The following is a 63,788-nucleotide window of genomic DNA, read 5'->3' as shown; positions in this document are numbered from 1 at the left end:
TTCCTATTTAGTCTTATAATAAATGGGTGCCATTTAGGAGCTAATTGGTGAGCATCAACGTAAATTATATACATCTAGTACTGGAGTAGGAAACAGTTATTAATGACTATACTTCATGGGAAGTCTGCTTGAATGCTGCAGATATGGGTACAGAAAAGAGGCCAGTATCGGGGCTATTGACTATACTTTATGGGAAGTCAGACTGTAAGCCCCAGCACTGAGAACAGAGAAGAGGCCAACAACAGGGCTAAACAGATTTACTTGACCTGCAATAATCCTTCATTGTGATAAAGGAGCTTGTGGATGCAATTCAGGTGGGTGCTGATCATTTGAATTATCTCTCGTGGTCAAAGACTGGAAGCAACTTTTACAGTGATCTCAAGTGTAGGTGCAGACCAGGGAGCTGCATTACAGGCCTTGCTGGAATACTAGGGAGCAGAGCCATGATTAAAGCCCACTGGACCACCAGGGAACAGAGCCATGAACACAGCCCTAATGGATCACCAAAGAGCAAGGTCATAATCAGAGACCCCATTGGACCACCCCGTAATCAGTATCATATACTCCTTGTCCAAAGAAAAGAGCAGTGGGGCAAAAACCATTGTGTGTGTGTGTGTGTGTGTGTGTGTGTATATATATATATATATATATATATACAATTATTCTAATCAGTGTAGATGCTGGAACATACAAAACCTCCTCACACACAAGACACTCAGCTACCCACACACCACTCGCTGCTAAATAGGGACGGCTTCTTTTTCTTATTTATGTCTCTTCTATATTCTAGGCTACCATTCAAAGTGAGTGTTCAGTTTTGTTCTTGGATAACCAACCACTCTGCACACTTTCTTGCCATTCAGTACAATTGGAATTTTTCCTAGAGTTTCCTCTAGTTACCTCAAGCTTTGTTATGAACTACTTGTAAATGCAGCCATGGGTAGCCATTTATATATACTGAAATGTTCAATTTCTGGCTATTATTATTATTGATGGCGTGCAGTTTTCCTCCCTCAATTTACCTTACATTTAATTTTTGGGATCTTTGAAACACAAACTGAGGGTCACATCATTAGGTAGCCTACTTATAGAATTTTGTTCTTTTTTTCTGTCCTATCTCTTGTGAGTTGGTAGAGCTAACCTAACTAACTGTATGTGCTGCCATGGAAAATAGCCAGGAAAAGAAAATTACAGTAAGCATGAATAAGTTTTCCCTGCTCTTAGTCTACGGTGAGCTGCAGGGCTCCAAATAACTTGTCATTTTCAATCCTGTATAAGTACACTGTGATATGCCCAGATCTAAAGGCACATGTTGGTAATCTGAATTGCCCCTTAAGTCAGACGTCAGCTCATTTTATCACTTTATCATTTTTCACAGTAAAATAAATATTCTGCTTTTAAATCTCACGTGAAACAGAAAAGTGTGTCTAATCATTGTGGTTATTAGGATATAAAAACAAAGAAAATCTTTATTGCATTTAGCTAAATGTAACAATTTTAGACCAATAAAAAATGGGATTTATAATTTTTTTTTGAGTTGAAATGTTGCTTTCTCTATCATTCTTCTATGTTAGGATATATACGTATGTTGTTTTTACAAATATATAGTGTATATTACAAAACAATATCTTTCATAGAATGCTGTTCAGGGACACATAACAAAATACACCAAATGTACAGAATTGTATTTACTCACGCCTATAGAGACTAGCGATAAACCATTTCTGCCAGGTTTTGGAACATTGACATACAAGTAGAAATATATATATTTTTTTCACAAATGCTATGTGAGATATATGTATATATATATTTTTTAATGTCCTGCCATACTTTGATGTAGGGCCCCCCTTAATTCAATTACAATGAAAGAAAAAAAGATTTTATACTCATGTTAATTCCAGCACTGCAACACAATCCCTGCAGCCTCTTGTTCATTCTCATGAGAAGCCACCCTGGGGGCATTGTTTCTGGGTCCTCGTCCAATCCAATGCTTTACATAGAGTGCTAATCTAATCATATGCTTTAATAACATGCTTCTCACAAGGAAGCACTGAATCCAATGTTCCCTGGAGATAAACATTTGATGACGTTTGAAACTCGCTTATGAGTGCTGGAGCACCTCTGTTGTTCTCAAAAAGACAGGTGCGTTTAATCCTTCAATCACAATAATGCCATATCTATTATATGGCAATGTTTAAGATTGAGAGGCTTAAATGCCAGGGGCACTACACCCAGACCAATCCATTGAACTGAAGTGGTGCCTTTAGTGTTTATTTAAATGCATTTGTAAGAAAAATTTGATTTTTGAGATTGCAACGTAGTGCCCACAGCACTAAGTTGCACTACTGAAAGCAGAATAAGCCCTACGACGTGCCCAGAAGCTAATCAAGACCGCCTATACACAAAGCCCTGTTGAAGCCCATTCATATTGGTAGTAATGCTAATAGTCTAGGGAAGCCAGAAGCAGGACACAGTGGCGGCTCTACCATTTGCAAGACCTTGGGCAAACTTCAAACATGAGGCCCTCACTAGCACCCATAGTGAACAGATAAGTAGTAGTTGCATTGTGTATATAAGGAGCTGTAGTTATATTAGAGAGTAGGCTTGCAGTGCTGGATACAGAGAGCTAGTCTATATGCTCACTGTTCAGAGGCTTCTAGTGTCATGGCTCCCTGTCCCGACGCGTTGTGAGCTCTCTGACTGTAGCTATGACATAATTTGCAAACTAAATTAAATAGCAAGAAACACATTTAATTTGCAATTCTGCTAATCACGTATAGATGATTGCAGGGTATGGTTGAATTGGAGGGGCTAATGTGATAGGGTGAGTGAGGTCTAATACAAGTGTGACAGGGTGAAGGCTGTGTTTCAGTCACTAGTCTCTCCACACTGAAATACCTTTTCTTTTTTTGTCAGTAATCAGTTCCCTGGTGGTCTGTTGGGCTAGCAATCTGGTCTGCAGCTCTGACGGGTACAATCCATGTTGTAGGTGTTTTGCATGCTTTGTCACTGGAAGTGTCAGAGCATTGCCATGTTAACCTGCGTCAACTCTTGATTGGCTGGAACTTGGAAGACACCTAGTTCACAATCTGCAACACTGTACACAGCAGAGCTGCATACCTAGAGGCTGATTAGCTCTCTCTTTCTGGACAGACTGAGTGGAGGGGCCCTGCACCCAGCAGCAGTCAGAGTAAGTAGCCGGGCCGCCTCCCTTAAGTCACTGATCAGGTGAGGAAAGCAACTTCAAATCCACAGTGAGCATGAGGCCTTAGGTGGCCACCTAACTTGCCTAAGTAGAAATAGTTTTTTTCATTTTTCATCGAACATTCTCTTTGGGGCATTTCTTTTTTTAATTGAATTGTATAATTCTAAACATATAACACATTCGAATAAACAAAAATAAAATATCATTATTTCCAACCAGTGTTTCAAAACCATGTCATAGGTTGCCACAAACACACCGACTTCAGAGGGTAATAGGTTGAATAGCAAGAGATAAAGAACAGAAAAGTAGTTAATATAAAAAAAAAATGGCTAACAATGCCACCCACTGCTCTAAACTGTCCCGACGCGTTTCGCCGAATACTGGCTCTTCCAGGGGAACCGAATCTAAATATAATGGTAGTTTAAATATCCCCCCATAGCTCCGATTGGATAATGGCTTCACCAACCGGACTAGAGAGCAAAGATGACGTAAATGATGTGTATTAACCCTTTACAATAAGGGTAATGATAAAAGAAAACATATAATAATTTAAATGAATTCCTGTTAATTCAGTAGAAAGAAAGAACAAAAAGCAAAGAAAATAGGCTAGATAATATATAGCCAGAGACTGAATATATAAATAAATATATATATCTTAAAGAATATCAGTATATAACGGGCATCATTGCATATATACCACAACTTACGATAAGATAAAATCATATGTTAATTTATAAGAGTTGAAGAGCCACTTGCAAAATTAGTTACTAAATGGCTACTTGAACATAACATTTGTGATCGCCTGTAGCTATCTGTATGTACTGAGACATTGCAACAGATTTGTATCTAATGTCCTCCTAATATCAGTGATGAGGCTACCCTGCAGTAAGGGAAGGTATATACATATGGCTTGAAACAACCTTTGTCAGAGTAGTATTATCCTGTATACTATATTAATGGGGAACAATTTATACTGGTACTAGTTCCTACAATCTTAAAATTGATCATTTTGGAGAATAGTGTATTTATTGGTCTAGTGATGAAAGTAATAAATAATAAATGTATATACATATCTTATTGTTAGAAGCTTCCTTCATGGAAAAACCTGAGACAAATCAGAAACACTGAAAACAAATGTACGGAAATAGACCAACCGTATTCAGACTGAGTGGTCTTATTAATTGTAGAAGAAATAAATGAAAAAAAACAAAACATAAATAAATAATAAATGTATATACATATTTTATTGTATTGTATATACATATTTTATTGTTGGAGGTTGCCTTCCTGAAAATAACCTAAGAGACATGGGGACACTGAGTCACTAGGGGGCACTGGGAAACCTGGGACACTAAGACACTTGGAGACACTGACACACTAGTGACACTGAGATACTCGGGGACACTGACACGCTAGGGGACACTGATATACTTGGGGACACTAGAAGACATAGGGACACTGGAAGACATGGAGACACTGGGAGACTAGGGAACTCTGGAACAGTAGGGTCACTGAGACACTAGGGACACTGAGAGACAAAAGGTACACTGGGAGACATGGGGACACTGGCTGGGAGACATAGGGATACTGAGAGACAAGGGGACACTGGGAGACATGGGGGCACTGTGTTCGTAGTGTCTCAGGGTCCCCATGTCCCTCAGTGTCTTAGTGTCTAAATGTCTCCCAGTGTCCCAATGTTTCAGTGTCCCCAAGTCTCTCATCATCCCCAAGTCTCCCCTAGTGTCTCAGTGTCCTTATGTCGCACAGTTTCTCTTAGTGTCTCAGTGTCCCCAGTTCCCCTAGTGTCTCACTATCGCCAAGTGTCCCTATGTCTCCCAGTGTCCCCTAGTGTCTCGCAATGTCACCTAGTGTCTGAGTTCCCATGTAGCCTTTCCCCCCATCCCTCACTTACCTGCAGTGTAGGATGTCTTTGCAGACTCTGACCTGCTGTCTGGACTCTCTGTGCTGTGTAGCTGCTCCCCCATGGATCAGTGAGTAGAGAGAGGCAGGGAGGGAGATGCTATAACTATCTATCCCTGTCTCTCTCAACACACACAGCGCCGCCTACTGGCCGGCGCCAGTATTGTGGAGTAATCTCCGTTTATACAGAGACTGACATTTGTATTGCCGGTATTACTGCAATACAGGCATCGGCCAGGCAGCCTCAAACACCGGCTGTGCCAGAGAAATACCGGCCAGGTGGCTATCCTAAGAGTAGTGTATAAAAAATAAAAAAAAAGTAAAATTTTTTTTTCTTAATTAATCAGTGGGCCTATTCCATGAGCATGGGCCTGGAGCTGCAGCTCCATCAGCCCCTTTGTTAATCCGACCCTGAATATAGGACAGTGTTGTCTTGTGGATTGGTCATTTTCTATGTCCTTTATATGCATATTCTTCCACGATTTTAGCATCTAACATTCTTTTTTTTTTTACAAGTTTAGCACTTGATTTTGGGTGATTTTACCAGCTCTACCTTATTGTGTTTATGCATATACCTGTTCCTCTATCACAGAGGTAATGGTTTATGTTCAACAGAATGGTAGAGTCTATTATTTGCCATTTTTGGTGCCTTCCATCATTGGTAAATAAATCTATGGGTGCCTCAAAAGATGGGGTACCAGCAAGGGGTACCAGCATATCTGATTTACAGGTAGCCCTTGATGCCAGTCATCAAAGCTGAAGCACTCAGATTTGTGCATAATGAACGTCTCACATTTCCCTTTTTCAGGACTTTTTCTGGAGTCCGTATGGGGAATAGGTTATGTTGCTGTTCTTGGTGAATTATTTTTAGAGACAACATTTTTTCTATTTTTTCTGTTATAGTATTCCCTCTTCGTAACTGTTACAAAATGCTCTATGGCTGGGAAAATGTAGCAGTTTGCAGTTTGTCATTAACAATTTGAAAGCTGAAGATGCAATAGACATACTGCAAAGACCTGCTGCCTGTTCCAGAGCTGAGTGTGTTAATCCAGATATTTAATTCTAACACTGGCTTTCAGTTGAACTGATCTCCATGGCAGCAGCAACAAACGGTTATGCAAAAGCTATGTTTACTAGGAAAAACAAGTTAATAGGGAGCCATGGGATTCCTCTCGCTAGAGCACATGTAAAGGCTTGTTGCAGGCAAGAATGCTACAGGCATTGGTGCGAGTATGAATTAAATGGCAAAGTGACCACTCTCAAATCCTGAATGGTATCTGCTGAGTTTCGTAGCAAATATTATGGCTGTGTTGCGACTCTTGTGGCATGAAGCTGAACCTGGTAGATACAGGCTGGCAAACCACTATGGAATTAGGTGTTCTGCAAAACCTGAAGAAGAACCTTTCTTGGTAGAAGGAACTCGACTGAGCCATTAAGGATGGGGACATTATGTAAAGATGTCTGTAGGCCTGTGTGTCTGTGTGTCTGTGAGTCTGTCAGTGAATGTGTGTGTGTCTGAGTGATTGTGTATGCCTGTCAGTGTGTGTGTCTGTGAGTAGGTATGTGTGTGTGTCAGTGAGTGATTGTGTGTCTGCATCATTGTGTGTGTATGTCAGTGATTGTGTGTGTCTGTCAGATTGTGTCAAATCAGTGTGTGTATGTATGTCAGTGTATCTGAGAGTGTGTGTATATGTCAGTCAAAGTGTGTGTGTTAGCCTTTAACAGGAAGAGGTGGGGCAAATGTAAAGTAGGGGGTGCCCAAGTTCCGTCATGCCTAGGGCAGCACAGATCCAAAATACGCCACCACTGACTTGCAGGCTATATTTTATCAACTAACTTAAAACCTTTTCTGAATCACATTCTTTTCCTCGCTGTCCCAGACAGCAGCAATATTTCATATTTGTGCACAGTACTTTTAAGGCCTGAGTGTATTTTTAAAGTCTACTCACCAACTTTTAGCCCTCAGCGACTGGCCCTCAGTGGCCACTAATTTCCTACCTGAAAATAATTGTTTGCAAGACAACTTAACAAGGAGGTCCAAGATCTCTTAGGAAATCATGTACCCTTCAATGCAAAATAATTCTCTCCTCTGTTTTGGAACTTGTTACCCTCTTCTCCTCCAGCCTCTCGACCTCTCGGTTGGTCCAACTGGCTCCCAAAGTCAGGTCGGAGGACTTAAAAGAAAGAGTCCCAGACTCCCCTCTGCACGGTTTCAGAGTCCAAGCCTGGATGAGAGGATGGCTGTTCAGTTCCGGCTCGAAGGACCAAAATTATGTCATGTTTAAAATCTGTAATGAGAGTAAAACAATTGCATATCAGAGGTACACCCAATGCTTGATGCTTGATATCAATGAGAATAGACAAACACACACACACATTGTATGTTAAAATCATCATCTTGTTCAATTCTGCGGTCATACAAATCTTTTATGCTTTGTAGATAAGAAATTGTGTAGGGGCAAAGCAGCATGTCCATTCTCCATGGCCGTCTTTTTCTGAGAAACTAAACTTAACAAAGTTTTGATTTCTTGTGAAATAGAAAGCCACCTATTAGTTTATTTTTTTCTCTCTCCTAGCACTAGTTGATACAAGTGCATAGATACATGATTATAGCTACTGCATACAAAATTAACCCTAATTTACATTTTCTTCCATCAAGATGTATATTTTTGACTAACTTGGTGTATTTATTTTTGAGAAGATTGAAAAGGTTGACCTTCAATCAAGCGGAGATTTTCTAGTACATTATGAAGATAATACCTGAAAACTTAAAAAAAATAAAATTGAAAAAAATCAAAACAAAAAAGTTTACTTACCTTGATAGTGTCCGTCTGTGCCCTACTCAGTGGGTCTGTCTGCAGCCGTGTTTTCACCAGGAATAGATGCGACAACCAGGAGTATCTTATTCTGATCTACGGGCACTTCTCTTATCCCATAAACTTGTGTCCAGCAGACTTTATGACATAAAAATCACCAATCCACAGTTCCAGTCATCACATATGATGATTGGAACTGCATTAAAAGTGATAGCAATGCATAACAGTGCTGCAACCCAATAATACATAGCCTGGTTCACTGTTTGGTGAACTAGGGTTGTCTTTTGTTGTATTTTGGACAAATGTATCTGATGCTACCTGGAACTAAGAGTTCCGGTTGCATGATTGACAGTGCTGGTGGACTGCCTTTTTTTTTGTCAATCTTTATTTTGAAGTGCATATAAGTAGAAACACAGAATCTTGTAATAGTAAGTAGTAATAGTAAGTAGTAACAGGATACTAAGCAGTGCCCAAGTTAAGTAGTAATAACAAGCCACAGAAGGGAATGCATAATATAAAATTAAAGAAAATTAAAGTCAAACAGATGCGACAAGATGCAGTCCACACCTACCCCGAACTCAGCGCACAAGACTGCCGGCCACGACAAGCACACAAGTCTGCGGAATCTTCTGGACTAGGCCAATTCCCGCCTCCAGCTGAAGTAGAGTTCCGCCATGATGGTGAGTCCACACCGCCAGCACCAGGCTCCGTTTAAGCCTACAACCTGTGCCCTGTTCCGGCTGAATTCAAGGCCAGCCACGGGGATCTCGACGTGGAGGAGCTAACATTTCTCTGAAGATTGCTAGTAAGGCCACAGCCCAGGGGTGAAAGTTGTGGTCGCCTGTAAAGCCGCCCGCAAGCTCCAGTGCTCCGCTCGTGATGGGCCGCGATGTCGCCATTTTGTTGTCCGAAGGTGGGATTCCGACCGCCGGCCGGGTCACTCCACGGAATGTCGACTCTCTCTCCAGTGGGACCGGCATAACCCCCACCGGGAGGGAAATTTGTTGCCGTGTAGAGCCAGGCTTGTAAGTAGGGCAGCGGCCATCTGCCCCGGTCCTCTCTCTCAAAGCTTCGCGTCACCCTCATGGGGTCCCAAAACTCCCAATCTTGGAGTCTGCTGTAGCACCAACAACCACCTGCACACTCTATGAAGCTTCACACCCCAAACTTTAGCATTGAGCCCGTAATTTCTGCCTAAAAGGTTAGAAACATAGAAACATAGAAACATAGAATGTGACGGCAGATAAGAACCATTCGGCCCATCTAGTCTGCCCAGTTTTCTAAATACTTTCATTAGTCCCTGGCCTTATCTTATAGTTAGGATAGCCTTATGCCTATCCCACGCATGCTTAAACTCCTTTACTGTGTTAACCTCTACCACTTCATCTGGAAGGCTATTCCATGCATCCACTACCCTCGATTTAAGGTTTAAGTCCATCACAGCATATCCATCATGCGACCGGTCAGCATGGCGGTCAGGCCCCGCCCCCAGTGGACTGCCTTATAGCAGTTGTGATTGAGAGCTGGTTTATCGTGCTCTCAGCAACATGTGCTTTGCAGTAGTGCTAAATTCTTATATTCCTTAATCTGTTTATTACAAACAATGTATCAAACAAAAAAACAGTGCCGACAAGAAATAAATTAAAATAAATAAATAAAGGGGGCGCGGAGCCTGACCTGCAAGCGAGCCAGACGCAGAAAGCCGGAGCTCCCGACTTCATCGCTAAATTAAGCAACATAACTCGGCGGGCACGGCTTCTAATCGAACCCGACAGGGTAATTAAGGTCAGGGGGACCCAGGGAAGCTAAACAACACCTCACCCGTGTGCTTTCCCTGCCCAAAACCTGTGATCCTTGCTGCGGCCTACCTGGAACGGGGCTGAGGGGTAGTGGCCGATCCCCTTGGGCTACGAGAAGGGATTTGGAACAGTGACACTCCACCCCTCCCCCCCCCCCCTCTGGACCGGCGGGGGTCATCCCGGTCCCCCACAGAGACTGTACACTGTAATCACACTCACCATACAGCTAGAAGATACTGAATCAATCCCGACACTCAAAGATGGCGGAGGTCGGACGCCCACAAGGCGAGGACCTGGAACAGGGGCGGCCATATGACTATGCCGCAGATACCCAGGCGAAGTTAGAGAAAATATTTAATCACTTCTGGCGGAGACTGCAGCAGCGATGTACCGCACATACGGTCAGTCCCCAGCCGGGAGGCGAGACAGCTCAAACACGAGCAGTGAAAGGGCCTGCCAAGAGCCGGGCACAGCAAGAGACGCCTGCACGCAACACGCCACACCCGATACCAGGGTCGCCGCAGTCCGCAGGTCCCAGCACACGCCACCAATGGATGAAGGGTCCCAGGCCATCCAGAGGACTACCCCCAAGGTACACACAGAGAGCCACAAAGCGCCAACCTAGACCCACGCGACGGATCTACAGGGCCCATCAGCCGAACTCACCGGGCTCAACCCAGAAACCCACCAGACCACAAACCTTTGACAAGTCGATACAGAACCTCTCTTAAGCACGAGACAGGGCTGACTACTCCACCAAACTCCACAACGCGACCCAGGCAGCCAACGAGTCAGGTTACAAGGTCAGGGTCAGGAGGGGAGCCCTACTAGGGACTTTGGGACTCTTACCTCTCCTCTGTCGGGTTGGGGTGGGCTGAAGATGAAAAGTCTAGTGGGCTATAGGACACCTGTACCCCAGCTCATGCCCTTGTGCTGTTAAAAGTATACACCTTTAAAACTTGTCCTAACCTCTAACATATTACCTATGATTCTTTACAAAAGCTCTAGGGTGAGCCACTACATACTCTTGTTTAGTACTCTGTCAAAATAAGCATTCTTCTTGACATACATATCACGCACGCTCCTACACTTGTTCAATGTTTTACTCATGTTTATATGGCATGCTTCTGGACTGATCTATAAAAAAAAAAAAAAAAAAGTGCAAGCCTCTTCACATGACCTGTTATGTACACGCAACTTACCTTGTCATATTAACTACCTATGTCATGCTGTACAATGCTTGTTTACCTTCTATGCACTGCTAAAATAAAGAATAAAAATAAATAAATAAAATTATTCAATCCTAAAAATTGCCTACAGATTACCCAAACGGAACAGGATTTTTGTGTTGTTGTGTGCTCTATTCTCTGTATATTTTTTAATCACCACCTTTTATGTCAGTTTAAATCCTCAGATACATTGGACCATACCAACAAATAGCTTGCATGTCATGCACAGACCGTAATTAAGGTACTGTATGGAGCACAGGTGTTTCATTGGGGATTGAGAACAAACAGCTAACGAGAATGCGAGGTAGAAAATACCCTAAGGATTTTCTCTACCAAATGCACAACATCTACATCGTGACAGTTGGAAAGAGAGCCTCCATTCTTGCGTGCTCTATAATATTTTATCATTTAGAACCAACAGACACAAAACCACAAAATGGTCTTTAAACAGTTCCTCTGTGTGGTGGTCCTATGGATGATGTCAGGATTAGGATATGCAGAAGATCCTGGTAAGTCTATATTTATCTATATTTTCCACGCTATTTCTTAAAGCACTATCTATCGTATTTTTTTTAATATTTCCTGTTTTTCAACTGATTTGTGCAGAGTATCTGTTTTTTTAAATATATTACTATTTTAAGGAGGAGTTGACATGGGTCTTATTTGTATTTGTATAATCCTAAGTGATATGATTTATAGAAGAGTTTATTAAAAACTGGGCTGGGTCCTAAATTAGTATTTTGGTGGGTTTCCAATGGTTGAAATGATCAAAAACATAAATCACACCCCTAGCATCGTTTACTGTAGAAGCACCAACTTCCTAAGAGCATCTACGATCCTGGCTCTTGGAAGAGTCTAATGAACATAATTTGCACCATTTATTTTTTTAATTAATTATATTACAGTCAAAGAATCAGTCGCTGATGTAATGGTTTACTAGGCCACTAAACTAATGTTATATAAGTAATTTATTTGGCTGTTAATATAAAGAGGTTAAGAACCACTGATATCTAAGGTACTTAACCTATAACCTCAAAAAATGGACTGTATTTCATACATGTGGGATATTATGGTTGTTAAATATGGGACAAACATGCGCAGTACATTCAATTTACTAAAAACTGCAACTCTTCCGAGGCTAATTTCATGTCTTTACATTTATATTGTAGAAGTAGTTGAAGGAGAAATGTGGAACTGCACTCTGTCCCAAGTATTATGTAGCTGGGTGCAACTAGGACAGTCCCAGAACTACAGACCAAGTACTAAATATCAGATAGAAGAGAAGTGCAGGAACTCCAAAGTACAAACAGGCAAATTTATTGAACCCACTCCATCACAGCGTTTCGACCTATACGGTTTTTGTCAAGTTTGAGTTTGTACCTTGGAGTGCTTGGACCTCTCTTCTATCTACATTTATATTTTAGAGAGAATTTAAAGAGACTAGCTCTGGGTGCTCTGTGTGAAATTGCAGCAGCCGGCAAGTTAGGTTGTGAATCAGTTGGTCAGATAACAGAAGTGTCTGTCCCAACATGGCAGCTCAGCCATATTGGAAAAAAAGTGACATTTTCTCAAAAAAGACCAGTATACATCATTTTAAAAGTATTAGTTTCATTAAATGTGATAAAGTTTTTTAAAAAAAGAGAAGTGTAAAATTGATAAATGTTTCCCTTTAAACCATTTAATGATCATTATAGCTTTCGGTATACAAACATGGATTCCTAACACTACAGTGTTCTCTTCACCATTTAGATGTTAGAATTTTCATTAAATGTAATAAACTTCTAAAAAATGAGAAGTGAAAATGTGATGAAATTTTGTACTTAAACACTGAAATAAAATGACAGTAGTATCTCATGCAGACTGCAGTCCAAGCGGCATGCTGGTGAAAAAAGATTTTTTTATATTATGGTTATGTATGTATATTTCCTCCTCATTTGCAATGTTTGCTGTGGCTGTGCCTGGACTGAATATGATTGTGATGAATTGGATGTAATTTGCCAAATCTTTAATGTGGTTCAATCCCCTTCTGGGATCTTTGCATGGTGACCGCTTTGCGTGCCGTACGGTCACCCAAGGGTTACCTGAGCCTGTCCCCTCGAGGTGCACTGCTGTCTTCTTCTAAAAGGTCCTCTTCAGCTCTTGTCACTTTGTCTGCCAGGAGCCGACTTCAGAACTGTACAACACTGATGTCCATGGAGGATAGCGTGAGACCATGACATCCTCCATGGAAAGAGCCCTTTTCCCCTGAGTTGCCACTAGTGATGGATGAGGGCTTCACAAGGTGCGTCAAAAGGTAGCTCCACTTTTTGTCAACCACGTAAAGTGTAGGAAAAAATACACAAGACGAAGTAGTTCCTAATTTGTCTTATGATATCTATTGACTGGTTTGGAATTTTAGTGAAAATTCCAACAGTCTTTATTAGCATTTCATGAAAATGTTATCTTAAGGAAATATATTTTTTATATTTTTTGTGAATACAAACCTGTATCTCTAATATAACGCTTTATTTAGATTGAAGTCCCCCCAAACCTAAATATTTTATTTTACATTTTTTTAAATTAACTAACCTTTTTTCCAGCGCCTAGATCAATCTGCCTGGCGCAATGTAATGCCAACGATTCTAAAAGTCCAATACAAAGCTCCCCATAGAGGAACATTTGGGAACTAAAAGCACATGTGAAGTAATGCTGTGCTCCTATGGGAGGATATCTGTGAGACGTTTGACTCGGTTCTCACAGAGGAAGCGCCTCTAGTGGCTGTCAGGTAGACATCCCGTGATACGTATTTAATCTGCAATGAAAGCATTCTCTTATCTACTAAACAACAATGCCTTACATCACAGGGTTAAAACTAAAGAACCACTGCACCCAGACCGCTTCAGTGAGTGGTCATTTAATATAAATTTAAACGAATATAGTGAAAAAAGATTTCCATGCAGAACTTACGTTTCCTCAATCGCTTAGTCTTCTCTTCTTCTCTCAGGATCTGTCCTTCTTTTCTTTCTTTATGATCTAGTTTTCTTTAAAAGTAGGGACTAAAAAAAGTTTCATTGGTTGCACCAGGTGTGCTTGAGCTGGAACACTTGAATTACCGGTCAGAAAAAGTCAAAAGAATGGTCCACAAAGTTTATAGAAGAGATCATTATCATTCACAAACAAGGAACAGGATACAAAAAGATAGAGAAAGCACTGAATGTCCCTAGTGACACCGTTGGAAGCATAGTTTGCAAGTTCAAAGTTGAAGGAGCAGTGGTTACACTACCTGGATGGGACAGACAAAGGAAGCTATCAATGGCTGCAACCAGATTTCTGAGAAGGCAGGATTTGACTGCAAGAGACCTGCAGCAAGAGACACTGAGGTTTCAGTGAGCACAGTAAGGTGCATACTAAACACATAAGGTTTCCATGCCAGAACTCCAAGACATACACCACTGCTGACCCAAAAGCACAAGAAAAGTTGTCTCCAATATGCTAAAAATCATATAAATAAGCCACAGAAGTTGTGGGATTCTGTTCTGTGAGGCAATGAAACAAAACAGGAACTTTTTGGCCGAATTGTATCTCTGGAGGAAGATGAATGAAGCATACACTGAGAAGAACACTCTGCCTATAATTAAGCATGGTGCTCTGGGGCTTCTTTGCATCCTCTGGCACTGGAAACATGTAGCGGGTGGAAGGTAAGATGCATTCATCGAAGTATCAGTAAATCCTAGTGTAACTGCAGCCGGTTCTCCTATTTACCACTATAACGTCATATGCCCATAACACTAGTAGAAAACATCATGCCATCTGTGAGGAGGCTGAAGCTTGGGCGTCATTGGACCTTCCAAAAAGACAATGCTCCCAAGCATACCTCAAATGTCATCAAGGCTTGGTTGCAGAAGAAGTCTTGGAAAATTCTACAGTGGCCATCACAGTCACCTGACTTGAACCTCATTGAAAATCTCAGGTGGGATTTAAAGAAGGCGGCTGCAGAACGCAAACCCAGCACTATTGCTGAACTGGAAGCCATTGATCATGAGCAATGGGCTGCGATTGCTCAGGAACGTTGCCAGGAGCCAGTGTTTGGCTATGCATTTCATTTGCAGCAGGTCCTACTAGCAAAAGGGTGCTCTACTAAAGATGCTTGCCATGAAGGGTTTGAATAATTTTGAGAAGTCATTAAAAGTTGCATTTTCAATTGAAGTTGGGGAAACCACTTGAAACATTTGTTGTGAATAGCTGTTACAATTGCGTTTGTTGCCTTTGTTCATTGCAAACAGCTGAAAGTCTGTACATTTTGAAAATAAGCCTGATTTGCAATGAGGGTTGAATAATTTTCATTACAACTCTACCTGTGTGATGATCTCTATGAAGTTCTTGTGATAATGGACTCAATGTGCTTCCTAGGCATAATATATGGCCTAGTAGAAGTTTATTTAAATACAAATGCAAAAAGAGAAGTCCTGCACTCACTCCCATCACTACTGGGTGGCAGCAATGACTACAGTACACATCAGCCCCAATATATAGTGAAAACCAATTGAATTTTAGAAGCCTTCCAACCATTTTTGTAAATTGGAACACTTACAAATTCACTTTTAGTGAAGCAGCATCCTGCTACGTAAAATTGAATTCCCATTTATTTCAATAGAATTTAGCTTTACAACTAACTCATTTGAAGCACGAATAAGATGCGGTGAGGTTTCCTCTAATACATGTGAGATTTGCAACGATTATTTTTAGAGGTCCAAGGCTGCTGAAGACCTGCATACTTTGTCCTGTATTAAAACTGCAATATAGAGCAGTGGTTCCCAAATCAGTTCTCATGGCCCACCAACAGTCTACGACGCATGTATCCCTTGTTTATTCCAATAGAGATACTGACAAAACTTGGCCTGTTGGTGGGCCATGAGGACTGGTTTTGGAAACCACTGATATAGATCATAATGCTAGATAAACATTATAACATTATTAAACATAATGTTCTAATAACATTAAAAGAACACTATAGTTACAAGAAACACTGCAGCTTAATGTAATTGTTCTGATGTCTATAGCCTAGGAACACCTCTAGAGGCAGTCACTCAGATTGCCACTAGAGGGGCTTCCTGGGTCAATGCTGCACAGTGTGCAGCCGGTATGTTCAGTGTCTCCACGCTCTGCATGGAGACACTGAACACTCCCCATAGAGATGCACTGATGAGGAGATGATGATTGATAAAGCACATGTGCAATTACCTCTCAATGCTTTCCTATGTAAAAGCTTTGGGTTGGCCAAGATCATCAAATTTGATTATCCCAGCCAGGGAGGCGGAACAGGGCAGAGCGAGCCGTGCTGGAATAAAGGTGAGTCAAATCATTTTTTTAAATGCATTTTTACACCTACAGTGTCAGGAATACATGTTTGCTTTCCTGACACTAAAGTGTTCCTTTAATCTCAGATTAACTTGGTCCTTGGTTAGTATCTCCTTTAAATAACTCCTTAAAACAGCCTGCCTTTTTTTAACATAATTTTTCTGGTTTTCCTTTCTCTATGCACTCTGTGTCTTAATGATTATACTCCCTCCCTTGCTCTTGACTTTATTTATATTTATTATTGCTTCTTCCAAGTGCCATATCTCAATGACTGGGCGCAGCCATTTTGTTCTCCTCTACTTGCGATGTTTGCTTTTTGCCTTTCTGTGGGGCTGATTTTACTAATGAATTATGGGTAAATTTGATTGGTATCTGAAACGGAACCTTGCTTTAAAGCCTGCCCATTGTCAAATGTTGTCAGCTTGTCTGATATACATAAGGAAAAAGTAATCCCATTTTATGAAAACTCATGCGCTAAGGAAAAAAAAAATAAAAAGAGATTCAAACACTGGGATTTATATAGAAGCAGATTAGATGACGTTTACTTATGGCGGCAGTACCGCTTAAAATTAGAATTTTTATTTGATATTTCTTTGCAGCAAAAGCAGTTTGACTATTTTACCACTAGCTACTCATTTCCCACTTTAGTAGTTTCTTTAATCTCAATGTAAAAATTTAGCAAACTTTTTATTTGGCATTGTAAATAATTGCACTGTTTGGTCTCATTATAATTTGATAAATTAATATTGGTGGTTATCATTATTCGCATGAATAGTAAGGTTTCCAAACTCATTGGGCCAATATTTAAGTTATTGGTTGGCTCACTGAGCAGTTGAAATTTTATTACAGAGTGATGGGTTTGTCTTCCATCGGGATATACTAGTCCACATTTCAACATACCTCAGAACTTTGCAAAGGGGGAATCAGGACAGGTGGTGGGACTTCGTCACTTGCATCAGTGGCAATTCCCATTGTGGGAGGGCCTGCCCGGAAAGTAAGCTCACAGAAGGTCTCTCAGACGGCCTCCTAAGCAGAGGATCACGTAGAGACCCCTGGCTGCGGAAGTGTTCCCTGCATGGTTCTAGCACCCACTGCACAGCGCAAATGCATCAAATGATGTCCTCATGACGTGCTGCCAGAGGACAGTTTCCTGGTGTCACGAGATGCAGGACACCAGGGATCCAATTCTGGGATGGCAGGACAAGACATTGAAATTGGGACTGTCCTGCCAAACGCTGGACAGTTGGGAGGCATGTTTCATCACTCTGAGGCCCTGGATGTACTAGATATATTTTCTGAATGCAAAATCCATCTATAGTGTTTAAATGCATTAATGTAATTGTGACTTATACAAGTTGAGCTTGTAAATGGTTTTTGGCCATCAATTTTAATTATATAAAATATCTCTTAAGGGGTTAAACCATCATGGTTCTATATGTGTTGATTTTTTTTACAAATCTTTTTTTTCTCTAGAAAACATGATCTCTCCATTAAGTTATCATCTCTGCGAATATACAGTGACCAAAAATGTTACCAAAATGATACCTTTCCAAAAACAGCATAAAACGAAGATGCTGTGTGGGGGCTGGATTCCGTGGAGGATGTGTCCCAGAACGTATTATAAAACCGAATACTATTCTGTAGATGTTCCTGAAACTACTCAGGTTCAGAAATGCTGTGAAGGATATGAAAACGTTGGACATTATTGTGCCGCCTGTAAGTGTTATCTGATGCTGATCTATCTAAACTACAAAATGCTCTTTGAGCAGCATGTAAAGTGTTGTATACAAACAACGTAACTTCAGTGAAGGATGTAAATATATATTAAACTTGAAACTTACAAATCCAAAATAATTCTAACTCCAGTTCCAACTGTTTCAGTGTAGATGGATAGGTTCTTTAATAGCATAATATTTTTGTAAACAGACCTCACCATTGAAGGGACACTGTAGGCACCCAGACCACTTCAGCTCATTGAAGTGGTCTGGGTGCAGTATCTCTTTTGTACCTAGTGCTCTGAGGACATTCAGCATAAAATTTACCCTCATAGAAAAGCATTGTTTCAATGCTTTTCAATGGGGACTTCTAATACGCATTTGCCACGCATGCACATTAGAGCCCGCTCATTGCGGGACGGAGAAGGAAGAGGAGCTTCAACTGGGATAAGGTAAGTAAATAAAGGGAGGGAGGCGGAGGCAGAGGGAGCGATAGTGCCAAGAATACAGCTTTGTATTCCTGGCACTATAGTACTCCTTTAAGACTTGTATCAGTTGACTTGTATCAGTTCAGTCTAAAGAGAATATATATGATATCAGTAAAACATTATTATTTGAAAGGGTTACTGTAGCAGAGCTGCAATATTAAATCCCAATATCTCCGCTGGTAAAAGAAAGTAATTCAAGAAAAGCGCTGAAATGAAGGCAATATCCCAAATCCCCCAGTAACCGGACGAAACAGAGTTCTGGGAGTCAACTGAGGTTTTTATTCACATGCTCCAGTATTTCTGTGGTTCCCCATGCAAGGGGTTTCCTTAATCTTTTTACAGGGGTTATACAGTAGGGGACTACATGGGGAACTTAACATACAGGACATTTCTCCCACCATGCACTGCTGTACGAGAGGGATACTGCCACAGAATATCCTGTTAAGTGGATTATCCCTCCGTACAGCAGAACCGGGCTTTTCACTCAAAAATATGTAACTGGCACATTATTCGGGCTATTGTACCGAATGACCTATAGGTAGATAGCTGGGATCTGAGCGCATACTTCGGTAGATTGCCGCTCAGATCCCAGCACAATCAGCCGAATGCCACACAAAATACATTTTAATATGAATTCTCAATAAAACACACGAATGCACAGTTTGAAGGAAAGTACTGAAAGACCGGTGTTCCCGAACGGTCTGGAAGACCAGCGGTGTTTGTGCCGTCGAGTAGCCGATTTTAGTTCCAGGCACTCGACGACCAAACACCGCTGGCCTATGAGTGAATCCAAAATGGCTGCTGCCACGTGGTCGGTATCCAAACGGCGGCCACCCCGCGAATCAATTAACTGGGGAACACTACAATGTTGCAATCTGTTAATGGGAGCCACATGACCTCCTGTGTGTGGTCTCCCATTCGGTACTTTGTTCGTTTCACGAACAGTGTTGAAAGTCACTGTTTGTGAAACTAGCATATGAATGCTAGCGGCTTTCGCGCCACTAGCATACGAATTCCCTCTATCACCTTTATAAGCAAACACATAAATCCACATAGGTTAAACAGCCTTTCTAGGACAACTATTAGATATGTAAAAGAATAATCTGAAGTGGCATTGAGATGAATTGGTCTGGGTGCCTTTAATGATCCTTTAAATTTGAATTTCACTATGAATTCTCACTTTTGTAAATGGCTCTGTAATTGTACTCAGAGTAATGATTGTCCCACTGCCCATCATCCGTTTAACATTTATTCTCACTTTAGCAAAATGAGAGGTTTAAGACAGCTGCATGGGTTATAAATTGCATTGTGTGTATTGGTAGAATAAAAACCATTTTCTTTAGACGCGACATGCTTCATATGTAATACTAATTTTGCCCTCTGCAGCCTCAGGGAGATTCAGTGAATTTGCTAGGCGCCCTGGAACATGTCACTCTAATCCAAGAGACCAGATGGGCCCCAAATGTACAAGTGACTTGGATTGTCCCGGATTACAGAAATGCTGCTTCTCCAATAATTCCTTCTGTGTATCACCGGTTCCTCAGGGTCAGTGACTGATGCTTTCACAATTTATAAGCAATGTTATACTCTGTATTAACTGTTTCAATGGCTGAGTTAAATTGTGCTGGTATCACGACATGAGCAGCGAAAGGACCACAGAACAGACATTAACAGAATCTACAAAATGATCTTCTACTTCCCATACCATGTGGATATCTAACGCTATGCTTTAACTAATGAATACAAAATTGTCCATCTTACAAAATGCAATATTTATTGGAGGGCAGGACTACCAGATGTTAAAGGACAAATATACAATTTGACAGTTTATTTACAGATAAACTTATAAGTTCACTGGTGTTTCAAAACACAGCAGGATTATCATCATATTGAAGTGCAGGATCTATAATATAATAAGATGTAATAAGCATTAGAGCGGAGCCCTCAGATGGCTAGTAATTGGATTGCCATGCAGAGTAGGATGGAATCAAGTACTCTTCAAACATACACATATAGCCAAACACACACATACACAAATGGCCACACACGAATACACACATAACACACATATAACCAAAGACACACAATAGAAGAATGGCTGAGCATACACACGCATAGCTAAACACACACATACAGAAATAACTAAACACATACAGACGCACCAGAATAAACGCACACACAAATGCACAAATAGTGAAACACACAGACGAATATACACAAATAATCAAACATATACACACGTGCACACACATACACAAATGGGCAAACATACACAAAAAACAAACAAACACCCACAAACATGAATACCCCCAACACACACAATCGCAAAAACATACACAATAACCAAGCACACACCAAACAGTCAATGGTCTAGAGGGAGGTGGTGATGGATGGGAATAATGTATCTATGAATTATAGTATTACAATGTATCATAGGTTTATCATTGTGCATGATTAACAAATCAATATAATTTTCAAATCACTTTTTTTCCTGTAGAGGCAACTGAAAAAGCAGAGTGGGTAGATGTAGTGGAGAGTGCTGGTTGTTTGGGTAGATGGGTAGGAGGGTGCTACGTTTGGTAACTAAGATAGATAATTTACACACAAGTATATAGGAGATCATGACGAGTTTTGGATGCATGCACAGCAGCATATTACTAGTTTGGGTACAAGTACAGGAGCGTATTGGGGAGGTCTCTTTCAACTCAGCTGCATCTGGTCTCATGTAAACCCTTGATTCTGTATCGTTCATCTCCCAGCTTTGGGATCTATGGCTATAAAATCTATGTTTTACTCTTCTTAGATCTCGATAGGAACACTATTAAATACTGGTACAATGGAATATTCACAGTAAAAGCAGAGTTTGACGCACTTCGTCAGATCGATCCAGGTTTCTACAATCACAGCAGACTGTTACACTCCATGGTATGTAAGACTTTTATTATACATTGTTACAGAACATCCAGTCTCTTTCCTGCAGTAGTTGTGGTGGACAAATAGACTGGTGCAGGAATCAGAAAGGAATGACTGATATTTTATCAGAGATGTTTTAACCTTCATGTCTGAATGCCTTGGCGATGGAGTGCACCATACAGGCAGGTTTCTATATGTCTCCTTAGCTGATAGGTTTGTTAATGGTGCATCTATAGTGGGTGGGCGGAGAGTCTCCGGAATCAGTTTAAGCAGTCAGTATTGCAGTTAGCATGTACATTTCCCATGTTAAAATGAGTGTAGGACCCATCAATATTGGGGTACAGTTACATAGTGGTGGGCTTAACACAACATGGCCAAATGATGGAATTGAACCCCCATATTTGTTTGCTGAGATCAGTGGCGGATGCAGAGCCTGATCTCGGGAGGGGCACTTGTAGATTTAAATAAATAATCCAGACACAATAACCACTACAGCTCAGTGTAGTGGTTATAGTGCCAATAATGCCAAGACCCCCTCCCAGAGTAAGTAGTCAAACTGTTTAAGAACTGTTTGACAACTTACCTGAGGTCCTCTGGGGAATGGGGCTGTAGTAGGGCAGAGGAGCAGTGGTATGTGTGAGTGGTGCAATGTGTGAGGGGTGCAGTGTGTGTGTGTGTGTGTGTGTGTGAGGGGGACAGTGTATTAGCAGTGTGTGTGTGTGAAGGTTGCAGTGTGTACGTGAGGGCGGCAGTATATGTCAGGGGTGCAGTGTGTGTGTGGGTCAGTATGTGTGTGTGACAGTTACAGTGTGTGTGTGGGGCAATGTATGTGTGTGGGGGCAGTGTGTTTATGGGGGGCAGTGTGTGTATGTGGGGGCAATGTGTTTATGGGGGACAGGGGCAATGTGTGTGTATGGGGGGCAGGGGCAATGTGTGTATATGGGGGGCAGGGGCAATGTGTGTGTATATGGGGGCAGGGGCAATGTGTGTGTATATGGGGGGCAGGGGCAATGTGTGTGTATATGGGGGGCAGGGGCAATGTGTGTGTGTATGGGGGCAGGGGCAATGTGTGTGTGTGTGTGTGTGTATGGGGCAGGGGCAATGTGTGTGTGTATGGGGGGCAGGGGCAATGTGTGTGTGTATGGGGGCAGGGGCAATGTGTGTGTGTGTATGGGGGGCAGGGGCTATGTGTGTGTGTGTATGGGGGGCAGGGGTAATGTGTGTGTGTATGGGGGGCAGGGGCAATGTGTGTGTGTGTATGGGGGCAGGGGCAATGTGTGTGTGTATGGGGGCAGGGGCAATGTGTGTGTGTGTGTGTATGTATGGGGGCAGGGGCAATGTGTGTGTGTATGGGGGGCAGAGGCAATGTGTGTGTGTGTGTATGGGGGGCAGGGGCAATGTGTGTGTGTGTGTGTGTATGGGGGGCAGGGGCAATGTGTGTGTATGTGTGTATGGGGGGCAGGGGCAATGTGTGTGTGTATGGGGGGCAGGGGCAATGTGAGTGTATATGGGGGGCAGGGGCAATGTGTGTGTATATGGGGGGCAGGGGCAATGTGTGTGTGTGTGTGTGTATGGGGGGCAGGGGCAATGTGTGTGTATGGGGGCAGGGGCAATGTGTGTGTATGGGGGGCAGGGGCAATGTGTGTGTATATCGGGGGCAGGGGCAATGTGTGTGTGTATGGGTGGCAGGGGCAATGTGTGTGTGTATGGGGGGCAGGGGCAATGTGTGTGTGTATGGGGGGCAGGGGCAATGTGTGTGTGTATGGGGGGCTGGGGCAATGTGTGTGTGTGTATGGGGGGCAGGGGTAATGTGTGTGTGTGTGGGGGGCAGGGGCAATGTGTGTGTGTATGGGGGCAGGGGCAATGTGTGTGTGTGTATGGGGGGCAGGGGCAATGTGTGTGTGTGTGTGGGGGGCAGGGGCAATGTGTGTGTGTGTATGGGGGGCAGGGGCAATGTGTGTGTGTGTATGGGGGCATTGGCAATGTGTGTGTATGTGTGTGTGTGTGTGTGTGTGTGTGTATGGGGGGCAGGGGCAATGTGTGTGTAGAAGAAAGATAGGGGGGGGGCTTTTTTTTTTTTTAATGTGTGTGTGTTTTTTTTTTAACATTTAATTAAAATTAATATATAATTTATGTCCCCCCTCCCTTCTTACCTTTACTGGGAGGAGGGGGGACATCTTTCTTTCCCTGGTGGTCCCAGTGGGGATTCCCTGATGGTCCCAGTGGTAGGAGTGAACTCTAGCCCGCGCTCCAGGGCTAGAGTTCACTCTCGCGAGATTTGGAGCGTTGCCGTGGTAACCGCGGCAACGCTCCAAATCTCGCGAGAGGAGGACCCGGAGGAGCTGCTGGTAACAGCTCCCGGGTCCTCTCTCCCTCCCCTGCCGGTCGGCTGTCAGTAATGTGCCTGCAGACCGGGGAGGGAGATCACTGATCTCCCTCCCCGGTCTGCAGGCACAATGCAGGGCTGGCACTTGGGCAATGTCAGCCCTGCATTAGCCGGCAGGGGAGAATCTCGGGGGGGGCAATTGCCCCGTTGCCCCCCCCCTGGATCCGCCACTGGCTGAGATAGGTGATTTTAAGTAAAATACCAAACTATCTTTTTTTGTGTGTGTGCACTGTTCACTAATATATATTTTAAATATATTTTTGTTTTTACGGAAGCACTACGACTTAGAAATGAATGTGATAATTGTTTGACAAAAGCCAGTGGGGTGGTCAGCCAAAGTCTGCTTGTACCATAACAACTGCAAGAAGAATGGATTGTTATACTTAGAGTGTCAGTCGAATGGTTATCGTTTTATTTGCAAACAAAATTGCTTAAACTAGAGAAATCTTTATGCAACCTGTATACAGGGGCGGACTGAGAACCCTCAGGGCCCCCGGGCAAAATAAATCAAGGGCCCCCTTACAGGCTCCACCCATACTCCGCAGCAAGCGCCACTCTTGTCCCGCCTCCATGCACCGCCTCCAGCCACACCCTACACAATCTTTAGACACAAGGAACAAAAGTGCAATAATCCCTTCGAGGCCCCAGTAGAGACTACAATTGAGGGCTAATGGGCCATGGAGGGGGGTCTTTCTAGCAGAGGCTATCTCAGTGTCCTTTAGAGAGTGTGTTAGAAAGAATCCCCTCCAGGCCCCATTAGAGACTACAATGGAGTCTAATAGGCTTGGAAGGGGGTCTTTCTAACAGAGGCCATCTCAGCGTCCCTGCTGGAAACAGTCGCCTCCAGGTCCAAGTAGAGACTACAATTGAGGGCTAATGGGCCATGGAGGGGGGGGGGGGGTCATTCTAGCATAGACTATCTAATTGTCCTTTAGAGAGTGTGTTAGAAAGAATTTCCTCCAGGTCCCATTAGAGACTACAATGGAGTCTAATGGGGCCTGGAGGGCGGTCTCTCCAACACTTTGGTTCCTATTCACAATATAGCAACGCAACATAGCTTGCTGATACCTAGGCCAAGTTGTCTCCTCTTACCTTAATTACTGTTGCTGGCTGGCAGTCTGTGGGCTTGCTGGAAGGCTGTGGGCTTACTGGCTGCGGCTGGCAGGCTGTGGGCTTGCTGGCAGGCTATGGGCTTGCTGGCTACTGCCGGCAGGCTGTGGGCTTGCTGGCTGCGGCTGGCAGGCTGTGGGCTTGCTGGCTGCGGCTGGCAGGCTGTGGCTTGCTGGCTGTGGCTTGCTTGCTGGCAGGCTGTGGGCTTGCTGGCAGGCTGTGGGCTTGCTGGCTACTGCCGGCAGGCTGTGGGCTTGCTGGCTGCGGCTGGCAGGCTGTGGGCTTGCTGGCTGCGGCTGGCAGGCTGTGGCTTGCTGGCTGTGGCTTGCTGGCTGGCAGGCTGTGGCTTGCTGGCTGGCTGTAGCTTGCTGGCTGCGGCTGGCAGGCTGTGGGCTTGCTGTCTGTAAGCCTGTGGCTTGCTGTAGGCCTGTGGGCTGGCTTGTCGGCCTGTGGGCTGGCTGGCTGGCCTGTGGGCTGGCTGGCTTGCTGGCTACTGGGGAACTTGTAGATTATTTAAAGAAATAATCCATGCACAATAACCACTACTGCTCTGTGTAGTGGTTATAGTGCCAGGAGGGCCGGGCCCCCCTCCCAGAGTAAGCAGTCAAACCATTTAAGAACAGTTTGACAACTTACCTGGGGTCTGCTGGGATATGAGGCTGTAGTAGGGTATAGGAGCAGTGGTGCAATGTGTGAGGGGTGCACTGTGTGTGAAAGGTTCAGTGTGTGTGAGGGGGTGTAGTGTGTGAATGTGTAGGGTGTGTGGGGCAATGTGTGTATGAGGGGGCTGTGTATGTGTGTGGCAATGTTAGTATGGGGGGTTGTGTGTGTATAGGTGGGCAGTGTATGTGTGTGTGTGTGTGTGTGTGAGGCAATGAGTGTAAATGTGTATGGTGTGTGTGGGGGCAGTGTGTGTGTATGGGGGCAGTGTGTGAATGTGTATGGTGTGTGGGGGCAGTGTGTTTATGGGGCTAGAGTTCACTCTCACCACTGCGACCACCAGGAATCACTGGTGGTCACAGTGTTGAGAGTGAACTCTAGCCCGTAGCTCCAGGGCTAGAGTTTACTCTCGCAAGAGCCGTAACGTTGCCATGGTAACCGCGGCAACGATCTGTGCTCGTGCAAGAAGGACCCAGAGGCTGAGCTCCCGGGTCCTCTCTTCCTCCCTCCCCTGCCGGCTGCCCGCACGGTGCCTGTCGACAGGGGAGAGGAGGGGAGGGGAGGGTGGGGCAATTGCCCTCGTCTTACTCCCCCCTCCCCCTTTCTTACCCCCTTCTTACTCCCCCCTTCCTCTCTTCTTACCCCCTCTTCTTACTCCCCCCTCCCTCTCTTCTTACTCCCCCCTCTTCTTACACCCTCCCCCTCTTCTTACCCCCTCCCCCCTCTTCTTACCCCCCTCTTCTTATTCCCCTCCCCCCTCCTCTTTTCTTACCCCACCTCCCCCTCCCTCTCTTATTACTCCCCCTCCTCTCTTCTTACTCCCCCCTCCCCTCTTCTTACTCCCCCCTCCCCCTCTTCTTACTCCCCCCTCTTCTTACCCCCTTCTAACTCCCCCTCCCTCTCATCTTACTCCCCCCTCCCTCTCTTCTTACCCCCCCTTCTTCTTACCCCCTTCTTACTCCCCCCTCCCCCTCTTCTTACTTCCCCTCCCTCTCTTCTTACTCCCCCCTCCCTCTCTTCTTACTCCCCCCTCTTCTTCTTACCCCCCTCCCCCTCTTCTTACTCCCCCTCTCCTTCTTCTTACCCCCTTCTTACTCCCCCCCTTCTTACTCCCCCCTCCCTCTCTTCTTACCCCCCTTCTTACTCCCCCTCCCTCTCTTCTTACTCCACCCTCCCCCCTCATCTTACTCCCCCCTCCCCCTCTTCTTACTCCCCTCTCTTCTTCTTACTCCCCCCTCTTCTTCTTACCCCCCTCCCCCCTCTTCTTACTCCCCCTCCCCCTCTTCTTACCCCCTTCTTACTCCCCCCTCCCTCTCTTCTTACTCCCCCCTCCCTCTCTTCTTACCCCCCCTTCTTACTCCCCCTCCCTCTCTTCTTACTCCCCCCTCTTCTTACTCCTCCCTCCCCCTCTTCTTGCACTCTTCTTACTCCCCACCTCCCTCTCTTCTTACCCCCCCTCTCTTCTTACCCCCCTCCCTCTCTTCTTACCCCCCCTCTCTTCTTACTCCCCCCTCCACTGTAGCGTGGCCAAGCTGCTCTGCTGTCCGCAGTGCCCGGCCGGAGTGATAGGAAGGTGCACACTGAGTGTACACTTCCTGTGAGTCCGGCCGGGTACAGGAAACAGAAACTCCGTGCGCGGAACAGGAGTTTCTGTTTTCTGTACCTGGCCGGACTCACAGGAAGTGCACACTCAGTGTGCACCTTCCTATCACTCCGGCCGGGCACCGCAGACAGCAGAGCAGCTCGGCCACCCTACAGGGGAGGTGAGAAGCAACTGCAGCCGCCTGAGCGCTCTTAATAGAGCGCTCAGGCGGCTGCAGCATTTAAAGGGCCGGCCCTGAACGCGGCCGGCCCCCTCAGAGTGTGCCGCCGGGCCCCTGATGGCGGGCCCCCCTCCCAGCCGGGCCCTCGGACCATGCCCGAAGTGCCCGACCGGTCAGTCCGCCCCTGCCCGTATACTATTGTCAGACCGCGGATCAAGTAAAGGAGTACAGCCAGGGAGACACTTTGGGATAGGTCTTGTGTGCACTAGGAAAGGGAGGCTGAACTTCTCCTGTCTGAGGCTTTTCAAAAAGTCAACTTAGTAAGCCTAAAATGTAACACCGCTTTACTGCTTCTACTGCTTTTGAGGAAGACTTCCTGATTAGCGGGTTGTCCTAATATCAGATTTCTCCATATTGATTTTCCACTGTCAGCGAGATGCTGCCATGATACATGCTGGACATTGTAATAGTAAATAGTGAAGAATCTTTATATTTAAAGGGACATTACCTATTTAGATTAGTGTTCTCCACTCTAGTAGAACAAATCAATTTTTTTTTCTAACTTTTACTTCCCTGGCATGCCGTTTGCTGTTCTCACCATGGCTGCCTGGCTTCTCCCCAGCTGAGATCATCCAATGCTTCCCCATAAAAGAGAATATGGAGTTAGCGTGCATGCGCAACAAATCACTGCACAGCACGAATCAGCATCTTCTCATAGAGATGCATTAAACCAATGCATCTCCATGCAGAGCGTAGAGACACTGAACGTCAGTCCTGCGATCTTTGCAGGACTGAACCCAGGAAGCCCATCACTATGACAAGCACTAGCGGTTGTATTAGGAAGCCATCAGGCTCTTTTCATGAGAACCACCACATAAAGCTGTACTGGTTCTGGTGTTTCAAGCATTTATCTCTGTAGATATAATTTGTTGCCCTTCTTCATTGACTCACTGACTTGTATTTTTTACTCTGCAAAAGAGATTAGATAAGCTTAAGCTGACATTTTTTATATAGTGTCCCTTTAAATGTAAAATAAACATATATATAAAAAAAAAACTAACATGATACAGTAACATACTTATTGTCTGCAAAAATGATTTTGTTTTCTACAGATCACCGGAGAACTCTGTTCACTCGAGGTGTCATTCAATTTTCTCTCCACGGAGCCAGCAAGCATGTTCACAGTGCAGTCACATCTTCTTATCGGAATAAACCAATCACACTCCTTGGATGATATTAGAATGAAGATGAACAATATTGTGATACAAATACCTGAAGTGATCAGTATAACGATAAAAGGTTTTTACCTAATTTTTATTTTAAAATAATTGAAAAAAAGTTACAATTTAAAATCAAACATAATAATAAACATTTGGGTGAATTATAGGTGAAACAGGAGGTGATGCGTCCTTGATGTTTAAATACCATTTGAGCCAATGAGGCCTTATTGATATTGTGAGAATTCTGACTAATATTTTGTAAAGGGCTCTACTTTTTAATAAGGCAGTCCGAATATCATAGAGAGGTACTGAAGAGAGGAGAGAGAGAAGAGGAGACAGACAGTGTCATTGAATCAGTTAATTTAGAAAGTAAAGTCTGATTTGTTAGTAAAAATCCAATATTTGTGTTTTACGTACTATTTTGCAGACGTTACATGTGATTTACATCCTTTCTCTATGTCCTGCAAAGTGAATACTAGTTCAGTAATTAATAGAAGTGTTCTCATAATGCATTTTAGAATTTGAATAGGACATCGACATTATTACCATCATTTAAAAATGTGTCCTCTGGTTGACATAACTTTCAATGAAAATCAGATGCAAAGATAAATTCAAAGCTGGAGGACCTGGTTGATGGGTTGTGCCAACACTTTGATAAGCAGAATCGCAGGAGTCAGATTGTTCATTAGTTGCTAGACAATGAGCTCTGACCATTCACTTTCTCTCCCAGTATGGTTCTCTTTCTCTGCTCTGAGCTGTGGAAAATTGCGTGGGGGCATTTCACACACTGTACTAACCTGTGTCATTTGTGCTAAATAATAATATGAATTAATCCACACTGCAGAAAAATAGGTGGGATGAAAAATAAAATTTTAACAGAACAAAATGTACGCTTTTAACTCATGCATGTAGTGTACATTTTTCTACACAGTATTAATCTGCCTGCACATACCTGCTGTGGCAAGTTGACTGCTGGCCAAAAAAAAGTTATCTGGGAAAGTGCAATTAAACAACAAAAACATGGCAATATCTCTGTAGGTATAATTTGTTGTCGTTCTTCGCTGACTCACTGACTTGCATTTTATGCTCTGCAAAAGAAAAGACATTAGACAAACTTACGCTGAAGTTTTTTTTTGCACAGAGGAAGCAGTCAAACATAGTCATTAAAATAGGAAAGATAACCATTATTCGCACAAATCATGCACCATCAGACTACTGTTTTCACTGACATACAATGGTTGCACAAACATCCTTTTCTTTTATGACATTATATAATTATATCATTTTCTAATTTATCTAACTTGCCTTTTCAGATATGGATGAATGTTTACACCCTGAACTAAACTCCTGTTTACCAAATCAGATTTGTACTAATATAAACGGTACCTATACCTGCACTGATATACACCCTACTTATCCACCAAACGTAACCAAAGGTAAGTGCAATTCACAAACAGAGCAGAAAAAGCGGTAGGTAGGGACTTATATTTAAACTGTTATATTTAACTGGGTGGTCTCGGGTTTAGAAGGGTTAGGAGATTATAATATCACAGCAGAGCTTGCCGTTAGCTAGAATATTTATTTTGATGACTACATGGCTGTTGGCTGTGAATCCTAGCCAATAATTTCCTTATTATACTCAGTAGGTGTCTGGTTGGGTACAGGTTATGCTATGGGAGTTGTGTATCACAAACCACTTACTGCTGTTGCCTATTTTTTACGGGTTTTCATTACCTGGTTTACTTTTTTGCCTTCTGACGTGGGTAGAGGCGTTTAACATCAGGCATCTGAAATGGGTAGAGGTGTTTAATGTCAGTCTCGTGTATAAGGTTTAGGTGTCCATAATATAAAATGGGTTTGAAGGTAGCAAAAATGTCTGTGATAGCAGAGTCATCTGAAAAAGGTAGAAGTCTCAGTTAAAAGAGTCATCTACATTGGGCAGGCAAGACTTGAAGGTCTCAAATAAATTTTAGATTGCACAAGCAAGGACATTATTAGGTGAAGATAGATGGCAAACTGTGCAAGTCAGGGGTCAGAGGGTTGGACTGCCGACGAGTTGGCGAATAAAGTGTTAATAATGTTTTCTGTTTTGTTCTAGAGTGCTCCATGTTCACTAATCAAATAATCAGTAACGTCACTGCTGGTGGATTCCAAATACACTGGGGTACAGACTGTCCTGAAAACTCTACATACAGGGTACACGTGTCAGCAATGAATGGGTTTAACTACACCAACGTCACCCGTGTAACCTACATGAACATCAGTGGTTTGGAGGCAGGCGAGCTGTACATTGTTAATGTCAGCTTTCTGTGCAGTAACGGACAGCACCAAATATGGACAGCAAGTGTAAAAACCGGTAAATGACGGAATATTGAACATTAAAGAGTAGCACTGAAATCTCCTATTAATATTATAAATCACTCTTTCTGTGAATTTTTTTTTTCTTCTCTCAGATGCACAGATTTTGAATGGAACACTTAGAATTACTAATCAGAATCTTACGGAGGTTTTACTCAATAAAAGCTCTGAAGAATATTTAAACTTTGTAAAGACTTTTGTTGAAGAGGTAAAGTACGATACATACATTAAAATGTAACACACACACACCAATGACAAACCTCTTAAAAGTTGTCGGGTCCAATGGGAATGTACAGTATGTTAATTATGGTTTGCTCAATGAATTAAGCACAAACCATGACCTACCTTTAGCAGACCCTCTGTGTTCTCACTGCATGCTTATTCCATTTGGTCCATACTTTCTCATACTACCAACCCTACTTGCTCACACTTGCTCTGTTTATTACTTATTAATTGTGATTACTGTTTGCATGGTTACTGTATGGTAAATGGACACTCCACTGCCCAAATAAAAAAAAAAATGAAAAAAAAAATCAATAAATAAAAAAAAAAATCACTGTTTAGTAGATATACCCCTGAGTATAATCATGCCTTTATTGGGGATATATCTAAAATCAGCTTCCAAAGAAGCAGATCTCTTGTCTGCTGCCTTTGCAAGACTCCCCCTTCCAACTCCGCCCAGACTTTCTGTGGCTGTCCAATCACAGACTTCCCAATGCAGCTCAATGAGAAGTCTTTGCAACGCAGGTGCTCTGGACAATTGCTGCCTCTTGTGTTCCGCTCCACTGATTTAAACAAACCAGGAAGTAACAGGATCAATTGTTTAATTGACAGCCAGGGGGTGTAACCAGTTTAATTTGTAGAATGGTCAAATTCTATTGAAATCTGAACTTTTTGTAAAATGAAAAAAGTAGATTCACTCTTCACATATAAAACCTTTCAGCAAGCTAAAGTCATTTAGGTGATTCTAGTGTTGCTCTAATGTCCACTGGTTGTACCATAGTCCTAACCTCCCCTATTACATTTGCAATATAATATTTCTCAATGTACTTTCATGAGATGTTCAGATTATTAGATAGAATTGCTTGCTGCTTTCCTTCGTCCCCTTTTATTTTCATGATAATTGCTCTTGACGAAACAAAAATCATTAAACATCTAGTTTAAAAAAGAAATCCACGACACATCCAAGAAAACAGCATTTCACTCTAAAAAAAATTCGAAAATTGAAAAGACAATTAAGAGTATCTCTACGTGTAATTTTAGGTATTTACATGTGTAACGGAATGCAGTATATTAGTCCACGATATCCGTTGGTATCCTCAGGAAATCCACAGTCAGAACAGAAAGCACGGCAATATTCCCCATCCTCCCAATAACCGGACGAAACACAGTTTGGGAGTCAACTAACTCAGTTTATTCACAGGCTGGCATATTTAAGCAGTTCCCCATGCAAGGGGTTTCCTTACAGATAATCCAGTGGATTTCTCCCAACATGCATTGTTCTTTTCCCAGTAGGCATTGCTGCACGAGAGGGATACTCCCACTAAAATGGACGATTAAGTGGATTATCCCCTCGTGCAGCAGAACTGACAATTTACTTTAAAATACATATTTTCCACAATATTCGGTATTTTAAGATGACTGAACGTTCGGTAGATAGCTGGAGTCGAAGCGCATACTTCGTGGGAATACCGCTTCGATCCCAGCTGAATTGACCGAACGCCGCACAAAACACATTAAAACATTGAGTTCGGTTTAAAAGTACCGAACAACTAGGGGGAACAGAATGTGCCGAACGCGGGACTCCCGAACGCTCTGGAAGTCCAGCGGTGTTCGGATCATTGAGTAGCCGTTTTCAGTTCCAGGCTCTCGATGACCGAACACCGCTGCAGAGACAAAGGATCCAAGATGGCCGACCGCCGCATGGTCGGTAGCCGAACGGCGGCCACCTAGGAGAGCCCTTAATTACCGATTGCAACATTGTTGCAATCGGTTAATTGGTGCCACACGACTTGTGAATGGGTGGTCTACCTGGGGAGCCCGCATTCGTACGGCGAACGGCCGGGATAGCCGTGTTTCGTCGAACGAATGCTTTGTATGCTGGCAGCGTACGGCTGCCAGCATGTGAACGGCCATAACACAACACATATACAGGTAAGGACACACAGTATGCATTCAGCCTATGGACAACCTACAGTAAATATAGTCCAGAAGTGGCTAGGTTTTGCCACAATGCTCCCCCAGAACCAAGCCGGCATACACAGTCTGATCCCAACGGATCGGCTTGGGGATGTCCGGGAGAGTACTCACAGATCACTTCTCGAGTTCAGTGTGTCTGGATAACCCGTCAGCGTTACCGTTTTGTTTTCCTGGCCGGTAATGGATGGTAAAGTCAAAGGGCTGCAGCGCCAAACTCCAGCGCAGCAGCCTGGCATTGTCTCCAGACACACGGTTTAGCCACACCAACGGGTTGTGATCTGTGAGTAAGGAAAAAGGTTGTCCATACAAATACGGCTGTAACTTTTTAAGGGCCCACACCACGGCCAGGCATTCTTTCTCAATGGCGGCGTAGCTCACTTCACGGGGCAACAACTTGCGGCTTAAGTAGGCTACGGGATGTTCTCCGCCATCGGCTCCCACTTGACTCAGCACTGCCCCCAATCCAAACATTGAAGCGTCTGTGTGGACAAGAAATCTTTTAGTTGGATCAGGAGCAGTTAACACAGGAGCATTAGTTAGGGCTGTCTTGAGTTGTTGGAATGCCTGCTCACACTCTGGGGCCCAGACAACCAGTCGGGGGAGGTTCTTTTTGGTCAGGTCCGTCAGGGGTTTGGCCAGGGCGCTGTAGTCGGGTACAAATTTCCTATAATACCCTGCAGTCCCTAGAAACGCTAGCACCTGAGTTTTGGTCCTTGGGGTAGGCCACTTAGCTACGGCCTCAATTTTGGCTGGCTCGGGTCTCTGCTGCCCACACCCTACTCGGTGTCCCAGATACTGCACCTCGGCCATACCTACGTGGCACTTACTAGGTTTTAAAGTTAACCCGGCTTCCCCAATACGGTCCAAGATCGCCCCTATATGGTGTAGGTGATCTTCCCAGGTCTGGCTGAAGATGGCTATGTCATCCAGATAGGCACAGGCATACTCCTGGAAGCCGTCCAGTAGCCGATCTACCATCCGCTGAAAAGTAGCCGGAGCGTTTTTCATTCCGAAGGGCATGACCTTAAACTGGTACAGGCCAAACGGAGTGACAAACGCCGACTTGGGGATGGCATCATCGGCTAGAGGAATTTGCCAGTATCCCTTACACAAGTCAATGGTAGTGAGATACTGACCCCGTGCCATCTTATCTAGCAGCTCGTCTATCCGAGGCATCGGGTAGGCATCAGACACTGTCTTGTTATTCAGCCTCCGGTAGTCAACGCAGAATCGGGTAGTGCCGTCCTTTTTAGGCACCAGGACTACCGGCGATGCCCAGGGGCTATCTGAGGGTTCGATAACTCCTAGCTGCAGCATTTCATCTAACTCGGCCTTCATATGGGTCCGGACTGATTCCGGAACCCTATATGGAGCCTGTCGCATAGGTAGCTGTCCCGGGGTTTCGACTCGGTGGGTGGCTAGCGGAGTGTACCCAGGTAAATTGGAGAAGGTAGCCCCTTTAGCTACGATCAGCGCCTGTACCTGGGCACGCTCGTGAGGGCTTAGCCGCTCCCCCAGCTGGACTCCCCGGGAGGGCTCTATCGGTTCTTCTGGTTCTAGTAGATCAGGTAGTGGCAGGTTCTCCTGATCTTCTAAGGCGGAGGCACAGATTGCCGTCACATCCTCTATCCTCTCATGGTAGGGTTTGAGCATGTTTACGTGGAGCATGCGTCTCTTCCCTACCCCTGAGCAGGGGCCGATCACATAGGTAGTGTCGCATCGCTGCTCTACTACCTGGTATGGGCCTTGCCAGATGGCCTTCAGCTTGTCTGTGCGGACAGGTTTTAAAATCAAAACCTTCTGTCCCACTTGAAAGCTGCGGTCCCTGGCTCCTCTATCGTACCAGCGTCGCTGACGTTGCTGCGCCGCCTGGAGGTTGGTGTGCACAGCCTGAGTTAGCGCCTCCAGACGGTCTCTGAACTCCAGTACATATGATACGATAGGGGTTTCGCTAGCCGTACTCTCCCCCTTCCAGTGTTCCCTAATTAAGTTCAAGGGTCCCCGTACCCTTCTCCCAAACAATAGTTCAAATGGAGAGAACCCGGTCGATTCTTGGGGAACCTCTCTATACGCAAAGAGCAGGTGAGGCAGGAACCTCTCCCAGTCTTTGTGGGTTTCCCCGAACGTCCGAAGCATCTGCTTCAGCGTCCCATTGAATCTCTCACATAGTCCATTGGACTGGGGGTGGTAGGTGGAATTGAATATTGGCTTAATGCCACATACCTTCCACATATGTTGGGTGACCTCGGCAGTAAATTGGGTGCCCCGGTCGGATATTATTTCTTGGGGAAATCCTACCCTGGAAAACACTTTTATTAAGGCTTCAGCTACGGTTTCAGCATGAATGTTAGTGAGGGCCACCGCTTCGGGGTACCTGGTGGCGTAGTCCACCACGGTTAAAATATACTTTTTGCCAGAGGGACTGGGTTTTGGCAGGGGCCCTACTATGTCTACCGCTACCCGGCTGAAGGGTTCTGCAATAATGGGTAGGGGGCATAACTTGGCCTTGTGGCGATCCCCTCGTTTACCTACTCGCTGGCAAACGTCGCAGGAGGTGCAATACTGTCGCACATCCTGTGAGATTCCGGGCCAGAAAAACGCATGCGTCAGGCGGTATCGGGTGCGGGTCATCCCTAGGTGTCCCGACAAGGGGATATCATGAGCAATTCTAAGCAGCTCCTGCCTATACTTCTGTGGTACCACTAACTGTTTGTTAGTCAAGGTGACAGATCCCCCCACGTCCTTGGCCGTGACACGGTACAATAACTCTTTCTCCCACGTGTAATGCTCCCCCTCTAGCCCCGTCTGGTTAGCTTGTGCCCGGTCCCTGTAGACTTGTAGAGTGGGATCGGTCTGTACTTCAGTGACAAAGGTAGTCGGGGTATCCCAGGACATGGGAGTCGGGTGGGGGTCATGGTTCCTTACCTGAGCCTCAGAGTGTATCGGTGTAGCCGTGGTGCGAGCCTGTTGCCGGGTGGTTACTGGGTGGGCTTCCTGGTAGGGAGCCTGTGGAACAAAGGCAGAGGTCATCTGGCCCAAATCATTCCCTAGCACAACATCTGCTGGTAAGTTCTGCATTAGTCCCACTTCTATTGTCCCCTCTCCCGCACCCCAGTTCAAATGTACTTTCGCCGTGGGTAGTCGGTATACAGCTCCCCAGGCTACCCGAACGGCCACAGATCCACCAGTATGCGTGCCCTCCGATACCAAATGGGGTGCTATCAGGGTTAAGGTAGCTCCCGAATCCCGCAGTCCCTGAACCTCGTTCCCCTCAAGCGTTACCAGCTGCCGGTGATGTTGCCGGTTATCGGTGGCTCGGACCGACATTACCTCGTGTAAGATACCCAGGGGTTCCTCCGCATGAACACTCCACAACTCCTGAGTGGCTGGTTCCCTCTGGAAATGGTGAGCAGCCGCCCTGGGTACGGGGTTTGGACGCCCCTGATTCCAGGTGGGCCTGCCACGATTCTGGGTGCATTCTCGGGCCATATGCCCCCATTGTTTACAGGAATGGCACTGGATGTTGGCCCGCCCGTTGTATCTGGAAGGGGCCGGTACATGTCCTTGTGAAGGACGGAACGGGGTGGCTGTGGGTGCTAGAGGTGGTGGAGCGCTAGGTAGTCCTGTGGGTCGGGAGTAGCTTTTGGCTACAGGTCCCTGGTGCCTCCGGGCATCAAAGTGTTGATCGGCCAATCTAGCTGCTTCAGGTAGGGTGAGGGGTTTCCTGTCCCGCACCCATTCTTGAGTCTCCGGGGATAATCCATTAAAAAATTGCTCCAGCAACATCATCTGACGCAATTCCTCCATGGTGGTGGCGTTGCTGGCCTGTATCCACCCTTGGGAGGCTTGATCCAGTTTGTGTGCCCATTCGGCATGCGAATCTCGCTCTGGCTTGCGTAAGTGTCTGAACTTGCGCCGGTATGCCTCTGGGGTAATGGCATACCTCTCCAAGATTGCGCGCTTCACTTTTTCGTAATCTTTGCTGTCCTCACTGGGCACAGCACGGTAAGCTTCAGCTGCCAGACCTGCTAGTTTGCTTGCTAGCAGTTGCACCCATACTGACCGTTCTAGCTCATGTAGATCACACAGTCTTTCAAAGTCCTGCAAGTACCCATCGATCTCGTCCTTTTCCTCGCAAAAGGCTCTGAAGGCCTGGTACGGGAGCTTGTGCTTTACCGGGTTGTAAAGGGACCCTGGGTTGGACTCGGTTTGAGTCAAGGCGTGCTGCGGGCTGTGTGCCATTACGTATTCCTGCACGTTGGCCATCACCATATTCAACATGGCATCCGATATAGGCTGCGGCTAAAATGCTAGCCTGGTCCTCATCTCTCTTTCATAGAGCGTTTCTTCCATAACTACTGGGGGTGTAGCGCTGCGGGCTTGGTCTCCCTCCATCAGCTCGGCAATTAGTACTGCCTTGGTTTTGCTGCTGGCTACTTTCCCCCTGGCTTCCAGTAGTTCTTTTAAAGTCTGTCGTTTCAGTATGGTATAATCAATCTCCATACGAATTGCCCTTGCTTTCCTTGTTCGATAGTTCCAGTTACACGAACTCTGCTTTTCGGCTGTAAGGTTCGGATCCCGTCGCTTGCCACCAATTGTAACGGAATGCAGTATATTAGTCCACGATATCCGTTGGTATCCTCAGGAAATCCACAGTCAGAACAGAAAGCACGGCAATATTCCCAATCCTCCCAATAACCGGACGAAACACAGTTTGGGAGTCAACTAACTCAGTTTATTCACAGGCTGGCATATTTAAGCAGTTCCCCATGCAAGGGGTTTCCTTACAGATAATCCAGGGGATTTCTCCCAACATGCATTGTTCTTTTCCCAGTAGGCATTGCTGCACGAGAGGGATACTCCCACTAAAATGGACGATTAAGTGGATTATCCCCTCGTGCAGCAGAACTGACAATTTACTTTAAAATACATATTTTCCACAATATTCGGTATTTTAAGATGACTGAACGTTCGGTAGATAGCTGGAGTCGAAGCGCATACTTCGTGGGAATACCGCTTCGATCCCAGCTGAATTGACCGAACGCCGCACAAAACACATTAAAACATTGAGTTCGGTTTAAAAGTACCGAACAACTAGGGGGAACAGAATGTGCCGAACGCGGGACTCCCGAACGCTCTGGAAGTCCAGCGGTGTTCGGATCATTGAGTAGCCGTTTTCAGTTCCAGGCTCTCGACGACCGAACACCGCTGCAGAGACAAAGGATCCAAGATGGCCGACCGCCGCATGGTCGGTAGCCGAACGGCGGCCACCTAGGAGAGCCCTTAATTACCGATTGCAACATTGTTGCAATCGGTTAATTGGTGCCACACGACTTGTGAATGGGTGGTCTACCTGGGGAGCCCGCATTCGTACGGCGAACGGCCGGGATAGCCATGTTTCGTCGAACGAATGCTTTGTATGCTGGCAGCGTACGGCTGCCAGCATGTGAACGGCCATAACACAACACATATACAGGTAAGGACACACAGTATGCATTCAGCCTATGGACAACCTACAGTAAATATAGTCCAGAAGTGGCTAGGTTTTGCCACAACATGCATTTTTTTCAGTCTAATTATTGGAAAAACAAATAAGTAGTTTTCCCATACATTTAACCAACAAATTTATCTACCTGCAAAGTTTAGCGGTTTTAACCAATCGGTCAGCAATCAAAACATTATACCCAAGAATCACTGGTTGGAGCACAATATATCAGGGGTAGGCAACCTATGGCACCTGTGCTATGCACCGCACTCGAGGTGTCTTTGCACGGCACTCAAGGTGTCTTTGCACGGCACTTGAGGTGTCTTTGCACGTCACTCGAGATGTCTTTGCAAGGCACTCGAGGTGTCTTTGCACGGCACTGGAGCTGTCTTTGCACGGCACTCGAGGTGTCTTTGCACGGCACTCGAGGTGTCTTTGCACAGCACTCAAGGTGCCTTTGCACAGCACTTGAGGTGTCTTTGCACGGCACTCGAGGTGTCTTTGCACAGCACTCAAGGCGCCTTCGTACAGCACTTGAGGTGTCTTTGCACGGCACTCGAGGTGTCTTTGCACGGCACTCGAGGTGTCTTTGCACAGCACTTGAGGTGTCTTTGCATGGCACTCAAGGTTTCTTTGCACGGCACTCGAGGTGTCTTTGCACGGCACTCAAGGCTGCTAGAGCCAAACAGGCTCTGGCCTATCAGGAGTCCCAGTGAAACTTCAGATATCTGCTAATACAAAAAAGAGGCTAAGGACAATCCTCAATTTATGCATTGCACCACGTAGAGGAAGTGATCTCGGACCACTTCCTCTAAGCACTTGTATATGGGAATCCACACTGGAGTAGAGCAGCCTGCAGCTTCCTGTTGCAGCTCTTGTCCTTGACATGTACCTGGCCAGCCTGGTCCCCACTTGGACCTAGGGAAGCCACCCACACTGCTAGATGTACACAAAAATGCAGAATAACCCTCCCCTACCACAAATAATATGAACAGCCCACACACAAACATACACACAATCCCCACAAACTCAACACCACTAACAATGCACATACATGCACACAACCCCACATGCAGCCTCTCACATGCAATACCCCAAACAGCCCCTCACATACACACACTACCAAACACACAATGTGACAAATCCATCCACACACACAATTCCACAAGCAGCCCCCTTACACAGCCCACATTCATAGGTATCATACACAATACCACAAACTACTCATGAACATATACAATATAATAGCTCATATACGCACAAATACAAAGATACAAAGCAACTGCAGTATAAATAAAACAAGCAGAATACGGCAACATACACACCTCAATTTAAAAAAATAGGACCGGCATGCTACGGGACATCACAATCCTATATCGGCACAGTGCTGCTAAAAGATTGCAACCCCTGCAATATATGTTGTACCAGACACGTCTTTCTTATTGTAACAGATTTATTTGTGTATACTAATTATCAGTCAAATAATGACGCACTGAGCTATTGTTTCAGCTGGAGATTGGGTCACCTAACTAATAGATTTCATGTATATTATTTGGCAATATGATTAAAAACATTATATAATGGATTATACTGAGTGTGAAATTTCTTCTAATCCACCCAAGAGTGTTGCTTTTAGCTTACAAACGCTCTCTCTGGGTCCATTCATTTATTTCAGCCTTGTCATTTTTTTTAGAAATGGTTTGAGTAATGTATTTACTTAGAAGCACATGTCCAGCAGATTGCAATCAAATAGAGGGAGCCTTGATTTGAGACAGAAGCTCGAAGTGCTAATAAACTTTTACAATGTGACAATGCCATGTAGCAATGCTTCTTGAACATTTGCAGTCTAATCACTTTGAAATGAATCTTGGCCATAGATGATGTTTTCAAACATTGGTTTTTAAGTAGCTGAATTTGTCCAGATGTGAAGAATAACACTTTTTAAAAATCTACTAACACTGTTTCAGACTAGCAATCCTTCCAATCGTCTCGCCAGTATCACATGTTTATCAAGTGTTGCATTTTACTGCTCTGAATGAATACACTAGATCAAGACAGCTTCTCTCAAAGGCTTGTCGGTCCAATAAGTCCAAGCTTGTCCTTCCAAAGAGTTGTGGTCCAATAAATTGTTCTATTTTTCCATGTTTCTTCTAATATTTTGTATTTTACTATTGTTCTATTCAACCTTCATTATTTTGAACTATAATCTTTGCCATGCTGAATTATCACTTGAATATCAAAAATAAGGAATATGATTTTTGTGTATTTTTGTCTACTCAGGTCAAAAAATCTATGTCTAAAGATATTCCTGCAGAGATGTTGAATGTGAAAGTCGAATCTCTGACTGCTGGAAGCATTGTAGTTAACTTTTACATAATTGTCAATGACACAACATGGCTAAATAATGTCACATCCTCATCCTTCGTACCTATGATCAATAGTACAGTGTTTGCCATAGATCCAGAATCTATTGTAATTACAGGTAAGGTTACACCATCAATGAATATTCTAGAGCAGGCAACCTTGGCACTACAGATGTTGACTACATGTCCATGATGCTTTTCAAGCATAATGCCGGGCTGCCATCAAGGGGGCAAAGGAAGTACACCTGTAAGGGATCTGGGCCCCATATAGCAAAAAGTAATTATATTAAAAAAAAAATACTATTACAGTTTAGTGAATAAGTGAGTTTTGCATTATGGGAGGTGTAGTACATAACATCTGGTGTTTCGAAGGTTGCCTTCCCCTGTTCTAGACCATGAATCGTTAGTAACAGCTGGCATAATGCTTTATTATCTTAATTTGATTTCAGATTTCAATGAGTGTTTGTCACCCCTGAACAATGACTGTGACAAGAATGCTGAATGCAAAAACTTGAATGTATCCTACACCTGTCAATGTGTCAAGCCATACGTTGATACAAACGGGGCCAGACCTGGAAGAAGCTGTGAAAGTAAGTCTTTAATTTTACTTCAGACTGAAGCAGGGATGTCCAACTATTGGTCTATAGGAGGGATATCCAAAACTGGCCTACAGGAAGGGTGTCCAACGCTGGTCTAATGGAAGGGTGTTCAACACCGAGGTAAAGGTGGGATGTCCAACATTGGTCTGCAGGAGGGGAGTCCAAACATTGTTCTAATGTTTGGACTCAATCATTGGTCTATAGCAGGCTTCCCCAAATTCCGGCCCTCCAGATGTTGCTGGACTACTATTCCCATGATTCTCAGCCTATCTATTTCATTCATGGAATCATGGGAGTTGTAGTTCAACAACATCTGGAGGGCCGGAGTTTGAGGAAGCCTGGTCTATAGGATTGGTGTTCAACACTGGTGTAAAGGTTGAATGTCCAACACTGGTCAACAGGAGGGGAGTCCAAATATTGTTCTAAAGCAGGCGTATACAACCATTGGTCTATAGGAGGGGTGTTCAACACTGGTTTACAGGAGGGGTGTTCAACACTGAGGTGAAGGTGGGATGTCCAACACAGGTCAACAGGAGGGGAGTCCAAACATTGTTCTAATGCAGGGGTATACAATCATTGGTCTATAGGATTGGTGTTCAACACTGGTGTAAGGGTTGGATGTCCAACACTGGTCAACAGGAGGGGAGTCCAAACATTGTTCTAAAGCAGGGGTTATATAACCATTGGTCTATAGGAGGGGTGTTCAACACTGGTTTACAGGAGGGTAGTTCCACATTTGTCTACAGGAAGGAGGTAAAGCCTATAAAAGGATTGTTCCACTATTATTAAAAAAAAAAAAAACAGCAAGTAAAAATATGGCGCTAAAGTAGTGAGCAAATATTTAAAAATAACAATAAGAAAGCTGCACTTTATAATGTGAAAAGGCTCAAAACACATACATAAACAATAAAACAAATAAACTGTGCTGTGCTTTAGGATTATAATAATAATCAATAAAATTTAAAGTGCAAATACGTAAACCTTAGAAATGTACATACAATCGTGTAATACAATACAACATGTGAAGAAAAGCACAAACGTGCACTGTGCAAAAACACACTATTATGTGTAACTGTGCAAACTTGGAGTGCTATCACAAAAATGTGCTTAAAACAACTGAACAGTATACTCACAAAAGAGTATTCCACTTATGTTGCCGCAATGTCTCAATGAGCATTCTCAAAATAAATTAGACAAAAAAGAAGACGCACGTATGACAATATGTATCTAAAAAATGATATTGAGTCGAGTCTGCTCTTAACTATAGTCATTCCATAAGGTACATGAAAACTTGAGGCTGTCGTGTAGATAAACACATTTATTCCCAATCTGTTAAAAACAGCTTGCAGGCAGGTAAGAACCCTCTCTTGCCACTCTGGTTTGGCTCCCCTCTGGTCCGTTCGTCTGTCGCTAACTACACAAGACTTCAGGTTGTGCTATATGTCTTCCAGGAGGCGGGGCTTACGGCCGCCAAGCATGATTACATCAGAGCGTGATAATGCGTTTTGCTGGTATGCTTGGCTTCATCAGATCCGCCCTTTCTCCATTCGAAGTCTCAATTTAAATCCAAAAAAAATGGGCATGAACTGCCCTAAAGTCCGAAAAAGAAGAAGGAAAAAGAAGAATCAAAATTAATACATAATATTAATAGCCATGAACTGGTCTTATATATTACCTTATGATTGAAAACATTACTTTTGTTTACATTAACTAAATTACAAAATTTGTTTTTTTTTTCAAATTACAAAAGAATTTCATTAAATAAAAAAAAACTAAAAAAAAATAACTATTCAAAGGGACACTATAGTCACAAAAACAACTTTAGCTTAATAAAAAAGTTTTTGAGTATAGATCATGCCTCAATACTCTGCCATTTAGGAGTTAAAACACTTTTGTTTCTTCTGTTTATGAAGTCCTAGCCACACCTCCCGGGTGTAACTTACTTTAAATGTTATTATCTCATGCTTTGTAAATTTAACTTTTAATCACATACAGGAGGCTTCTGCAGGGTCTAGCAAGCTATTAACAGAGCACGAGATGGAGAGGAGGTGTAAACATTAGCTACGTTACAGGAAGTGTAAGGCTGTGTATGTCACTTAAAGGGAGGAATTACTAGGGCTGCAAAAACGAAGTGTAACTCTTAAATGGCAGAGAATTGAGCAGTGAGACTGCAGGGGCATGATCTATACACCAAAACTGCTTTATTAAGATAGAGTTGTTTTCGTGACTATAGTGTCCCTTTAATTAACCAACAGAAGCGTTGTCTTCTAAATGGCAGAGGATTGAGCAGTGAGACTGCAGGAACATGATCTATACACCATAACTGCTTCATTAAGATAGAGTTGTTTTGGTGACTATAGTGTCCCTTTAACTATTAGTCTACAGAAGAGTTGTCTCAGGCTGGTCTACAGATGGCATGTTGCACAACGTGTTTAAAGTATGTTTTAAAAAGTGTTTTCCACTCCAGAAAGTGGATTCACATGGTGTTATGCTCTCCATTTACAATCAATAAGAGCATTTTCTCTCTGTTAAAAATAGGTACATCATTAGATGTTTCTCTATATCTGTTTATATATGGAGGTGAAGTTGCATCATAGAGCACACCTTTCTTTTACCTATTGAATCAAGCTAACTATATTTTATGTAGTGTTTTATTAAGTTATCAGTGGTCTTTTTTTGTTCCTTGCAGCCACAAATGATTCACTATTATTGTCTACTAAAAACCCATACCAACACTCAGATGTTCCAACATTCTCAACATATTCAGTGACGAAAGTTGATGTCCCAGAAGAATCAAGTACAGTATTACCTATACCACGCCTTGTAACACAAGAAAAGGAAATGAAGACAAGTGTTCCACCAATCCACTCAATCAGCATTAGTGAATTAAATACAATGTCAGATTCTCTAACAGGAAACCATACCCTCACAACATCAAATACAAGTTTATTAATTACAGACCCCATAATACACAGAGAAGACATGAAAACGTCTTCCTCAGACAACTCTTCCAACACAGGTGAACTCAATGCAACTACAGAGTTCCCAATGCATTTCACAAAAGAATTTCATCGACATGAATCATCAAGTACTGATACAATCCCTACAATAAATAAAAACAACAACACAAGTTCTTCTGGACCTACTGTGAGGAATACAAGTGTAATTCATATTCACAGTGACGCTACTACTGCACATGCAACCAGTCAACCTCTGATAGTAACTACAAAAGATGGTAACATTGTCCCCACCACTGCAAAACCAGTGACTACCAAAATTATAATTGCAGAGAGTCCTCCTAAAGTACAAGCAGGTATGTAATATTTATTTTACAGTGTAAATAGGAATGAGTTGTTAGTTATGCTCATGTATTTCCTCTATGTGTTTATTGATATATATGGTTCTTAGATCATTTGGGTTTAAGGTAGAACAAAAAGAGCAGACTGCACCACTGTTCGATATTTCTTCATTTGACAGCACAATGATGGGATTATTACACATTTGGATAAGGGGTGGACATTTAGATAGATAGACAGATAGATAGATAGATAAGTAGATAGATAGACAGACAGATAGATAGATAGATAAGTAGATAGATAGACAGATAGATAGATAAGTAGATAGATAGACAGATAGATAGATAAGTAGATAGATAGACAGATAGATAGACAGACAGACAGACAGATAGATAGACAGATAGATAGAGAGATAGATAGACAGATAGATAGATGATTGATAGACAGACAGATAGAGAGATAGATAGATGATTGATAGATATATAGATATATAGATAGATAGATGATTGATAGATATATAGATAGATAGATAGAAAGATAGATATATAGATAGATAGATAGATAGATAGACAGATAGATAGATAGATGATTGATAGATATATAGATAGATAGATAGATAGATATATAGATAGATAGATAGATAGATAGAAAGATAGACAGATAGATAGATACATGTGATTTGATTGATAGGCAGACAGTGAAATTAATGAAATCAATACATTTTAAGAATGTTGTCCTGAATTTACATCCTGATCAGGTTTAGTCAAGTAGTGATTATGGCTACCTTGTTCCAAATGTGTTTAATAAATAACAATTTTTGGAAATGTGTTTGTACAACAATAAGACGAGTATAAAGATAACCACTTCTAAATTGATATATTCTTACTACATTTTTTGTGCCATTTTTCTATTTTATCTGTGCTGCCTTTGACAATGATTTTACCAGATCCATCACTAAAGGACTCAAGCAATATTACATGTGAAGCGGGAGTTATTGGAATAACTATCCTGAAGTCTTATTTGCAAATGATGTCTTTTCCTGAATCATCACTGTATCTTGGCAATCCTGTGTGCAATGTTATCAACAGTACTAATACTATAGTGTTACTACAAACACGCTGGGATGACTGTGGTACTGACATGCGTATTGTAAGTAATGTACATCACCTGCTGTTTATTACACAGTATGCATACCTTCCCACATTTAATATATCCAAATTCAATGACTTTTTAACAGAGAGGGACAGTTCTTTACAGCTTTGTTACTACATGTTGCAACACTTAAAGGGACACTATAGTCACCAAAACAACTTTAGCTTCATGAAGCAGTTGTGATGTACAAGTCTCACCCCTGCAGTTTCACTGCTCAATTCTCTGAAATTTAGGAGTTAAATCACTTCGTTTATGCAGCCCTAGTCACACCTCCTTGCATGTGACTTACACAGCCTTCCTAAACACTTCCTGTAAAGAGCCATCTAATGTTTACACTTCTTTATTGCATAGTCTGTTCAATTTAGAATGTATTACCTCATGCTCTGTTAATAGCTTTCTAGAGCCTACAGGGAGCCTCCTGTGTGTAAAGTTCAATTTACAGAGCAGGAGATAAAAAAAAAAACCTTCTCAAGTAATTTCCATGTGATTGAAAATAAAAACATTTTCTTCTCAGTCTGTGTCAGTCACGACCAGGGGAGGTGTGTTGTTGTCATGGACAGAAACAGAAGTGATTTAACTCCTAAATGGCAGTGAATTGAGCAGTGAGACTTCAGAGGCATGATCTATACACAAAAACTGCTTCATTAAGCTGCAGTTGTTTTTGTGATTATAATGTCCCTTTAAGAGTAAAAAACCATCTTTTACCCATTTGTTTTGCTGTTATGACCAAATGAGTCATAACTTGGATAGACTTGGTTATTTTAATGTATATTTATATATATGCATATCAGAGAAACATACTACATGCCCACCATGAGACATAAAGTATGTTCTGCAACATTTTTTCTTAACATTGAGGAAAGATAAAACAAAAAATAGCACTGCCATGAATCTATCTCAAAAAATAATGTCGCCTTAAGAGCAAAACACCAGCTGCAAAAGTTATTTATTAACTATAAGATGACAGAAGGTGAACAAAAATCGTTTTCTGTAGGTCAACCCTGATTGCGTGCATTTAATACATGCTCATTCTAAGCCCACATACAGTACTTTTCTTTAATCAACTCTGTCCCCTAAATAATCTGCAAATAAATCGCTAAAGCACACAAAAATTGTCATATTTCAAATGATCCAGTAGCTTTTAACATATGTTCAATAGCTGTGTACTTAGAACATAGCACTTAGGGTTCATCCACATTAGTTTAGGGGGTCCACAGTATCTTCAGTATCCAGGAGGCTTTAGCGACACTTTTCAGAGTCCCTCAACACTGCAACAATGTTAGGATGCATCACGTAATTGTCACAGGTGGCGGTACGGTGCCCGGGACCCAAACACTGTCCGGGCGGGGGTGCGAGGACCGGGACCCAGTATGCCTGATGTACCGAGTAGGAGTCACAGTGTGGAGATGTATTAGCAGGGTCTGGTGCAGGGTAACCGCATGCCCCCTGGTGTTGAGCACCAGCGTTTGTGCAGCCACATACCAGAACCCTGATTCAGCTTATGCGGATCCCAGGAACTAGGAGCAAGAATTAAAGCAGACCTCCCAGAGCTGAATAGGGGGGCCCTGCAGCAGGTTTGTATCCAGTACAGAATCAAGGCAAGACTAGAACAGACACCAAACATGGAAACAAGACAGAACTAGGAGAACCCAGAACCAGAGAAGGACAGTAAGCTAAACCCAGAACATGTACACAAGACATGAGGGAAACATGAACATAATACAGGAAAGGGCATTACATGACAGGACTGTACATGGACTGGGTATACAAACTAAAACAAGACAAGATAACATAGGCAAAACAAGAGGAGAAATAACTAAGCACTATATATGAAATTCATGGGGATTTAGTCACATTATACGATCATACATTGCATAAGCCTGCCAACGCCAATGTACCCCATATCTGGCAGGTCCTACACTGTCTAATGTATGCCAAAACAACCAAAGAAGACATATATAGCACTTACCTGCAAGAAAGGGCAGAAGCCTTGAGCAGCTGCCTGCAGGAACACTGAAACAAAAGGAATGATAGAAAACAAATGGGTGTGGCAACACAAAACAAACATTTAAATGAATCCAAGAGACTGGGAATTCCAGGGACGGAATATAAGAATGAACCCAGAAACCCAGCATAAAAAAAACAGACATAGAATAGAAAACCAAAAAAACAAGAAAAACAAAACAAGAATTGTAAAAAGAGTACTGGATACCAGTAGCCAAGCCCAGACATCTCCACAGAACAGAGCAAGATGTGACAGTAATATTACAATTGTTCCCAGCTTAGAGCTGAAGTCGCATACAGTAAATGGTACAGGTTTTTATCAGGATCCCAGACTGTTGGTATACCTTGATGATTGGGTTTGTACTAGATTTATGCACGGCAGACAAATTATGTTCGGCAAAATAATTTCTGTCGATAATAAACAATTTACGGAATTCACGGTTTAACTTGGCCGAATTTTGTCAACAAATATAGATGTGAGAAAATGAGTCAGATGAACCAAAAATGAACCAATGAGTGTACTGCACATATATACAGCACATGATATAACCATTATGAATCTATTTAGCTGTACTCTGATAGGAGAATGTTTCTGCCATTTGGTTCATAGATCAACTGAGAATAAGTAACCAACAGAGGCAAAAAGAACAGGGGCAGCAAAGAAATTCTATATATATATGTATTATTATGTATTTATTAAATACATAAATGTAGACAGTTTTTTACGAATCCTGCTTTTTTCAACTCTATTGGTCACTTCCCTCTTGATCTGTGAATACAATTAATATTTACTGACTGTTCCCTAGCTGTCAGTCATTTCATTTCCCATCAATCATCTCTTGTTTTGGTGCTACAGGCGGAGTTCCTAATCACGAATCAAACATACCATTGAGCATTTTGTTCGATTTGAATTTAATTTTTTTTTTATTTGATCATTTTTGAAATGACATTTTGGCTCGTGGTTCGGGAATGTGAACGATCGCTCTACCTGCCCAAATTTGGACAAATTGCAATTGGTAATGAACCAAATCGCCACGTCTAGTTTGTACCAGTGGATAATAGTGCTGTACCACACACTATAATAAAGGTCACTTTTTAGTTTTTCTGATAGTCTGGTGCCTGAGAATCTTTACTATTGTACAGAATGTAGAACCAAACACCATGTATGGAATAAAGAATTGGATAAAAAGAAAAGAAAAATAAATTTAAAAAATCCAAATAGTAAGAGACTTAAAAACCATGTCCAGCCCCTGTATAAATTAAAACAGGCTTTAATCTGCTTGATCCTATTGTCCTGTCTAGTTGACCTCAGGACTATCATTTTGCTGTACTTAGATTAGATTCACAAGTACCAGAGCAATACTGGATAGTAGTCTCTTTCTGCTTTTTATCATGTACATATATTCTTTTAGCTTTTACATAGATTTTTGTTATTAATATTATTATGGGTATTATTTTTCTTTGTTTAGCAAGTGACAACCTAACCCTCAGTGCAGGATAATTTAAGTGCAGAGAACCGTGACAAACTCTATTTATACATACAGATACAGTAGAAGTTGAGGATGTAGCTCATAACCATACATTCTAGCAAGGTGTCTTTTTTAAAAAAATAAAAAGTTTATAGGCAGAGAAGGGGACTATTTGGGATAGTACCAATGCTCTTACATTCTAAAATAAGAGAATACATCAGTGGGGTGAAAAAAAGACAAGAGAAGACAATAGTCCCTCCTTCCCTCAGATTCATAAGATATTGAAGCATCTGTACAGATACCCCACACCAGCTCTGACGCAGGTTAGGGATGGGGCACATTTGCAGTTGAGGCACCTAGAATAGACCTGAGTAACACAACGAGAGAAAGTACTAGAGGAACAAGAATCTGTGATTTGATTTGTATTATTTGTAACAGTATATTCTATTGTGTTTTTCAGATAAATAATCAAACTGTGGTGAATACAACATTATATACTCGTGTCTCTTCAGTGTTCCCAAATTTGATACGATCTGCTAAGCCAATAGGATCAGTACGTTGTGCGTTTAAAAATGAAATTTTGGTGTCTACTGGATACAATCCTCCAGAAGGGTAATGTAATGCAAAACATGCTCTTTGATAGCTCGTTAAAGTAGATAGGTCACATTGTATACAAGAATTCCTGAAACAAAGACAAATAGTTTTACTGATATTTTCATTGTTTTATATTTTGTGTTCCAAGTGTTTAAAACAAAAAGAGTCCCATGTTCCAGTTGCCTTTCGATAGGAACAACAAGGACATCTTTTTCAGTCCTACCATCTTAATCTGTTAGCCCACCTCCAACCACAGATAGGGTCCTGGAATAATATGTCCTTTTACAGGTCTTCCCTGGTTATTGATTGACCCACATTTTGCATCTGTAAAAGGTAGTAATGCCTTGCTCAGTGCTACTGGCTAGATTTCCTATTGTACTATGTTGTCCAAGTGAGTATATCGTGCGAGAACACCGTCATGAACAGCCAAAGGTCTTTGGCTAGATGTTAAAAAGTGACTCTGTTATTGTATTTATAGTAGGAGGTTGCAGGCCTCCATACATATTTCCTGTACTGCATCTCTAATGCTCCTGATGGGGACAATGATGTGGCTGCCCTGGGTTTAGAAGATGTCCTAGAATCTTCCACATTTATTTTCTAAATGTATTATTTTATGTGTATTTTACATCAATATATTAATACACATCGGAGTATACCAGTCAGAATAATTGTTTTTTTTTTTAAGTAGGAAAGGTTTCATAAATAGCAAGCGGGTGACAACTAATAATGATAAGTAGCATAGTAGTGCATAGGGAAGTATTAATGCTATCAAAAGACAAAAGAGCAGTCATTGGACGGCATTAAGGTTAACATGACTAACAGGCAGCATAAGGAAATAAAAGAAAAAATGCAGCCCAAGAAAGGCTGAAAGAGTAGTAAAGCAGGGGCCATCGATCCCAGACCTCACTCAGGAAAACAAGATGTCATGATATCTGAAAACTTGCATCTTGTGCAGTGGTGGGCAATCTTCGGCACTCCAGATGTTGTGGACTACATCTCCGTTCATGCTTTGCCCACATTACGGCTGTAAAAGCATTATGGAGATGTAGTCCACAGATTCTGGAGTACCAAAGTGCCGTTGCTTAGCCCTGCTCTAGTGATTCAATAAGGACATGTATCTACTCTAGAGAAGGCTGCAACTGTGTCATAACAATTACCATGTTGTAGGCCCAAAGACTGGAAGAACACCTTCAGTTTTTTCAGAGTGGATAAGTAGAATTATTTTCCGTTATTACTGGCAGTAAGACCGTGTCTGGGCCACCATAGACTCTGAAGGCCTTAGTATCATAGAACTTATGTTACAACAAGTCAAATGTGTTTATTTAATTGTTTGCCTGCTTGCACGTCCATGTTGTTAGACATGTTAATTTTATGGTAATTAAAAATTTGACATCAAGTCTGAGATCTAACATCCCCAGCCTGAAGCTCAGACACTCGATGTCTGGTATTATTATTATTATTATTATTATTATTGCCATTTATATAGCGCCAACAGATTCCGTAGCGCTTTACAATATTTTGAGAGGGGGGATGTAACAATAAATAAGACAATTACAAGAAAACTTACAGGAACAATAGGTTGAAGAGAACCCTGCTCAAATGAGCTTACAGTCTATAGGAGGTGGGGTATTAGAAACATTAGGATAGGAAATATCAGGTAGGAGTGAAGCAGAGCTGGAGAAGAGAGCAAAGCACTATCCCATAGGAGAGAGCAAGAGACAGGTATGTAAGGGAGAGATTACTCTGGGAGGCCATACGCTTTCCTGAAGAGATGGGTTTTAAGGCCCTTCTTAAATGATTGAAGACTAGGGGAGAGTCTGATGGCAGTAGGCAAGTTATTCCAAAGGAGAGGAGCCGCCCGTGAGAGGTCCTGCAAGCGCGAGTTGGCCGTACGGGTGCGAGCAGCGGTCAGGAGGTGGTCGCGGGCAGAGCGGAGGGTACGAGGAGGGGCATACCTCTGGATCAGTGAAGAGATATAAGAGGGGCTGGAATTGTTCAGTGCTTTAAATGTATGGGTTAGCACTTTGAATTGACTCCGATAGGATACAGGGAGCCAATGTAAGGACTGGCAGAGGGGCGAGGTGTGAGAGGACCGACTGGATAGGAAAATCAGTCTAGCTGCAGCATTCATTACAGACTGTAGCGGGGCAGTACGGCTTTTGGGGAGACCAATCAGGAGAGAGTTACAGTAATCCATGCGGGAAATTACTAGAGCATGGACAAACTCCTTGGTAGCATCTTGCGTAAGAAAGGGGCGGATGCGGGCTATGTTTTTGAGTTGGAACCTACAGGACTTGGCAACAAACTGGATGTGAGACTCAAAGGTGAGACCAGAGTCAAGTATGACGCCAAGACAGCGCGCTTGTAGGGATGGACTTATGTGGTTATCACTGACTTGAAGGGAGAGTGAGAGAGGAGGATCAGTATTAGGAGGAGGAAAGACAAGGAGTTCAGTTTTAGAGAGGTTAAGTTTGAGAAAGCGTGGTACAAGTCAATGTATTTTTTTATAAATACACTTTGAAAACCAATACTTTTAATTTTTTTTATATGTTATTGTTTCATGAAACAAGGAGGAGGAGAAGGGTTGGGAAGGGAATGAAGGCTGTTCAAATCTTAAATTAGTGCAGATGCGGGTATCATACAATTGGTTACATTGTTCATATACCCGTAACAGTAGCTAGTGAACATCAGAACGAACTCAATGAACATCAGAGGGTTAATTAATCTTAGGTGATCGTCAACTGGGCCACCATTAGGTTGCTTTTTGGACTTTACCTCTGTCTTCCTGTGTGTCTGATCTGTGGGGCGGGGGGAACAGGGTACCAAAAGAAAAGAAGAAGAACCAGGTATGGGCGAGAGGGTGGAGGTGAGAGGTCAACCACAGTAGGCCTACTAAACTCTCGATGTGTCTCTACAAAACTTTGTTGTTGTTATAGAGGTGGGTAGCGGTCAAACCCTCTGCTTAGGCCATAGCGTGTGCATGCAGGGGGAGGTACACTCTCTCTGGTCAGGGGGAACTTTGTAACTCCACCCTCTGGACTCAGATAGTTAACCTTTCTCTTCTGTGGAGGTGGTTAGGTGGGGTGTGTTTGTGCACATGGTTGCCACACTGTCTGGAGGGAAGCATATTGCTTGGAGGACTCTGCAGCCATTTTTGGTATGTGTAGAACAGGTGGATCTTTTCTAAGAGTTGGACTCTAGAGGGGCAGATTTGTTGTTTCCAAAGGAGAGCAATGCGGTGCCTTGCGGCCATGATTATTAAGGGGCCGTGTGCTTGGAAATTGCGGATACATTTTTAGGAAACTGTAAGAATAGACAGGTATATACATTAATGCTTAGGTTATTTGCACCAATGTGTGTGTCAATATCAGAGCCACTACTTCCCACAATGGGGTGTGTCATGGTGCCTTCGCTTTCCCCACAAAACATAACATGTTGCATAGTCTTTGGAGCGTGAGGTACCACTGGTAGATCAACTTCCTGTGTGCCTCTGTATGGGAGTAGCACCTAGTGGTCCCTTTCAATGAATTGAGAGCTAGGATCTATTCCCCAGATGTCAGCTCGCAGCCAAACTCCAGTGACCATTGTTGCTTTGCAGATCTGGGAAGGGGGTGATGCGAACCAGGTTACAAATGTCGCCTATGTGTTTTATTCCTTTGTGAAGCCATGTGCGAAATGTAAACCAAGGATATCTCTGACAGAGACGTAATTGGGGCTTCTAAACTAAATTTATTGCTGTCGCCCTGGCCGTGACCTGAATTGATCCTATTGGTGTATAGAGAGAAGCGTGGTCAGGAATAGCTGTACATTCTTACGCCTAAGATGTTTAGGTGTCCACAAGATTTCTGTCAGTAAAGTGCCTGAAGCCCGGGAGTTTTCCATGCCGACCCATTGCGCCTTGTTTTTTTGGGGCATGCAACCTAATTGCCAATTCTAATTAAGAAACCTTATGTTACATAGTTACATTGGCCCACTCCGCCTTTGGAGGAATGTTTTTGCAGAAGGGGCGAACAACACCTGGGGTCTATGGGAGTCCCAGACAAACTGGTTGATAACTGATTGGATATGTTTGCTAAAGGGGGTGGGAGGGGTTAACGCATTCTGAATGTGTAAAGTAATTTTGGTAATATAACCATTTTGGTTGTGTTGACTCTGCCTAGCCAGGAGAGCTTGATTTCTTTCCGTTTTGAAATTGCGGTGGCACACATTTGAGGTAGGGTTTTGTAGTTAAGTTTGAAAGTTCCTTGTAGGGAAGGAGACAGTTTGAGCTCTATCACAATATAGGGAAAAAATGGCACGGTCTTAAGACTTCCAGTCTATCACATAAGATGCCCCCCCAAAGCGGGTGTTAGTCTTAGCAAAAGTAAAACTGTTGTAAATTAAACAATAAACAATTATACATCAAACAATAAACATGGGCACAATTTGGCAAATTCAGCCTACATCGAGGTCTGCAGATCCTGCAGCATTTTTTGTATTGAGGAGTCCATCGCTGGAGCTTGGGTGTGCATGGAGATGCACATGCTGTCACTGCGGTCTGAGCAGGAGGCAGGCGATCGCGCTCCGTCGGCGCCATCTTATGATTGCGGTGAGGATAGCTCTGCAGTGCAGATTTTTGTTTTGTTTTCTTGGTGGATTTTTGTGCCATGTTGCGCAGGGACAGTGTGTGACCCTGTATCTTGCCAGTAGCAGACTAAGAATCACTGGGAAAATCGCTACTTACTGATCCCTCACTAGGAGCAGGCAGCTCACACGTCCATCTTGGTGCGCTGCTAAGCCATGCCCCTCGAAAACCAATATTTTAAATATTAATATGGCAACTTATCTAGCTGAACCTGGCTGTATCTGGCCAGGGCTGTAAAAATCAGTTGCAACTGATTTGGCATTAAGGTGTATTCCTTCAAAACCAGTTGAAGTGGTTTTGGGGATTTTTAGGCTTATTTACTAAATTGAGAATTCAAAGTGAAGTGAATTTCTAATTCAAGGTAAAAAAATAACTGACATGGAAAAATCAGCTATGCTTCCAGTTCGACCTCAAATTTGAAATTAACTTCAAATTCACGTTGGATTCTCACTTTGATACATAACTTTGTTAGTCAAGAAGAGAGGATAAGGAAAAAAGTCTTAAAATCAGCAATTTATACAGTTTGGCAATTTTAGCAAACATTTTGCCATTTGCTATTTGTGTTTTCAATTCTCGTAAATAAACCACTTAGAAAGCATGACATGAAGATTTTTTCCAAGAAAGCTATTGCAAATGTCCAAGGTGAATACAAGGTCCCACGACTGAACCTTTAAAGGATCGATAAACACATGTTGTAATATATCAAACAGCATGTTAGTTAGCATGTTATCTGCTCATTTATCATAATATTCTATTAACATCTAACAATATTCTTTGAATTAAACTTCTTAGCCTGGCTATTATGGCCTCTATTTAATATTTTTAATAAACTTAAAAAAACAAAAACAAAAAAAAATCAAACTATTAAAATATCAAAAGCTGTATCATATAAAAAAAATATTACAAATCATAAAATATTTTTTCAATATCCAATCATGTGAAAAGATTATCCATAAATACTAAATCAAGGTCTATACCTGATATATAAAACTTTTCCATCCATTTGTGTATTCTGCTCATAACTATAATCCCATCACAATATTACAACAGATTTTTTTTATTATATAGATTATATAGATTACAAGAGAGTTAAAAAGCTGAGTCAAAGCATTTCTTCAAATAGTTTTTTTTAGTATTATTTTACATTAAGCAATTTTTTTTTATTTATTTTTTTTACCAAATCACAATTTGCTGTAATAACTCTGATCTTATTTTAGGTTTCAAACAGTCATTGAAAGTCTGGAAGGCGATGGGACATTTATTTCAGAATTCCAATTGTTTAACGGAGATCAGCCTCTAACTCAGAACCTCACTCTGTCTCCCAGCGATGATGTCAAAATTCAAATTAGAGTTAAAACAGAAGACCCCAAATTTAAGGCGGTCATAAGTGATTGTTGGGCTACTCCATCCCCGAGTTCAGAAGACTCTGTTTCTTTTCCATTTATTAGAGACAGGTAAAGAGCAGCTTCTTACAAATTGTGCCGTTTTTTTTCCTTTGTAATGTTTCTCTAGGTCATTTAAGATGTGAAACGAAACCTCTAATCTAACATACTAACACATACAATAACACACACTAACACATACACTAACACATACTAACACATGCACTAACACACACTAACACTTATACTAACACATACACTAACACACACTAACACTTATACTAACACATACACTAACACATACTAACACATGCACTAACACACACTAACACTTATACTAACACATACACTAACACACACTAACACTTATACTAACACATACACTAACATACATACACTAACACACACACTAACACTCATACTAACACATACACTAACACATACTAACACATACACTAACACACACTAACACTTATACTAACACATACACTAACACACATACACTAACACACACACTAACACTCATACTAACACATACACTAACACATACTAACACATACACTAACACACACTAACACTCATACTAACACATACACTAACACACATACACTAACACACACTAACACTTATACTAACACATACACTAACACACATACACTAACACACACTAACACTTGTACTAACACATACACTAACACACATACACTAACACACACTAACACTCATACTAACACATACACTAACACACACTAACACATACTAACACTCATACTAACACATACACTAACACTCATACTAACACATACACTAACACACACTAACACTTATACTAACACATACACTAACACACATACACTAAAACACACTAACACTCATACTAACACATACACTAACACAAACTAACACATACACTAACACACACTAACACATACTAACACTCATACTAACACATACACTAACACTCATACTAACACATACACTAACACACACTAACACTTATACTAACACATACACTAACACACATACACTAAAACACACTAACACTCATACTAACACATACACTAACACACACTAACACATACACTAACACACACTAACACTTATACTCACACATACACTAACACACATACACTAACACTCATACTAACACATACACTAACACACACTAACACTCATACTAACATATACACTAACACACACTAACACTAACACATATACTAACACACACTAACACATATACTAACACATACTAACACTCATACTAACATATACACTAACATACACTAACACTCATAGAGTAAAATAGATACACTAACATATACACTAACACTCATAGAGTAAAATGGATACACTAACATATACACTAACACACACTAACACTCAAACTAACACATAGTATTATTCTCTCTACCTCTTGTATTTGTCTGTGTATATTGTACGTTCTCCACTAATTGTACAGCGTTGGGGAATCTGTTGGCGCTTTATAAATACCAATAATAAATAAATAAATAAAAGTATACTAACACACACTAACACTCACAGAGTAACACAAATACACTAACATTATTATTCTTAATATTATTATCTCCACTTATATATTACCAACAGATTCCGTAGCGCTTTACAATATTATAGGAGTGGGGGATTTAACTATAAATAGGACAATTACTAGAAAACTTACAGGAACTATAGGTTGAAGAGGACCCTGCTCAAACAAGCTTACAGTTTATAGGAGGTGGGGTATAAAACACATTAGGACAGGAAATAGCAATCAAATAGGGTGGGAGTGAAGCAGAACTGGAGGAGAGAGTAAAGTGCTGCCCTTTAGGAGCGAGCAAGAGACAGGTACACTAACACACATTAACAGTCATACTAACACATAGACTAACACATACTAACACACACTAACACTCATACTAACACATATACTAACACACACTAACAATCATACTAACACTCATACTAACACATATACTAACACACACTAACACTCATACTAACACTCATACTAACACATATACTAACACACACTAACACTCATACTAACACACATATTAAAACACACTAACACTCATACTAACACTCAAACTAACACATATACTAACACACACTAACACTCATAAAGTAACACAAATACACTAACATATACACTAACACGCATCACTTGTACTAACACACACTAACACTCATACTAACACTGATACTAACATGTACACTAACAGATACAAACACTGCTGCTTCCATTTATTTATGGTTGGGTTGGCCCATAGTTGTGGGAGTTGTGGCACATACATGAACATCCTAAGCATGCCGCCTGGTATCCAGAATATCTGTATGGGACCCTCACTATTGCCCTCCATAGTGCATGTTTTTCATAATTCTGAAGGGAATTGTTAGAGAATTAAAAAAAATTGTTTTTGCTGATAACCAGCATGCTATCATAACTTGCTTTTTCTCCGGTCTGTCTGCGTCTGTCTTCCAGGTGTGCTTTGGAGAATACATTCACTGTTGTTCATACTAATGGAGAATCGAACAACGCTTCATTCCAAACAAAGCTGTTTTCCTTTGTCCGTAATCCTATTGTGTATATTCACTGCAGACTGCACGTGTGCAAGGAAAGCGTTCCAGGATCCTGCAAACCGGTATGTAAGAAAGGATCTAATATCCCATCACATTTCTGGATTCATGTAGGTATACGCTCCATTACATATAGGAGCACACTCGTATCACATTACACACATAGTCTGTAAACTCAACACATTAGATAAATGTTACATACTGACAGGTTTTGTTCAAAAAGATGAATATTGCTACAAATAAGAACACAAGAGATCAGTTTTAAAGATATTCTCTTTAGAAAGAGTTGTGGTTGGGATGGACACCCGATGCTACAAATACCTAATTGGGTAATACGGGTTTCTTTTGATCTTACTGCAGAGTTGTAGTTATTTTCGTACCGCAAGGAGCGATGGCAATGTCTTTACAAGCGTTACAAGGATGGGACCCTTACGTCGAGGCAACCAGCGTACGTATTGAGAGCTGTAGATGGTTTGTTTTATTAATTGTATCTGTAAAATACTCATGTCATTAAACATATTGAATGAAAGTATGGTGACCGGGGACTCCAGGTACTATGACCTATTCAAGGAGATGAAATGCTTATAGTGACTAGAGTGTCCCTTTAATTTAAATTTTGTTTGTTTTTACAAATAGAAATATAATCATTAAGCTTGAACAAAACAACAATCTGTCATTTTGTATGGTCTGAGAGCAGCTTCTAGATACTTTATCATTGGTTTTGGGCCACAAAGCCCTTATACTACAGTTGCTTATACTTCCTTACAATGACATCTACACATTCACACTCTGTCTGTCCCCTGTTACTCTCCTTGCCTAGTTATCTTCTCAGATGATCCAGACTGCTAAACGTTACCTAACCATCTACTCCCCAGATTTACCATTTTATCCCACCTCGATTTCTTGCCCCCTGCAAGGATTGGGAAGGATGTATTCGGTTAAGAAAGAGGTGGAACTACAAAAGATAGAGGGAAGAAATGTTCTAATTAACATGGGATGGAACAAGAAGAAATATTATAATTAACATGGGATGGAACAAGTATATATAGGCCTACTTTAAAGACAACACGTGATACCATCTGAATAGGAACTACTCACACAGATCGTTCATTTTTTGTTCTCAGTATGTGAATCATACACTCTCTGCATTATTTAAACATTAATATTTTCTATTTTCTTTTTGTTTTTTAGCACATGTCCCAGAGCCAGCTACGGAGCCCCATCTTGGTCCAGGATACATCGCTCTTATTATTGTAGCCATCTTTGCTTTTGTTGCTGGTGTGGTAGCCATTTTGGTTTGTTGGCACGAGAGGCGTACTGGAAATTATAACTTCAAATTAAAATCTAAAGATGTTGGATATCAAGTGTTCTTCAACTAGACCCAACAAAACTATTTTAGATTGGGGATTATTCAGATCTTGGTAGTGGACATTCTAATATCTCTGTTCTGTGAAGCGATTGTGGTCAAGCTCTGGTACTCTAGCTGCTTTGGACTTCAGTTCTTATGAGAGTCAGTTGACCAGATGTCCACCTGAAGTCCCCATTACCTGGAATACCAAAGGTTAGCCAAAATTGCTCTACCAGATTTTTTGACTAAACAATGAGTAATCCCAGAAGCATCACCGTGTTCAACAGGAAAATCTGATGTCTACACTGACACAGGACAGATACACTTACAGTTCTTAGAAAATAGGATCACACATTGAGGAGAACACGGTCCCTTTAAGATAGACTTACTCCTTTGATTATGATGGTTTAAGATATTGCCATTCTTAAGCAAGCATAATGTAATATATTTTCTTTCCTCAGTAAGCTGTTAAAGGTTTCACTTCTATATAATTCTATTGTTTTCTATTTTAATTTCATTTAAGCAACTTCACTGTAAAAATATAAAGTATAGTATAGAATAGCTATTTGTATAAGTTCATCCAGAAGTGTGGGTTGTCACCTAGCATTCTTCTTTATTAGTTTATGGAGGTTAAAACAATAGTTATTAATGTACATAGGGCTGTTATGTAACATTATGGCTGTTATATAACAAAACCATTAGAAAAACAAACAAACAAACAGACAAACAAACAGACAAACAGTAGAATGTATTACTTAGGTCCAGTGATATATTTAGATACTTCAGGATGCTAACAAATAAAACACATTGAGTGAAGGATCCCTGGATCTGAGTGAATGATCCCTGGATTTGAATGAAGGATCCCTGGATTTGTGTGAAGAATCCCTGGATTTGAGTAAAGGATCCCTGGATTTGAGTGAAGGATCCCTGGATTTGTGTGACGAATCCCTGGATTTGAATGAAGGATCCCTGGATTTGAGTGAAGGATCCCTGGATTTGAATGAATGATCCCTGGATTTGTGTGAAGGATTCCTGGATTTGAATGAATGATCCCTGGATTGAGTGAAGGATCCCTGGATTTGAGTAAAGGATCCCTGGATTTTAGTAAAGGATCACTGGATTTGAGTAAAGGATCCCTGGATTTGAGTGAAGGATCCCTGGATTTGAGTGAAGGATCCCTGGAATTGAGTGAATGATCCCTGGATTTGAATGAAGGATCCCTGGATTTGAATGAAGAATCCCTGGATTTGAGTGAAGGATCCCTGGATTTGAGTGAAGGATCCCTGGATTTGTGTGACGAATCCCTGGATTTGAATGAAGGATCCCTGGATTTGAGTGAAGGATCCCTGGATTTGAATGAATGATCCCTGGATTTGTGTGAAGGATTCCTGGATTTGAGTAAAGGATCCCTGGATTTTAGTAAAGGATCCCTGAATTTGAGTAAAGGATCCCTGGATTTGAGTGAAGGATCCCTGGATTTGAGTGAAGGATCCCTGGAATTGAGTGAATGATCCCTGGATTTGAAAGAATGATCCCTGGATTTGAGTGAAGGATCCCTGGATTTGAGTAAAGGATCCCTGGATTTTAGTAAAGGATCCCTGGATTTGAGTAAAGGATCCCTGGATTTGAGTGAAGGATCCCTGGATTTGAGTGAAGGATCCCTGGAATTGAGTGAATGATCCCTGGATTTGAATGAAGGATCCCTGGATTTGAATGAAGAATCCCTGGATTTGAGTGAAGTATCCCTGGATTTGAGTGAAGGATCCCTGGATTTGTGTGACGAATCCCTGGATTTGAATGAAGGATCCCTGGATTTGAGTGAAGGATCCCTGGATTTGAATGAATGATCCCTGGATTTGTGTGAAGGATTCCTGGATTTGAATGAATGATCCCTGGATTGAGTGAAGGATCCCTGGATTTGAGTAAAGGATCCCTGGATTTTAGTAAAGGATCACTGGATTTGAGTAAAGGATCCCTGGATTTGAGTGAAGGGTCCCTGGATTTGAGTAAAGGATCCCTGGATTTGAATGAATGATCCCTGGATTTGAGTAAAGGATCCCTGGATTTGAGTGAAGGATCCCTGGATTTGAGTAAAGGATCCCTGGATTTGAATGAATGATCCCTGGATTGAGTGAAGGATCCCTGGATTTGAGTAAAGGATCCCTGGATTTTAGTAAAGGATCCCTGGATCTGAGTAAAGGATCCCTGGATTTGAGTGAAGGGTCCCTGGATTTGAGTAAAGGATCCCTGGATTTGAATGAATGATCCCTGGATTTGAGTAAAGGATCCCTGGATTTGAGTGAAGGATCCCTGGATTTGAGTAAAGGATCCCTGGATTTGAATGAATGATCCCTGGATTGAGTGATGGACCCCTGGATTTGTGTGAAGGATCCCTGGATTTGTGTGAATGATCCCTGGATTTGAGTAAAGGATCCCTGGATTTGAGTGAAGGATCCCTGGATTTGTGTGAAAGATCCCTAGATTTGAGTGAAAGATCCCTGGATTTGAGTAAAGGATCCATGGATTTCAGTAAAGGGTCCCTGGATTTGAAGGAATGATCCCTGGATTTAAGTAAAGGATCCCTGGATTTGAGTGAAGGATCCCTGGATTTGAGTAAAGGATCCCTGGATTTGAATGAATGATCCCTGGATTTGAGTGGAGGATCCCTGGCTTTAAATGAAGGATCCCTGGATTTGAGTAAAGGATCCCTGGATTTGAATGAATGATCCCTGGATTTGAGTGGAGGATCCCTGGATTTGAATGAACGATCCCTGGATTTGAGTGAAGGATCCCTGGATTTGAGTAAAGGATCCCTGGATTTGAGTGAAGGATCCCTGGATTTGAGTGAAGGATCCCTGGATTTGTGTGAATGATCCCTGGAGTTGAGTGAAGGATTCCTGGATTTGAGTAAAGGATCCCTGGATTTGAGTGAATGATCCCTGGATTTGTGTGAAGGATCCCTGGATTTGAATCAATGATCCCTGGATCTGTGTGAAGAATCCCTGGATTTGAGTACAGGATCCCTGGATTTGAGTGAATGATCCCTGGATTTGAGTGAAGGATCACTGGATTTGTGTGAATGATCCCTGGATTTGTGTGAATGATCCCTGGATTTGTGTGAAGGATCCCTGGATTTGAATAAATGATCTCTGGATCTGTGTGAAGAATCCCTGGATTTGAGTACAGGATCCCTGGATTTGAGTACAGGATCCCTGGATTTCAGTGAATGATCCCTGGATTTGAGTGAAGGATCACTGGATTTGTGTGAAGGATCCCTGGATTTGAGTGAAGGATCCCTGGATTTGAGTGAAGAATCCCTGGATTTGAGTGAAGGATCCCTGGATTTGAATGAATGATCCCTGGATTTGAGTGAAGGATCCCTGGATTTGTGTGAAGGATCCCTGGATTTGAGTGAAGGATCCCGGGATTTGAGTGAAGGATCCCTGGATTTGAATGAAGGATCCCTGGATTTGAATGAATGATCCCTGGATTTTTGTGAAGGATTCCTGGATTTGAATGAATGATCCCTGGATTTGAGTGAAGGATCCCTTGATTTGAATGAATGATCCCTGTATTTTTGTGAAGGATGCCTGGATTTGAATGAATGATCCCTGGATTTGAGTGAAGGATGCCTGGATTTGAATGAATGATCCCTGGATTTGAGTGAAGGATCCCTTGATTTGAATGAATGATCGCTGGATTTGCTGAGCTTTGGTCAGAAAGTGTTTGTTGCTGGTGGCAGACGTGCTGTAATACAGAGGAAGACATTGGGAATAT

General features: G+C 42.3%; 1 protein-coding gene across 1 annotated transcript; it reads left to right on the top strand.

Moving 5' to 3' along the window:
• Nucleotides 1-11,344: 11,344 nt before the first annotated feature.
• LOC134586673 (uromodulin-like 1) lies at nucleotides 11,345-60,741 on the top strand. Its single transcript, XM_063442402.1, has 17 exons — nucleotides 11,345-11,478; nucleotides 17,780-18,022; nucleotides 19,896-20,054; nucleotides 21,313-21,434; nucleotides 28,454-28,640; nucleotides 29,875-29,997; nucleotides 30,660-30,917; nucleotides 31,015-31,127; nucleotides 40,884-41,085; nucleotides 41,416-41,556; nucleotides 44,255-44,878; nucleotides 45,808-46,010; nucleotides 49,947-50,098; nucleotides 55,922-56,158; nucleotides 58,569-58,728; nucleotides 59,024-59,111; nucleotides 59,855-60,741. Exons 1-17 carry the CDS (start codon nucleotides 11,406-11,408, stop codon nucleotides 60,040-60,042), a joined length of 3,273 nt encoding a protein of 1,090 aa, XP_063298472.1. The 5' UTR covers nucleotides 11,345-11,405; the 3' UTR covers nucleotides 60,043-60,741.
• Nucleotides 60,742-63,788: the final 3,047 nt, after the last annotated feature.

The sequence above is a fragment of the Pelobates fuscus genome, chromosome 1 (genome assembly GCF_036172605.1).
Source record: "Pelobates fuscus isolate aPelFus1 chromosome 1, aPelFus1.pri, whole genome shotgun sequence".
Lineage (NCBI taxonomy): Eukaryota > Metazoa > Chordata > Amphibia > Anura > Pelobatidae > Pelobates > Pelobates fuscus.
The sequence above is the reverse complement of the archived record's forward strand: the minus strand, read 5'-3'. Positions and strand labels throughout refer to the sequence as shown.

Coding starts and splice junctions, on each gene's coding strand:
- LOC134586673 (XM_063442402.1), top strand. CDS start 11,406: ATGGTCTTTAAACAGTTCCTCTGTGTGGTGGTCCTATGGATGATGTCA. Junction 21,435..28,453: donor GCAGACTGTTACACTCCATG/GTATGTAAGACT, acceptor TGTTTTCTACAG/ATCACCGGAGAACTCTGTTC. Junction 41,557..44,254: donor ACCTGGAAGAAGCTGTGAAA/GTAAGTCTTTAA, acceptor TGTTCCTTGCAG/CCACAAATGATTCACTATTA.